This window comes from Molossus molossus, unplaced genomic scaffold (assembly GCF_014108415.1).
Source record: "Molossus molossus isolate mMolMol1 unplaced genomic scaffold, mMolMol1.p scaffold_m16_p_5, whole genome shotgun sequence".
In the NCBI taxonomy this organism is placed as follows: Eukaryota; Metazoa; Chordata; class Mammalia; order Chiroptera; family Molossidae; genus Molossus; species Molossus molossus.
The window spans coordinates 67,108,781-67,180,869 of NW_023425388.1; the positions used below are offsets into that span (position 1 = coordinate 67,108,781).

General features: G+C 39.2%; 1 protein-coding gene across 2 annotated transcripts; it reads left to right on the forward strand.

Annotated features, from left to right (window-relative positions):
* Window positions 1-37,103: 37,103 nt before the first annotated feature.
* IGSF11 (immunoglobulin superfamily member 11) lies at window positions 37,104-57,590 on the forward strand. 2 transcript variants are annotated; one of them, XM_036242868.1, is made up of 6 exons: window positions 37,104-37,262; window positions 38,744-38,951; window positions 42,203-42,358; window positions 53,845-53,967; window positions 54,779-54,929; window positions 56,441-57,590. In XM_036242868.1, the coding sequence occupies exons 1-6, from the start codon at window positions 37,224-37,226 to the stop codon at window positions 56,880-56,882; spliced, it is 1,119 nt and encodes a 372-aa protein (XP_036098761.1). In that variant the 5' UTR covers window positions 37,104-37,223; the 3' UTR covers window positions 56,883-57,590. The 2 variants fall into 2 exon arrangements, with proteins under 2 accessions (XP_036098761.1, XP_036098762.1); XM_036242869.1 differs by having other exon boundaries at window positions 54,863-54,929.
* Window positions 57,591-72,089: the final 14,499 nt, after the last annotated feature.

The following is a 72,089-nucleotide window of genomic DNA, read 5'->3' on the forward strand; positions in this document are numbered from 1 at the left end:
CTGATTTCTCAAAAGAAATTTTGCAGACCAGAAGGGAGTGACAAGAAATATTCAAAGCAAGGACCTACAACCAAGATTACGCTATCCTGCAAAGCTATCATTTAGTCTCGATGGACATGTAAAGAGCTTCCCAGACAAGAAAAACCTAAAGGAGTTCACCACCATCAAACCATTATTATATGAAATGTTGAAGAGTCTTCCTGAAGAAGAACAACAAAAATATGAACAATAAAATGGCAATAAATACATATCTTCAAAAATGGAATCTAAAAACAAAATGAACAAGCAGAACAGAAACAGACTTGTAGATAAAGAGAACTTTTTGTTGGGTGCCAAATGGGAGGGTGGTTGGGGGGAATGGGCAAAAAAGGTCAAGGGGTCAAGAAATACAAATTGGTTGTTAGACTGATGAATCTGAAAGGGAAGAGGGGAGGGAGGGCAGGATGTGATAAACCAAAGAACTTCTATGCATATATGCATAACCAATGGACACAGACAAGAGTATGCAGAAGGCAGGAGAGGGATAGGTGTGGGGAGGAAGGGGTCAGTGCGGGGAAAACTGGGGGACATCTGTAATACTTTCAACAATAATGATAAATTCAAAAAGAAAAAAAGTTCCCCAAAGATCCCTCACCCCTTCCACATGTGAAGCCTTTGATACAGAAGTGGACCCTCCCCCAACGATGCTGATAACCTGATCTGGACTTACAACCTCCAGAACTGTGAGCAGTACATTTCTCTTGCTAATAACAACAGCTCTTGGTGACTGTAGGCCCCTGGTGCTAGGTGAATCTCCAGTTTGAAGAGAAACTTCTAGAGGAGAATAGAAGTGGTTTTCCTCACTGAACTTCAAAGGATACATTTTTAGTGCCTTTCCAGGCATGAAGGGAAAATTGATTTGGGGTATATATGTGTTTGCCTGTGTGTATTTTTTCCCCACTAGGAAAAGCACATCAGTGAGAGACTTTAACCTCTAGATATTCCTATAAAATATATAAAATGCATATTGCATTAGGGATTTTTTCTTTTTTACTGTGTCATAATAATGCCGTATCTTATTGTGGCAATCAATATCTACTACTGCCAGATTGATGCTTTATCATATGTAATGGGAAATAGTACACTTTTCATCATTTAATGGTGGTTTGAAGAATTTTTATTATGTTAAAACTCAGCTGGAGGAAGGTGGGATACAACAGACAAATCCCTTAGGGCTGTTTATATTCTTGGATGAGAATATATTCTTGCATTTCTGTTGCCATTCGTGATAGAGCCTGTGTGTTACTCAAACAGAGAACGCATAGAGTACAGAGGGAGCCTGTGTGTGCACTGTGGTTTCTTTAGGACGATCTGGTAGCATCAGATATTACAGTAGTCCCCTCTTGTCTGTGGTTTTACTTTTGCAGTTTAAGTTAGTCATGGTCAACCATGGTCCAAAAATATTAAATGGAAAGTCCCAGAAATAAACAGTTTATAAGTTTTAAATTGTGCATTGTTCTGAGTAGCATGATGAAATCTTACACCTTCTTGTTCCATCCCATCCAGGATGTGAATCATCCTTTTGTCCAGCATATTGCCACTGTATCTGCTCCCCTTTCGTTAACCCCTTAGTAGCCCCACCTTGCTTATCAGATCGACTGTCTTGGTATTGTAGTGCTTATGTTGAAGTAAACAATTATTGTACATGATAATGACCCTAAAGTGCAAGAATAGTGATTCTGGCAATTTGAATATGCTGAAGAGAAGCCATACATGCTTCCTATAAGTGAAAAGATATGTCTGTATAGGAAAAACCAGTATAGATAGGGTTTGGTACTATCTGTGGTTTCAGGCATCCACGGGGGATCTTGGGACATATCTCCCTCAGATGAGGGGGAACTACTATTTATGTGTCACGGGGAATTACCTATTTTCCCTGAACAAGTCTGTACTTTTGTTTTTGTCAATAAATACAGAGCTAATTCTTCATATTTTCTCTCTTTACTGAATTTTTGCATTGGTAACTGTCCCCTCACATCCCCAACCTAATCTGTATATTTTTCCAAGCCTTGGGTTTGAGAACTACAGCCAATTTTCATTGGTGAGTTAATTTCAGATACTCACATTAAAATGAATGCATTCCTGCCCTGGCTGGTTTGCTCAGTGGTTAGAGCATCAGCCTATGGACCGAAAGGTCAAGGGTTTGATTCCCCGTCAAGGACACATGCCTGGGTTTCAGGTTTGATCCCTGGCCCTGGTTGGGGTTGTGCAGGAGGCAACCAATTGATGTGTGTCTCCCACATTGATGTTTCTCTCTCTCTCTCTCTCTCTTTCTCTCCTCCCGTCCCTCTTTCCCTCCTCCATTCCTCCCTCTCCCTCCTTCCCTTCTACTCTATCTAAAACTCAATGGAAAAGAATCCTCAGGTGAGGATTAACAATAAATAAATAAATAAATAAATAAATAAATAAATAAATAAATACCCAGAGTGACGTATGCAGAGACATATACTTGAGAGGTGTGCATTTTTTTATGTTACAAAAATTTTACATTAAGATATGAAGTTATAGCTGATTTTATCATAAGTATTGGATTTATTTATTTTTGGTAAAGAAATCGTTTTTCCTGCTGATCTGTCAATTTAAAGAACATTTATTGTTCTTTAATTTTATTCCTGATTGTAACAATAACAATTGTTATAAATTTTGTTTGTTCTATTAATGTAATTTTCTAATAAAAGCATTTAGAACTATAAATTTTCTTTTAAGTGCTGGTATAATTGCATTTCAAATATTTCAGGGTTATAGAGAAAAATGCTCATAGCACTCACTATATGGCAAAACCAAGGGTTAACTCAAAGCTGACCCATTGAAGGTCCCTGACTCTAGTGATACATATCTGAGGCCCTCTGGAGGAAGTAACTTACATAAATATGAGCAGGGTAGGGAAAATCCTTCTGAAGTATATCTAGTAATCACACACACACACACACAAGCCACCAAGCACACACATACTTGTATGCACAGGGAGGTTACACAATAGTGACTCGGAGGTCCACAATTGACCCAATTGGAAATCCAAACTTTATTAAGAGAATGTATACAATAAAAAGGTTAAAAGGAACTGATTAACTTTTGCACTTCTACAACATAGGTTCTAAATTAACTTTAACATCTGTTGAAAGGCACCTTCATCGTCTTAATTGATTTGGGACTCAAATTACAGTTATACCTGAGGATTCCAATATATGTAAACAAGGTAACCTTATACATAGGGATCATACTCAATTTTAATAAAGTACTCTCTATACTTATTGGGAAGTTACCGAATATAAAATAGAGAACAAAAAGGCATGCCTTACCTTAACCATTTGAATTATTGCCTTACTTAAATTCCTCATGGTCATAGAATTTATAGCCCTAAATTATCTCATAGTCAGCATGAGTATTCTGACTCAATGAGTAGTAAATTAAATTAAATTACATCTTTGGCACCTATAGTTGGCTTGGAAAAATGGGACAACCTTGACCTCCTGTCCAGTCCATGATTAAAATAGTTAATATTGCCAATGAAAATTCAAATAGAACCTTCAAGAATGGAAACCCATATATAAAACCTTTTGAGAGAAGGGATGATTATTCTTACTGCTTCTCCATTTAACAGCACAATTTGACCTGTTGTTAAACTTGGATAGAATGAATGGTGCCTCATAGTGGGTTACCATAACCTTCATGCCATGATTCTACCCATTAAGGCCTGCATTTTCAGTATTATTGAAAGTACTGACTTTATCTAATCAGCAACAGGTAACATTTTGTTATCATGGATTTGGCTTATATGTTCTGTTCAGAGCCTATTGCAACAGCCCCTTTCTTGCAATTTCCCTTCATCTTTGAAGGGATATAGTACACCTCTACTCAGCTGTCCATGGGGTACCTCTTATTGCATATAGTCTTTGCAGGCAGTGTCTTAACCACAAGTATGACATCATACTGATGACATTCTCCTTCAGGGAAATTCATTTGGTGTACTCATTCAGGACATACTGATACAAAGGACATGAGCCACTGCCCCACATGGTGCAGGGCCCTGCTTGCCTTTGTTAAATCCTGAAAATTGTTTGATAATGACAGCCACAGTGAAGAAAGAGCTAATAGCCCTTTCAACACTTAAAAATGTTAAAACAGGCTCAACATCTTTCAGGTGCTTTTGGGTTTTGGAGTCAACATATTTTTCATTAACGAACTTTAATTAAGCCAGTGTATACTGTTACTTGCAAACTAGCCTACCACAGAAGGCGCTCACGTCTGTGCAAATTGCAGTGGATTGGCTCCCCCACTAATACCCCTCTCCCCACTCCCAACACTATTTTCTTAATTTTTTTTCTTATTATTTTTTTTAAATTAATTTTTGTTACAGATGTTTCTCCGTTTCCTCCCACTGATTCCCCCCTCCTCCTTCCTCCCTCCCCTGTCCCCAGCTTTGTTGTCCATGACCTTTGTTCATGCATGCATGCATATAAATTCTGTGGTTTATCTCTCCCCCACCACCTCCTCTTCTGGGGATTGTCAGTCTGTACCCCACATCCCTGTCTCTGGGACTACCCCATTCCTCAGACTGTTATGTTCATTATATTCCACAAATAAGTGAGATCATATGATACTTGTCTTTCTCTGTTTGGCTTGTTTTGCTTAGGATAATACTTTCCAGGTCCCTCCATGTCATCTCAAAGGATAAGAGATCTTTCTTTCTTACAGCTGCATAGTACTCCACTGTGTATATGTACCACAGCTTTTTTATCCATTCCTCTACTGATGGACATTTGGGCTGTTTCCAGATCTTAGCTATTGTAAATAGTGCTTCTATGAACATGGGGGTACATATATTCTTTCTGATTGGTGTTTCAGGCTTCTTAGGGTATATTCCTAGAAGTGAGATCACTGGGTCAAATGGCAGATCAATTTATAATTTTCTGAGGTAACACCATGTTGTTTTCCATAGTGGCTGCAGCGGTCTGCATTTCCACCAGCAGTGTACTAGAGTCTCCTTTTCTCCACACCCTCGCCAACACTTGTTGTTTGATGATTTGTTGATGGCAGCCATTCTGACAGGTGTGAGGTGATATCTCATTGTTGTTTTAATTTGCATCTCTCTGATGATTAGTGATGTTGAGCATTTCTTCATATGTCTCTTAGCCATTTGTATGTCCTGTTTGGAGAGGTGTCTATTTAGTTCCTCTGCCCATTTTTTAATTGGGTTCTTTGTCTTCTTTTTTTGAGTTGTATGAACACACTATATATATTGGAAATTAACTCCTTATCTGATATATCATTATGCTCTCCCATACAGTGGGTAGCCTTTCCATTTTGATGATTGTATCTTTGCTGTGCAGAAGCTTTTGAGTTTGATGTAGTCCCATGTATTCATTTTCTCCTTTGTTTCTGTTGCCTTAGGTGATGTAACAGTGAAAATTCTGCTGCATATGGTGTCTGAAATTTTGTTGCCTACATTTTCTTCCAGGATTTTTATGGATTCATGAGTCATATTTAAGTCTTTTATCCATTTTGAGTTTATTCTTGTGTATGGTGTAAGTTGATGGTCTAATTTCATTTTTTTTGCATGTAGCTGTCCAATTTTCCCAACACCATTTATTAAAGAGGCTGTCTTTACTATACTGTATGCTCTTGCTACCTTTGTTAAATATTAATTGAGCATACTATCTTGGGTCCATTTCTGGGTTCCCTGTTCTGTTCCACTGGTCTGTATGCCTGTTCTTGTGCCTGTACCAGGCTGTTTTGATTACAGTGTCTTTGTAGTATAACCTGAAATGTGATCCCTCCAACTCAAGATTGCTGTGGTATTCGAAGTTTTTTTTGGTTCCAAATGAACTTTTGAAGTATTTGTTCTAGTTCTGTGATGTATGTCATTGGTATTTTGATGGGGATTGCACTGAATCTATAGATTGCTTTGGGTAGTGTGGACATTTTAATGATGTTGATTCTTCCAATCCATGAACAAGGTATGTGCTTCCACTTTTTTATATCTTCCTCTATTTCTTTTTACAATTACCTATAGTTTTCTGCGGATAGATCCTTTATTTCTTTGGTTAAGTTTATTCCTAGGTATCTTAATTTTTTTGCCGCGATGGTAAATGGGATTTTTTTTTTTTTAGTTTCTCTTTCTTTGAGTTCATCATTGGTGTATAAGAATGCCATTGATTCCTTGATGTTAATTTTGTATCCTGCTACTTTACCAAATTCATTTATTAAGTATAGTAAACTTATGATGAAGTCTTTGTGGTTTTCTATGAATAGTATCATGTCATCTGCGAATAATGACAGTTTCACTTCCTCCTTTCCAATTTGGATCCCTTTTATTTTTTCCTCCTGTCTGATTGCTGTGGCTAAGACTTCCAATACTATGTTAAATAAGAGTGGCGAAAGTGGGTATCCTTGCCTTGTTCCTGTTCTTAAGGGAAATGCTTTTAATTTTTTCCCATTGAGTATGATGTTGGCTGTAGGTCTTTCATATATGGTCTTTATTATGTTGAGATATGATCACTGTATTCCCAGATTGCTGAGCATTTTTATCAGAAATGTGTGCTGGATTTTGTAGAATGCATTTTCAGTGACTATTGATATGATCACATGATTTTTATCTTTTATTTTGTTTATGTGGTGCAACACATTTATTTGATTATACCAGCCTTGCATCCCTGGGATTAATCCCACTTGGTCATGGTGAATACTTTTTTTGATGTATTGCTGGATTCGATTTGCTAGTATTTTGTCCAGTATTTTGGTTTCTATGTTCATCAGGGATATTGGCCTGTAGTTTTCTTTCTTTGTAGTGTCTTTTTCTGGTTTTGGAGTTAGAATTATGATGCCCTCATAAAACGAGTTTGGAAGTCTTCTTTCTTCTTGAATTCTTTGTAATAGTTTGAGGAGAATGGGTATTAGTTCTTCTTTGAATGTTTGGTAAAATTCCCCTGTGAAGCTGTCCGGGCCTGGGCTTTTGTTTGCTGGGAGAGTCTTGATTACATCTTCAATTTCTTCTGTTGTTATTGGTCTGTTCAAGTTTTCTATTGCTTCCCGGTTCGGTTTTGGGAGACTATGTGTTTCTAGAAATTTGTCTATTTTGCTTAGATTGTCGAATTTGTTGCCGTATAATTGTAAATAATATTCCTTAACAATCCTTTGTATTTCTGTGGTGTCATTATTTCTCCTCTTGCGTTTCTGATTTTGTGTATTTGGGTTCTCAGTCTTTGTTTCTTGGTGAGTCTAGCTAAGGGTTCATCAATCTTGTTTATCTTTTCAAAGAACCAACTCTTTGTTTCATTGATCCTTTGAATTGTTTTTTTTTTTTAGTCTCCATGTAATTTATTTCTGCTCTGATCTTTAATATTTTCTACCTCTACTTGCTCTGGGATCTTCTTTTTGTTTGCTTTCTAGTTCTTTAAGTTGTGAGGTTAGATAGTCTATTAGAGATTTTTCTTGTTTTTTGAGGTAGGCCTGTAGTGGTGTGAACTTCCCTCTCAGAACTGCTTTCGCTGCATCCCATAGATTTTGTGTTGTTGTGTGTTCATTTTCATTGGTTTCCAGGAAGTTTTTAATTTCTTCCTTGATCTCCTCGGTAACCCATTCATTGTTCAATAATGTGATGTTTAGCCTCCATGTTTTCAAATGTCTTTGCATATTCTTGTTGCAGTTGATTTTTAGTTGCATGCCATTGTGATCTGAGAAGATGCTTGATATAATTTCAATCTTCTTGAACTTGTAGATACTTAGTTTGTGCCCTAACATGTGGTCTATATTTGAGAATGTCCCATGTGCACTAGAGAAGAATGTGAATTCTGCAGTTTTGGGGTATAATTTTCTGCAGGTATTTATTAAATTCATTTGATCTAGCGCCTCATTTAGAGTCTGTGTTTCCTGTGTTTTCTTTTTTGTCTAGAAGATCTATCCAGTGACGTCAGCAGGGTGTTGAAGTTCCCTTTTATGATTGTATTGCTGTCAATTTCTTCTTTGAAGTCCTCCAAAAGGTTTTTAATATATGTTGGTGCATATCTGTTTACCAAGGTTATATCTTCCTGTTGGATAGATCCTTTCAATATTATGTAGTGGCCTTCTTTATCTCTAGTTATGGTCTTCATTTTGAAATCTACTTTATCAGATATGAGTATTGCTACCCCAGCTTTTTTTTCCCTTTCTGTTTGCTTGAAAAATTTTTTCCCATCCCTTCACTTTCAACCTATGTGAGTCTTTTGCTGTGAGGTGGGTCTCTTGTAAACAACATATATGTGAGTCATGCTTTCTTATCCAGTCAGCTCCTCTGTGTCTTTATTTATTTATTTATTTATTTTTTATCCTCACCCAAGGACATTTTTCCAGTTTTTGTTCAGGTAGAGTGGGAGGGAGAGAGAGGAACAGAGAGAGAGAGAGAAACATCGATGTGAAAGGAACACATCGAGTGGCTGCCACCCGCACAACCGACCAGGGCCGGGGACAAACTGCAACCGAGGTACATGCCCTTAGCGGGAACCGAACCCGGGTCTCTCAGGACCGCAGGCCGACGCTCTAACCACTGAACCAAACCGGCCAGGGCTCCTCTGTGTCTTTTTATCGGAGCATTCAAACCATTCACATTTAAGGTGATAATTGATATGTACTTATTTATTGCCATTTTTGTTTAGTGTGGTTCTATTTTTCTGCTGGGTCGCACTGGCCTCTCTGTTGCTTCAGCACTCCACAGGCCCCGTGGGTAACTGGATAGCACAGTCCCTGCTGGGTCGCACAGGCCTCTCTGGTGCCCCCACACTCTGCAGTTCAGCAGGCGGGCAGCTGGATCGCAGCAGTCTCTCTAGAGCTTGGGCTTCCCACTGGACTTATGAGCTACTGGACCACACAGGCCTCTGTGGATCCCAAGGTCTGGCCACTGGCTGCATGAGAGTGCTGCTGCCCCATGGGGCTCAACTCCTGCTCAGCTTTTGCTGTAGTTTTTGGGGATGGGTCTCAGCTGCTGATCTGTGCTTCTGTTGCCTGGTGATGGATATCTGCTCCCCAGCCTCTGTTGCTGGGGGTATATCTCAACTCCGATTGGTCTCCAACTGTGGAGGATGGAGCTGGGCTCCTGGCTGTCCATGGCTTCCGGGACCAGCACCTTGGGAACTCCACTAATATGCACCCGTCTTTGTTGGCACAGAGTGTCCACTGGTCAGATGATGCCAGGTGCGCTGGTGGGCTCAGGTTGCTGGGCCCTAGAAGTTCCCACTGGTTCCTCCCAGGGAAGACCCGGGATCTTCCAAAATGATGTGACCTCCCCGAGGTGCAGGGAGAAGCGCCCTGAAGGGCCACTTACCACGGTAGCCAGCTGCTTCCGTCCACAGCACAGGAACCTTTTGCTCAGGGTCTCTGCACTGCACAGGTTTGGCCGTCCACATTTACGTCCACTCACACTCTCTCACACACTAGCTTACTCTCTCACACACTCACCCTTTCTGTGGTCCTGACTGTCGTCATCCCCAACACTTTTTTACTAGAGGCCTTAGCACCCTCTTCTTATGCCCTCTATAATCTCTGGACCACCCATAATGGCCACAAGTTGTCTATAGACTTTTTCTAGTATGTTTTTATTGATTTTTTTTTTTTTCAGAAAGAGGGTAAAGGAGAGAGAAAGAGAAACATTGATGTGAGAGAGAAATGTTGATTGGCTGCCTCCTGCACACCCCTAACCAGGAATCAAGCCTGCGACCCTGGGCATGTGCCCCAACTGGGAATCGAACCGGGACCTCTCAGTCCATGGGATGACGCTCAATTACTGAACCATACTGGCCACAGACTTTTGATGCAGTCAGAGGCCCTCCTGTGCTCTATGCTGTTTGCCACTCGATACTGAGATCTGGACATGGAGGCTGTCACAGGCTCTGAACCCACGACCCTCTGCAGTATTTCAGCCTGCAGTATCTCTGTTAGCTCCTCTGAAACTCTTCTCTATTGAGCTGCTAGAATTATGACCTTTATATGTGCAACTGTCTTCAGCCAGAGTCTTAAAGGAAACTCTCTAAAAATATCTAGAGCTCTTTTGTTCTACAATTCATACTTTTTGATAACCTATGCCACAAATTCCATCCATCTAGGTAGCCCAAACTTGAATCTCTCCTTCTTAATCTCCTTAGCTTAGGGAGTCTTCTGTGCTCTGCTTTGACTCCACCTCTCTACACTAAGTCTGGAATGGGCCTCCAGGCAGAGGCTGGGGTGATCATGGGGCTTGTCTTGTTAGTCCTGTGTGCCCGTTTACAACTTCTGAAAACAACTGCATCATGTATTTTGCTCAATTTTATAGTAATTCATACACAGTGATACAATATGCTATCATTATGGCTGGTAGTACAAGTACTTTTTATTAACGTTAGTGGCAACTTTCTTATTCTAACCACTTCAGCAGTATCATCAGCTTTATTGAGTGGCATGCTTTGCGTTACAGGACATTATACTTAGCTTCACTTGTATAATCTAGACCAGAAGTTATTTTTACTGTGATCATGCTTTTATTTCTAATTCTTAAATAGCTGTTGTTTCTAGGTTTTTCTGCAGAACTATCTAATGTTACCAGCTTCAGTTGCATACAGCTACGGTACATATTTGTGTATTTTATGCTTTACACTTTTAATCTAATTCAACTCTTGCAATATTTCACTAACTTTTAAAAACTGTATTTGAATTTTTTATACAGTGAGGTCAGATTATCATAACTAGGATAGCCTGGCAATGATTGTAGCTCAGTATCTTTTAGGTATTTTTCCTATGACAGTAAGTTTTCAAGCTCTTGTATTTAGTTTGAGCTCATGCAGAAACATTAATATCAGTATTTGACTTTCTAATTTAGAGAATATTTATTGAGTTTTCATAGGGATAGTGACTTAACATTGTACAAGCTGGGGAGACATGAAACACAGATCACTGAAATTCTTTAAATCAATTGCAAGTTCTTCTCTACAATTTTAACTTCTCTTCATCTAAAAACTTAAAAAAAAATAAGTCTTCTAGAAATTATTTGAATGGATTGATTTCAGAGTCATTTTCATTCTTCTCTATCATCCACCACTTGGTAAATGTCCAAATGAGAAATGGTAATAACTGTGGAAAGATAAAGAGGTAGAAATTTCAGGCTTCTTATTTATAAATACTTGAGATTTATTCCTGGGTATTTGAGTTTCTGTCTTTTGTGCAACAAATCTGATAACAGTGGAAATAAAACTCAGCTGGGAATTAAGGATTGACACTAACCGTGATTTCGGACCAATGACTTCCCTGTTTTGGGGGTAAGTCTTTTCATTTATGAAATAAAGATACTGATTTGCATGATACATAAGGTCACTTTCCACTCTTTCAATATTTTGAAAAGCTTCAAATGAAAAAAACAAACATTAAAATGGCATCTAATGTCTAGGATGTACCCTAAATCTTTATTTTTACATGAAAAGTGAAAGAATCTGTAAGCTCTATAGGAAATATGTAGTGTGGCACATAAAAACCATCCAGAATAAATACTTTTAAAGAGACTTTTAATGAAAGTAGAACAAGCAAGTAATGCTGGTGGATGCCCTCTGGTCGCTGACTTGATTTCTGAACACAGTTTGGGTAACTGATACTCCCTTAGGAATAGAAAACTTACTAAAGGTACAGATACGGATCACAAGGTACCAAAACTAAAACCAACTTGGAAGTGAAAATTAGTAAATTTGAAACAATCTGTATGGTTTAAATGTTTTCTCTTTAAGCTTTAGTTTATACAATTTAGAAACTACTTGTAGACTACTCTTTTATTTAAAAGCTAACCCCTGGATTGGCTGGAGGGTGTCACTTTTGCTTTTGTCAAAAACCCATAGATGTTTCCTGAGTTGTGTGTATTTTTTCTGACCGTACTTCCATGTCAGTTACAGAGACAGCACAGATAGTTTGTCTAGTAGCTCTTGCCACTAAGCATCGGTGTGTGAGCACCGAGAACATGCTGTTACTATTAGCGCCTAATTAAAAAATAGAAAGTGATTGTTTTAAATAAAATAACTGGTGCCCAGCTGGTGCGGCTCAGTGGATTGAGCATAGTCCCATGGACTGAGAGGTCCCAGTTCTATTCTTGCTAAAGGCACATGCCTGGGTTGCAGACTCAATCCCCAGTAGGGGATGAGCAGGGTGCAGCTAATCAATATTTCTCTCAAACATCAATGTTTCTATATCTCTCTCCTTTCCACATTCTCTAACAACAACAACAACAAAAAACAATAAGAACATATTAAAAATAAATTGATTAAATAGAACAACCGTGAATTTTAGAAATTTGTCCATTTCGCTTAGATTGTTGAATTTGTTGCCATATAGTTGTTTGTAGTAGTTGTTAACGATCTTTTGTATTTCCGTGGTGTTGGTTGTTACTTCTCCTCTTTCATTTCTGATTTTGTGTATTTGGGTTCTCTCTCTTTGTTTCTTGGTGAGTCTAGCTAAGGGTCCATCAATCTTGTTTATCTTTTCGAAAAACCAGCTCTTTGTTTCATCGATCCTTTGAATTGTTTTTTTGGTCTCTATGTCATTTATTTCTGCTCTGATCTTTACTATTTCCTTCCTTCTACTTGCTCTGGGGTTTTCTTTTTGTTTGCTTTCTAATTCTTTAAGTTGTGAGGTTAGACAGTCAATTAGAAATTTTTCTTGTTTTTTGAGGTAGGCCTGTAGTGCTATGAACTTCCCTCTCAGAACTGCTTTCGCTGCATCCCATAGATTTTGTGTTGTTGTGTGTTCATTTTCATTGGTTTCCAGGAAGTTTTTAATTTCTTCCTTGATCTCCTCGGTGACCCATTCATTGTTTAATAACATGCTATTTAGCCTCCATGTGTTGAAATGTCTTTGCATGTTCTTGTTGCAATTGATTTCTAGTTTCATGCCATTGTGATCTGAGAAGATGCTTGATATGATTTCAATCTTCTTGAACTTGTAGAGATTTAGTTTGTGTCTTATCATGTGGTCTACCTTTGAGAATGTCCCATGTGCACTTGAGAAGAATGAATTCTGTAGTTTTGGGGTGTAATTCTCTGTAGATATCTATTAAATCCATTTGGTCTAGTGCTTCATTTAGAGTCTCTGTTTCCTTGCTAATTTTTTGCCTAGAGGATCTATCCAGTGCTGTCAACGGGGTGTTGAAGTCCCCTGCTATGATTGTATTGTTGTCGATTTCTCCTTGGAAGTCCTCCAGAAGATTTTTAATATATTTTGGTGCTCCTATATTGGGTGCATATATGTTTATCAAGGTTATATCTTCCTGTTGGATAGATCCTTTCAATATTATGTAGTGGCCGTCTTTGTCTCTAGTTATGGTCTTCATTTTGAAATCTATTTTATCAGATATGAGAATTGCTACCCCAGCTTTTTTTTGCTTTCCATTTGCTTGGAAAATTTTTTTCCATCCCTTCACTTTCAACCTATGTGAGTCTTTTGTTGAGGGGTGGGTCTCTTGTAAACAACATATACATGAGTCATGCTTTCTTATCCAATCAGCTACTCTGTGTCTCTTTATGGGAGCATTCAGTCCATTTACGTTTAAGGTGATTATTGATATGTACTTATTTATTGCCATTTTTGTTTAGTGTAGTTCTATTTTTCTTCCCATTTCTACTGCTAATTACAGCAGTCCTTTTAACATTTCTTGCAGTGCTGGTTTGGTGCTAATGTATTCCCTTAGCCTTTTTTTGTCTGAGAAGCTCTTTATTTGATCTTCTATTTTGAATGATAGCCTTGCTGGGTAGAGTAGTCTTGGATTCAGATTCTTGTTTTTCATGACTTTGATTACTTCAGCCTTGCTGGGTAGAGTAGTCTTGGATTCAGATTCTTGTTTTTCATGACTTTGATTACTTCATGCCATTCTCTTCTGGCCTGTAGTATTTCTTGTGAGAAGTCAGCTGAGAGCCTTATGGGGTTCCCTTTGTAGGTAACCTGTTGCTTATCTCTTGCTGCTTTTAGGATTTTCTCTTTGTCTTTAATTTGTGGCATTTTAATTACTATGTGTCTTGGTGTGGGCCTGGTTGGGTTCTTCTTACTTGGGACTCTCTGTGCTTCTTGAACTTGAATGCCTTCTTCCTTCACCAAATTAAGGAAGTTTTCTCTCACTATTTTTTTGAATATATTCTCTATCCCTTGCTCATTTTCTTCTTCTTCAGGGACTCCTATGATGCGTATATTATTACGTTTCCAGTTGTCCCATAGTTCTCTTAAGCTGTCTTCCTGTTTTTTAATAGTTTTTTCCTTTTGTTTTTCTGATTGGTTGATTTTTTCTACCCTGTCTTCTAATTCACTGATCCGGTCCTCAGCTTCCCCTACTCTGCTTTTTAAACCTTCCAATGTGTTTTTCATTTCTGATATGTCATTTTTTATCTCTTCTTGTTGGTTTTTAATTTCCAATTGGCTTATTTTCAGTGTCTCTATGTCCTTACTCATGCTGTTCAGCTTCCTCAAGATCATGGCTCTGAATTCTAGCTCTGTTAACATGCCGAATTGCTCCACATTGATCTCATCTTCGGTGGAGGTCTCTTGCTCTTTCATTTGGCTTCTGTTTCTGTGTTTCACCATTTTGGCTATCACTGTGGGCTTTGGAGCCTGTCACGTTCTCCCTGTGGGTGTTGGTGTTCTGCTGTTTGTGGCTCCCTCTCCTGGGTTTAGATGAGTGATGGAGGACCCACGTTGAACACCACTGTCAAGTTTTACTTTCCTGGTTAAAGTTGCCAGCCCAGGAAACCTACTGTTATCCTCTAGCTTTTTGCCTGGAGGCTAGCAGTCTAGGTTAATTGATGAGTTTTGGGTTGTCAGTTGATTGAAAAACTCCCTCTGGTGCTCAGCCAAGGGGCTTTCACGAGGGTGGGGCAGATGCTGGTTGTTAGTGAGCCTCAATTAGCACTTCAATGGCCCCCAGGGTGGGGTTGGATCTCCGAGGGAGGGGCTGCTGCCTCCCCTCAGAGCCTTGGGAAGGAGCAATATGGCCACCGTCCTGAGTGGCTGCACTCAGCCAAAGCTCTGAGCGCCCTCCAAACCCCGAGTGTCCCCACACAGTTCCAGTCCAGCCTGCCCTCCTCTGCCGGAGCCCAAGGTGAGTGGCTGTGGCTGTTTTAGCCTCAGTCCCGGCTGTGCTGTGGGGCCGCCTGGGAGTGTAACCCGAGGGTGCCGCTCCCAGCTAAGGCCGCTGCCGAGCTGCCGACCGTGGGCTCCCAGCCCCGTCTCGCGCCTTCGCAAGCCTACCGGGATGGAGTCAGTGTCACTCGTTGTATGGTCCTCGCAAGCTGCTTTTCTATTGGTTTTTCCCGTCGATTTGTCTGTGTTATAGTTGTAATTCCAGTTTGGTTCTGGGAGACGGTCTGTGTAGCTCCGTTCACTCCGCCTCCATTTTTGGGTTCTACCCACAACCGTGAATTTTAAATTGAGCTGCTTATCTGATTCAATTCTTTCTTCAGGCATTTCTATATGTTATTAGTGTTTTATACTCACACATACACACACACCCACGTTGAGTAGTGGTCATAAATACTACAGGGTCTAGCTGGTAATTGAGGAGTGGATTAGTCCATTTGTGGATTGTTTAGACCTCTGGCTTTAATGTCATTTTCCTTTGGTGATCACTTCTACAGAAGATGAGGTGGTGGTTCCCATTGGAGTCTGGCTTGAAGGGGAGAAGTGGGGGTAAAGGAAGCAAATTGTTACTTTGAGGATATTTTCATTAGGAAACTGGCTCAAGAAGGACAGATCTGTGACCTCTCATTTCTCTTTTTTTTTTTTGTGCCATAAAAAATGTTTAATTCTTGAAAATTGTAGATAATGTAGCAGTCTTACTGTCCTCATAATCTTCATTTAGCTCAGTGACTACTTTCTTCATGAAACTTTATTAATACTGTTCTTTTGTTGAAATCTGACAGGTGTGATTTTAACTTCCTATTCTCAGATTGTATATGTATACATCTGTTGGATGCTTCTATGGTGGTTAATTAGTTGCAAGCCAATTTGCATCTAGTAGTCTCTTCATCTGGCTGAACCTGAAAACCACAGACAACTTTGAAGAGCTGTGGAATTGTCTGAAAGGAATGGATTGGAATGTTATGAGACTCTCTCTTTAGTTCATAGGGTGCTGGAGAGAAGTTGCCTTCTTGGGTTCAGGGCATAAGATGGTAAGCGCTGTACAAAGAAAAATAGTCAGAGTAGAGGTGCTACGGCTTCCAGTCTCCAACCAGAGGCATTTTGGTAGGGGAGAAAAGGAGAGAAGAACTTTTAAAATCAAGTGGAAGGAATAGATTATTAATATTGTGTAAGTAGTTGTAATATCTCAGATCTGATAGCATTTTGCAATTTTGTTTTTTTTTATCCTCACTTGAGGACATTTTTCCATTTGTTTGTTCAGATAGAGTGGGAGGGAGAGAGAGGAAGAGAGAGAAAGCGAAACATCAACGTGAAAGGGACACATTGAGTGGCTGCCACCCGCACGACCCAACCAGGGCTGGGGACAAATTGCAACTGAGGTATGTGCCCCTAGCGGGAACTGAACTCAGGTCTCTCTGGACCGCAGGCCGACGCTCTAACTGATGAGCCAAACTGGCCAGGGCATTTTGCAATTTTCAAAGCCCTTTCACTCACAAGTTGGTGGAAGCACATATTTTATTGCACATAACTTTTTTTTTACTGTTATGAGTGGAGCTGGATAAGGTTCACTTTTAAACCATCTGCCCGACTCTCACAGGGAGCAGCTAAGTTTTTGCAGGAAAGTGGAAGCCGTGTAGAAAGTTCTTTCTGTCCTTTGATTTCTCTAGTTTGCTATCATTTTTTCTCATGCCAAAGAAAACATCCCTCTACGAGCCAGCCTGGGCTCCTTCTGAAGACCAGTTTGATCAAAATTCAACTGAAGTTCCCTCTGAACCTGAGACCACTCTGGAAGGGCTGGATAACCAGAGTGGGAGCCCGCAAACCCTCTGTACCTCAGAGCACAGCCATAGGACTCCAGGGAGGAGTTGCCTCTGCAGGCCCTCTGCGGGGCGGTGGGAGTCAGGCACAGACTGCTAGCTAGCCTTGGTTGCAGGTGGTTTTTCCTGAGACCTGAGTTCTCAGCAGGGTATTGACAGCCCTGTGGTTCCAGAAGTAGCCCATACTTTTAGAGAAATCTCTCTCAAATTATAACCAAATCTTGCAAGCAAAAGGAGCTTATCCTGAGAAAAGAGAAATAACAGTGCATATCTTCTGCATAACATTCATCACCACTGTGTTTAATTGATTAACAGCTCTATTTCCACTAGGTTGTAGGTTCCATGAGGGTAGAATCTGTGTTTGTTATGTTTGCCCCTCTTACCAGTGCCTGTCATTTGGGTGGTTGCCTGAATTATAAGTGTAAAATTTAATCGGCCTGGGCCTTTATGAGCCTGTGGGCCAAGGTAGAAGCAAAAAAAGCATGACGTCCCCAGGGCTCCCCAGTCCCCAGCCATTGCCTTCTGCTTCTGCCCTCCCACCCTCCCTGCCGCGCCCACCACACAAACACCAGTGCTGTGGCCTCGGGTCCCGTCCCATTCCTGAAAAGAAACGAGTGCATTCTTTCCTATTAGGCTATTAATCATATACCTGTTGTCAAAATATTTTTGCCTACTAAGCCATTGTATCCATATCCTTTATTGCCCATTTTTTCTCTATATTTTAATAAAGGGAGCCATAAAAATTTACCTTTTGGTTGCATTCAAATGACTGGATATAAATATCTTAGCTGGGCCAGTAATAAGGCTTCACCATTTAGTGAGAGAACTAAGGTGAACATCTGATAGTCCTCCAGTGGGGAGGCCTTCTGGATTCTAGCGTAGGCTTTTCGCCCATGTTTAGCATCTTCTGAGCTGGTGCCCAGGCACCCAGACGTTAGGAATGGAAGCAATGAGAAGTATAATAGCCTGTCCCTCACAAGAGCAGGTCTTGAAGGGGAACATTCATATATCTAATGTCACTGTCTTCTCAGCCTTAAGTTTTTATCCTTTCTATAAATGGGGCTTTGTGTGTGTGTGTGTGTGTGTGTGTGTGTGTGTTAGGGGCTGTACTTTTTCTGATAAATCATACTTCCCCATGCCGGCCTGGTTGCAGGAGCTCTTCATGCTGAAACCTTAGGTTTTGTGCAAATTTATTAATCCTGCAGTTAAAAATCAAAGTTAAGCCCCAATCAGGGAATGCTGACTGCAAACTAGGGCAAGGAGTTCCCAAAGGGTGACCGTGGTCCTTTCTGGCTTTTACCTGGGATAAAAGTCCTTGTCAGTGGAAATGACCTTTTTAGTTTTAAACTTCTCACCAGCAGTATAATATGCAATGGACACAAAGTCATAATCTTATGACATTACTGCTGTAACTAACAGTCTTAGCTCGGTAGGAATGGTAGGTGAGGTAACAGTCTATTCTTTTGAACCAAACATTGGGAAACCTGGTATGCCTCAAAAGATTTTTTTTTTATCTTTTAGTAAAATAGGCTCATTTTAGAGATTGAATCTGTCATAAAGTGCTATAAATATGTTACAAATATAACTGCTGTAGAAAAAGAACAATTGTACTATGCCAGCTTCATTCTGGTTTATAGTGCTTAGTCTTCCACAGTGATAGGAGATTTAAGGAGAATGTGTGATTTTTTTTCTCCCTTAAAACCATTACTGAACGCAGCAGTTTTGTGTTGTGTACACCATGTATATATTTTATCTCCCCTTCTATTTTCTGCTGCACTTCTGTGGTTGCTATGGAGAAGGTTGCAAAAAGAAAACATCTCAGGAGGTTAAAAGTTCTTCCTGCATCAGGGACAAGAAGAACGATGCCCCTTCTCTGCACCCTGCCTTCCTGTGATGGTGACCCGGTGCCTCTCTGCCTGCTGCTGGGGCGAGGACGGCACGATGCTTCATTTTAAAAATTACGCAGAGAAGCTAATTCTTCTCTATTTTTTTACTTTTCAGCTTTATCATTTTACTGTAGGCAGAGAATTGAAGGAAAGAATAGACACATTAGGGTGAATTATCGACTCCTGACATTTCTTTCTTGTATGAGTGATATTTTTTCTCCTATTTTATTTGTGTGTTTACATATTTTTTATTCTTTATTTGCTGATTTGAGAGAGAAGCTTAGGGAAAGGACCTGATATAGAACAGTTGGGATTTGGTTAATCTGCTTAGAAATAACATTAATCGGCGGATCAGCTGCTGTCAACAATATAGGGCGTTCTAGCCCCATTATCTTCCCCAGTCTTTTCTTGCTTATTCTTCCTGCACTGTCTTTAGTTTCATTTAGATTTATATTTTTATTTCTTGCCAGTTATTTGTTTTCTAATGTGTCTTTTATATTTTGACTTTACATTTCACTTACGAATTTTACTCTTGCTTTGTCATAGCAAAGTAATCAGCCTCTTGGCTTGTTACTCTGGGAGCGGAAGGTACAGATAGGCGGTAACATATATACCAGAAGAGGTTTTTCTTAACATGTGCTTAAGCGTAACTTTGTATAGTTTTTTTAAAAAATTAAAAATCACAGCTAAGTATGTGTCCAAATAAGTACATGAGCATAATTTTCTCAAGGGACAATTATATGCATCTAGGTGAATCCATACTTACTACTATCTTCTTTATCTTACTACTATTGTTTTTTGTTTTTTTGAGATTAGATTCAATTACTGTTTATTAAGAACTTCCTATGCCAGACACTTTAATGTATGCTTCTTCAAAGTGGTCTTGTGGGGTAGATATTTTTATCCCTTTTCTTAAAAAGGCAAAAACCAGCCCTGGCCAGTTTGGTTCAGTGGTTAGAGCGTTGGCCTGCAGTCCAGAGAGACCCGGGTTCGGTTCCCGCTAAGGGCGTGTACCTCGGTTGCAGTTTGTCCCTGGCCCTGGTTGGTTGTGTGGGTGGCAGCCACTCGATGTGTCCCTTTCACGTCGATGTTTCTCTCTCTCTCTCTCTCTCTCTCCCTCCCACTCTATCTGAACAAAAAATGGGAAAAATGTCCTCAGGTAAGGATAAAAAAAAAAAAAGGCAAAAACCCCACAACACTGCGAGTTTAAGGTACGTGCACAGGGTTACATGACTAGTAGCTGCTCCCACAGTCCAAGTCCTGTGCTCTTTTCACTATTACTGGGAGACTGTGTGGAGTAGACATAGGAAGGCCCTGCAGTCAGACTGGACATAGGTTTGAATCCCAGTTCCATCTGGGAACGTTGTTTTGACATCTCTGGGCTTGGCTGTGCTTGTGTATAAAATGTGATTAATAATCATATCACCTCCCAGCCTTGTTTGTTAGTAAATTTATATAAACTGCTTAGAACAGTATTTTGCACGGAAGTTCTTGATGACTATTATCAAGTGCATATTGGACATTTACTGTATTATGGTCATTGTGTACTGGGATCTGGGTACATAGTTTCTACTGGGAATCTGCTGAGAAAGACGTGAGCTAAGAGAATTTAAAGTGTGACAGTTTCAAGGACATATGAGGGGCTATGGAGGCATTTAAAGAGGGGGAATGTAACCTGTTCTAGGGGTCAGGGACATTTTGAAATATGGGTAGATAGGAATTAGGAGGATGTATGTGTTGGGGGGAGGGCGTGAGCAGGTGAGGGTATATGTCAAGCTGAAGGAAGAGGCCATACAGATCCCAGAGAGCCCAGTGTGCTCCTGGACCTGGAAAGTCCACCGTGGGAAGTTCTGTAAGACTGGCCGGAGAGACAGGTGAAGGCCAAGTGAAGCAGGGCGTTCGGGGCCATGGAAGGTACTTGGACACATTGTGTCAGTACATAATCATGGTGCCACGTAACCTCTCTCTTCCTTCGGTTTCTAAAGAGCTTCTAATAGGATAGATAAACCCCCTATTGCCACATTCCAGATCTCTTACTTTTTCATGTACACACTGAAGCATGCTTTAATCTATCTAAACATTAAACTAGTACTGCCACAAACATATCCAAAAGATCAGGAAAATTTTAAGAGTCGTGTTTAGTTTGGAAAGAGGCAATGTTGGCGAACAAGAATACATTATTTCAGTTGAGCCATTTTTTAGGAGAATTTAATTGGTTTCAGAATATAACATCCTTCCTGATGGTTTCAAATGGCTTTATTTGTTCATAAATAACTCTCCTCGTTGATTTAGCCACTGTTATCATCTGAATGCTTCATTAGACAAATGGAGCTTGCTCGTTATCGCCAAGTGGGGCTCTGTTCCACCCAGTGGTGAAGTGAAGAGAACATGGCTGTATTTAACAGTAAAGGCCATTTCTCTGGCCTCTTGCCATCTGGAAACTCTACTTAGTCTTTCCGAATATAAATCTTCAGTCTGCTAACCAGACTGATACTGGCATTAAGCTACAGTGTGGCAGTGTCAGAAAGGCTTACAAAATATACTCTGATTTCTCTAGAAAACAAAGCAAAAGTGAGCCAGGAAAGAAAAATACATTCTTTCCACCTTAGTCATTGTCCAGGCTAAAAAAACCTAGATTTCCAATTCTTTAGAAAGCTAAACAGCAAAGAATTTTGATTTCTTTTTTCCCCTGAAAAGGGTCAGTCACTTAAAAGATTAGATTTGGCTAGAGATTTACCCCTATAACACGAGGCAGTCCTGAGACACTGAAAAAATAGCCCATAGATGTTCAGTTTTCTCTCCCCAGGCCCAGCCCTGTGTCTAAACTGATTTCTGAAATGTGAAATAACAGATGCATTTAAGAAAGTAACACTTGGGGCTAGGGCATTAAGATTTATTTTAAAATTACACTTACCATTTCTAGGACCCACAGAGGTTTGTAAGAAATGTCCATTCATCTATTATCTTTAAATCAAGTTAAATGCAAATCTGAGATTCTCTTCTTACCAGTGTGGCAGGAAATGTAGTATCAACTGTTATTCAGGCCCCTTCCTGTACTCTGCAAGATCTCTTTCAGAGCCAAAATACTGGGGGACCCCTTTGATAATATCCCACACGTTTGAGCCTGCAGGGTCCTTTGAAGTCTTGCTGTACAGCCCCCCGGGAACCTTGCATCCACAGAGCCCCAGTATCCAAGGCCAGCCAACCATCTAAATAGCTGCTGTTCCCTTGGCATCTAAGGAAAGTAGAGCATGGGCCCCCTTTTCTCCAGGAACTTGGCCAACGTCCATGCTCTTCCCTTAGCCTTTTTCTTCTTTCTCATGTTCAAAGGCAGCCCCTCCCACCCCCTCCCCCTCAGGGTAGTCTCCTCAGTGAGCACTGGCTTTCACTAGGGACAGGAAGCCCGTTTGTCTTCTGCAGTTTCAGCTTTCCACCTTGCAAAGGCCTAGGAGGTAAGGAAATACAGAGGGCCTGAAAAGACAGGCTTAAATGAGGTAGAGGAGAGGAAAAGAGAGAGAAACAACTTTTAATGTTTTCTTGTTTGTTGTAGTCAACATGTGTCCCATTCACGTCTGGCCATCGCACTAAATACTATTTCTACCTTTGGAGAAATTCCCACAGTATGAGTCCACTTCCCCATTGTCAGAAGTGAGAACTCACATTTCCAGCCTCTTCTGCAACTTGGACTTTGGCTCTCTAGTGAGATGCATGCACGCAGGTGCAGCCATGATGTGGACAAGAACAGTGTGAGACGTGGGCTCTGTGCTGAGCTTCTGTTTGCTAGCGTAGGTAGCAACAGAAGAGTGGCTTTGGGGTGACAGTGTAGCATGGAGTACCTGGGAGAAACCTACATCATTAGTAGTGGCAGTAAGGTTCTGGCCTGTAGGCTTTGGTGACAGGGAGAGCTGCCACACTGTTCTCATCAAGTCACTTCACAGCTGTGTTTTGGATATTTTCCTAGAACTGTAAGCCTTGAGCTTGTTTCTCTAGGTATCTCAGCGATTCTTTCTGCTTCCCAACATCCTTTTTTATAATTAAAAAAAGATTGATTGAGGTATAATTTTCATACAATAAAATCCCCTTCTTTAGTTGTATGTTTTGTTGAGTTTTGACAAATGTTTATGGTCTAATTACCACATCAGTTGTGATGTAGAATGTTCCTATCACCCCAAAGTTTGTTTTTGTGCCGATGCAGTCATTCTCTGTGGCCGCCTTCTCTCCGCCCCATCTTAGCCCCTAGCAACCACTGGTGTGTTTTCTGCCCTATGGTTAAACCCCTTTCATAATAAAGAGTTTTTTTAAAGTGGATGCATATTGTATATAGTCTTTTGTTTCTGGGTTCTTTCACTTAGCATGATGTCTTTGATATTTATTCATATTGATGTTTATCCATGTTGCACATCACAATTGTTTTATCTGTCTACAAGTTGATGGTCATTAATGGTATTTCCAGTTTTTGGACTCCTGTGAATAAAGATGCTATGAACAGTTGCATATAGGTGTTTTTGTGAATGTATGTTCTTATGTCTCTTGGATAAATACCTAGGATTGGAATTGGTGGATGGTATGGTTAAGTGTATATTTAACTTTGTTAGAAACTGTGGAAATATTCCAAGTGACAGTACCACTTTGCAGTTTCCCCAGAATGTATGCATTCCAGTTGCTCTGCATTCTTGTCCACACTCGGTGTTCAGTCATTTAATTTAACTCATTCGAATTGACATATGGTTATATCTCGGTTGAGCATCTTTTCATGGTCTTATTCCTCATTTGTATGTTTCCTATGGTGCATTTTAAAAATTGGATCTTTTTGTGTTACTGAACTAAGAGTTGTCAATGTATTATAAATACAAGTCTTTGATGTGTTTTGAAAATATTTTTGTTCAAAATATGGCTGATATTTTTATTTTATTAATAGTGTCTTTTGAAGACAAGAAATTGTTATTTTGAAAGTCTAATTTATCCTTTTTTTTTCAAAGATTTCTTTTTTTTTTTTTTAATCCTCACCCAAGAACATTTTTTGATATTTTGTTCAGATAGAGTGGGAGGGAGAGAGAGAGAGAGAAACATCAACGTGAAAGAGACACATCGAGCGGCTGCCATCCACACGACCCAACCAAGTCCGGGGACAAACCGCAACCGAGGTCCGTGCCCTTAGCGGGAACCGAACTGGGGTCTCTCTGGACTGCAGGCCGATGCTCTAACTGCTGAGCCAAACCGGCTAGGGCTAATTTATCAATTTTTTAATAGTTCATGCATTTTGTATCCTAACAAATTGTTTTCCAACTCAGTCATAAAGAGTTTCTAGTGTATCTTCTTACAGAAATTTTATAGTTCACTCTTAAAATTTAAATTTTTGATCCATTTCAGGTTAACTTTATATCAGGTGTAAGATAAGGGTCAAGTTAATACTTTTGCATATGGAGGTCCTATTTTTACAGCACTGTATTTTGAAAAGAATATCTTTTCCCCACTGACCAGCCTGGTCACCTTTGTTAGAAATAAACTGACCATATATGTTTAGATGTATTTCTGGAGTCTCTGTGTGTCTGTCCTTAGGCCAGTGCCACACTCTGCTGATTACCATGGCTTTATAGTAAGTTGTAATATCAGGTATTGCAAGACCTCGGATGTTTTGTCCTTTTCAAATTTGGCTATTTTAGTATTCACTTTAGCATGTATATATTTTAGAAGCAGTTGGACTGTTTCTACAAAACAGAATTTTGATTAGGATTGTATGAAATTAATAGATGAATTTGGGAAGACTAACATCTTAACAGTGTTAAGTCTTTTGATTAACGGCTATGATTTGTCTCTCCATTTATGAAGGTTCTTAGGGCTTACAGATAATTTTGTTAAAGTTGTCCTTAAGTATTTTGTCTTTTATGAGTCTATTATAATTGGTATTATTTAAAATTTTTCATTTCCAATATTTTATAGCTTCTGTATAGAAACAAAGTTAATATTTGTATTTTGACCTTGATTTCTGCAACATTGCTAAACTGTTAATTAGAATTAGGCTTTTTTATAGATTCATTAGAATTTTTTTTAGCCCCTATCCAAGAATATGTTTTTATTGATTTTAGAGAGAAAAGAAGGGAAAGGGGGGCAGGGAGTGAGGGAGAGAAAAAAGACACATCTGAGAAAAACATTGATTCGTTGCCTCCCATAGGTGCCCTGGGGATCAAACCCACAACCTTTGGTGCACAGGACGGTGCTCCAACCAACTGAGCCACCCGGGCTAGAATGTAGATGATTGCTTTATCTATAAATAAATACAATTTACTTTTTCCTTTCCAATCCGTGTGCCTTTTGTTTCTTATCTTGGCCTTACTGCAATAGCTCAGACCTCCATCTCGAATAGACATGTCAAAAGCAGACATCTTTGCCTTGTTTCTGATCATAGGAAGAAAGCAACTTTAGCCTTTAAGTGAAAATTGTCTTTTTACCATTAAATATGATGTTAGCCGTTTGTTTTTCTGTAGATGCTTGTCACCACTTTGTGGACAAGGAAGTTCCCCCTCTTCCTTGTTTGAAGAAAGTTTTTATAATGAATAGAAATGTATCTTTATTACTTTTTATGTGCCTATTAAAAAGATATTTTATATATATGTAAATTTTTTTTTTTTAGTATGTTGACATGGTAAATTATATTGATTTTAAATATTGAGTGAACCTTGCATTTCCTGGGATAAAAATCACTTTTATCATGATTAGAAATTTTTTCTAGAATATTACTGGATTCAATTTGCTAATATTTGTTAAGGACTTTTGTGTCTATGTTTAGAAGGGATGTTAGTCTAATTTTCTTTGTATGTATTGTCTTTGTTGGATTTTGGTATTAAGGTAATGCTGGCCTCATAAAATGAGTTAGGGAGTGTTCCTTCTTATCTATAGAATTTTTTTTTTTCCATTAAATGTTTGTTAGAGATCATCAAAAAAAAGCTTTTTGGACCTGGTGTTATTTTGGTGAGAAGATTTTGAAATGCAAATTAAATTCATTTCTTTAATGGACATAGGGCTTCAGGTTATCTATTATATCTTTTAGAGTGGGCTTTGTACTTTGTCTTTCAGGGAATTCGTCCATGTATCTGTGTTACCAAATATATTAGCATAAAATTATTTATAATATCTACTTAGTGTCTTTGAATGTCTCTAAAACCTGTAGTTTTTCATATTTGTGTCTTCTCTTCTATACTATTCATCAGTTTGGGTAGAGATTTATCAGTTTCATTGACCTTTCGTAGAACCTGATTTTGATTTCATTGATTTACTTTATAACTTTTCTGTCTTCATTTTCATTGAATTCTACTCCTATCCTTTTTCGAATTGCTTTTTATTTAATTTGCTTTTCTTTTTCTAGTTTCTTTTTCTTTGTTACATATGTTTCTCCTTTTCCCCCTATTGACACCCTTCTCCCAATCGCGCCCCCCCGCCCAGCATTGTTGTCTATGTCCATGGTTACACATAAATGCATATAAGTTCTGTGGTTTATCTCTTCCCTTCCCCACCCCATCTCCCTCTTCTGAGGTTTGTCAGTCTGTACCCTACTTTTATGTCTCTGGGTCTATTTTGTTTATCACCTTGTTTTGTTCATTATATTCCACAAATAAGTGAGATCCTGTGATATTTGTCTTCTCTGATTGGCTTGTTTTGCTTAGGATAATACTGTCTAGGTCCTGCCATGTTGTCTCAAAGGTTAAGAGATCATTCTTTTTCTAGTTTGTTAAGGTAGGTGCTTATTTAGGTTGTTGATTATAAACCTTTCATTCTTTTAATAATATGAGCTGAATTTAGATGCTGAATTTTCTCTAAAAAGTGCTTGGCTGCTTCCCATAAATTTTGATATGTTGTGTTTTCATTTTCATACAATTCAACAAATTTTCTCATTTTCTTTGTAATTTCACCTTTGATCCATGAATTATATATGTTTTTTCAATTCCAGTATCATTTATTTTTCCTAGACTCTGGATACAATTAAAAGTGGCAAGACAGTGCTTGATACTATTTAATCCTCATTTTAGGTTCTTCAAACTACCTCAGTATTTGTAGGTGTGAGAATTCATTATAATAACTGGGAAACTACCCGTAATTTATTTAGAAGTAGATTTTTATCAGTATTTGATGATTTTCTGTTAATTGTTTCTAATTTAATTCATATTCTTTGTATGATTTTAATTCTTTTAAGTTTATTTTGTATCTCAGAATATGGTCTAACTGGGTGAATACTCCACGTGCACTGGAAACCAGTGTGTGTTCCATGATGTTGGGGAGAGTGTCCACTTAGTTATGTTAAGTTCACTGGTTAGTTCATAAGTTCATTTTTTAGGTTTTCTGTATTTTTATTGATTTTTAAAAACTGATTTATTTGTTTTATGGATTTGTTCTATGTCAGTTGTTAATGACAGAAGAGTATTCCAGTCTCTAACTGTGAAACTATAATTATGAACCGAAATTGTTTTTTTTTTTCCTTCTTTTTTCGGTTTGTCAGTTTTTGCTTCATGTGCTCTGAAGCGCTGTTGTTAGGTCCATACACAGGACTGTTATGTTCTTGATGAATTGACCCCTTTATCATTATTTAATGTTCCTCTTTATTCCTGTTTCAGTGAGCTCGCTCTTCTTTCTTCACATGCTGCTGCTTTTTCAAACGCCCCGCAAGAGGGAAGGTCCTATGTATTTGCTAGGCGCCATTGTGTTCGCTGTGTCTTTTGACAAGGCTCTTGTGACAGTTATCTCATAAGCGACTGTCCAGACGTGAGTTGACTGTTTTGGTCCAGTTCTGATTTCTGGTCCAGTCCCTTGTAGCCAGGGTGTGAATGAGAGTCTGTGTCACAAACCATGGTGACCCACATTTAAGGAATTGCTTTATTCCGCTTTCCCTGAGGGAACTGTGGCCCTGGTGGCAGTCATAAGGTCATGTTCATCATAACGTAGCAGAACCTGATGCTGCTCTTGTGGCTTGCTTCTTTAAAGAGCAAGTTATAACCCCATCACTCACAAAGTTTTACAAAAGCGTTTGCAAACACAAGTGCCCACAGGAGTCAGGCCGGTGTCCTGCTGAGTACAGTGGGCTCTATTGTAGAATAGGAAGTGGTCAGGATTGTGGCAACGTGTGGAGAGCTCATGCTTTGTCTAGAGGGACAGCACGAATAATTTGCCATATGAAATGCAGGCCCAGTGTACCAACTTTCAAGATAAGTTGGTAATCTAGAGATTTGTATTGTTTAAGTATAAGCAATTCAAAGTATTAAAAACTCTGAGAGGGTCATATAATACAAGGCAAGCAAAATATGTATAAATTGTCTGCAGCCTTTCCAGACTGCGGTCACCCTAAGGGACTTCCTAACTGGACTACAACAGCTATTCTTGGACCCAGATATGAAATTAGGGGAGGATGATAATAGGAGACTTGCTGAAGAGGATTCTAATCAAGTTCACATCAAGTGTTAGGAGATATTGCCAAGTAAATGTCACCCACATAATAGGGATGAAGCGGCCAAGTAGGCAGCAGACGTATATACTTTCTGATCATTTGAAAAGTGACGGGGGGGGGGGGGGGGGGGTGATAATGTAGATGCAGGCCTTGGTGTAGTACAGGGCTCTGGGCTTCCTCTGTACCTGTCTCATCTCTGGACCTGCTCTTTGGAACTACACCGGAGGAAATGGTTTCTATGTCCTAGTCGCCTGGCATGCTGTTTGCCCTTGACATGCTTCCTGAGGAAGGTTTAGGCTGAAAAGTCAACAAGAAGGCACTACAATAGCATCTAAAGGGGAACCATAATACCATGATATATAATACTATAATACCATGAGATGTGATTCAGCTAGAAGATAAGGCTATATAATTTTATAGTAGCCTACCTTTGTATACCAACGATAAAGTGCTGTTTAATATGGCATAAAATGGAGTCAAGATGTGACCATGATCCTATAAGTTAATTAATGTAGATGACCAGTGCACAACAAAGCCATCTATATTGATCAAATTAACCAGATATTTATTTTAGTACCATGTTGATGGCCAAAATGTAATTTAATGTCACTTAACATAAACATTTATTTTTAGTTAAGATGTCAGTTTTACAAATACGTATAATAATTATAAACATAGATTATTTTACCTAATTAAAATTTGGCTAAAGTATGAAGATAAAGTGATTTGTTTTAAAAATCACTACCATATTAGAGACTTGTGATATTCCATACTTTTCCTTCAGAAAACAGGGAGTAGAGCATAGAATTTTTGTATTTTGAAATTTATTTCGGCCTAATGGAACCATAACACTAAATTTTAATAGGTTAAATGAATTTTATGTTATATTTTTTACATGCAAGAAACAACACTTATGAAATCATAGGGGAATCATAGAAGCCAATAAGCATTTTGTGGCTGCTGATACTAACATTTTGGGTGCAGAGACAACACAGGTCTTCCCAAATGCCATGAGATCTTTTTGCTGCTTTGCTGCTTGTATTCCCAGGGGGAAGTGTTCTGGCAGTTGGGCTGATCCTGAAACATGAGCACATGTCCCACTGACATCAGCAAACACTCTGTTTTGAAATCTCAGTTGGATTGCTTGGGCCAGTCCTCATTCTGAACTTTGGTGTTCCGGCTCCGATTCATCGGGGAGGTGTCACTGTGAAATATCCTCTGTTCTCTTGGCTATGTGTGTAGTGTGGATGATCCCTCTTAAGATTTTTAGGGATTCTTTGCTGCCAGCTTATTTCCCTCTAGCTTTTATCTCTCTGTCTAAGAAAATGTGAATTTCTTTCTGCTTTAAATCTTGGGAAATAAGAGCCTAAAGAAAGAGTATAGACAACCGTTATTTATGATTTCAACCCCTTAGAGGACGCAGAGCCATGTGCTCTCTGTCTTTCTTATTTAATTGCTAAGAGTCATTCAGAATTCATGAGTTGACTTAATTTTTCTTGGGTGGAGGTACTAAGAAAAACACTGCCAATTCAGCGCTTAAATTATTCATTTTACATGTAAATATTGCAAATTGTAAGATATTTTATATGAATTTTTAATCTGATATTTAGCATTAAAGTTTAAATTCTTGCCTAGAATTTCAAACATGGAAATACACTCTGAAAGGGGATAGGGTTTTTAGTTGATTATTTTTTGTAAGCTAGAAAAAAATTAAGTATTTAAAATGTGAAAAGCACCCATTTCATTCCTGCTTAGCCTTTCTAAGACATTTTTAATTATATCCAGTTGAATCAATACGTTAAATAGGAATGCTGACTCAATCACAAAGCAACTTTATTTTGTCTTCCTTATCCCTTTAAATTTATTCAAGAGCCAGTTCTTTCCATAGATGTAAACTTAGGCAGGTTTATACAACTTTTCTGTCCACTCTGAGTTTTAAAATAAAGCAAAACAAGGAAATTCCCATTTCTGTACAGAAATAGTATGTGTAGTTCTCAGAATGCCACTCTCTAGGAATCCAGAGGTCCACCTCCAGCTTCCCTCTATTGGAAGGCCTATTGGACAGCCCCTTGCACAGAATCTAAGATGACCCTGCCCCAGCTCTTTCTTCAGGGAATGAATGTAGGCCCTTGGGCTGGGGGAATGGGATGGGGTTCACAGCCCACCACAGCTCTAATAAAAGTGTTCTCCATAAAGCATTACTACAGATGTTTACTCCTGACCTGTTTATTCTCTCTGTTGTCCTAAAAGTTATATAGTCATCAAAATTGTTTCATAGAGAATTCTGATACCTAAAGAGCATATAGCCTTTCTATAAAAAGTTAAATGCTTCTATCTATATGAGACCTAGGAGAGCAGATATATTTATAAATAGATTAAGTTTTTATTGCTCAGTATCAATTCTTTTGGTACAAAAATATCACTTTACCCTAATCATAATACAGGTAATAATATCATTTGTTTTCTGAGATACGGTCTGGGAAGACTTTGGTGTGGTAGAAAACGTGCTTTACTGGAAGCCAGAAGATGCACGTCCAATCCTCTGACCTTCGCTATTTTTTTGGACCCTGGTATTTTCATGTGAAAATTGAATTTGATCAGTTCAGCAATGTGTATTTATTGAGTTCTTATTGAGTACTTACAGTAATGGAGTTCTTAATGTACCTCACAGTATGCTGGTGAAGATATCTTAAATGATCACACTAATGAAAGCATGATTACAAGTTTGGATCGTGTTCAGAATGAAAGGAACCATGCCTTGTGAGACCCCAACCTAGGCTGAGGGTCAGGAAAGGCTCTTCTGTGAGAAGGTAACTCTTGAGCTAATACAAAGGATGAGAAAGAGGTTCCCAGGTATAAAGGGGTTGGGCTGTGGAACAGAGCAAATCAGACAAAGGAAATCCAGAGGACACAGCAAAGGCTCTGACTGAAGCAGTCAAGAGGAATTTAGTCTGTAAAAGGGATCAAATGTGATCACAGATTTGGTTTGGGAGGTGGGGAGAGAGTGAAGGAGTCAAGAAAGATTTCTGAATAGGAATTGAGAGCCTGATGGCTGGTTGAGCCGTTCATCAGCGTAGGGAATGCTAGAAAGGAGCCAGGTATACAGAGGAAGCAGACACAGAGAGGAAGATCAACAGTTTATCTTGAACAAGTTGACTTGAGGTACCTTTGAGATAGCTACATAGAGATGTCTAGGAGGCAGCTGGAAAGCAGAAGAGAGGTTTGGGTTAGAGAGAGAAACTTGAAGCCATTGTCATGTGTATAAGAATTGAAGCCATGATCATGGATGAGTCTGTAGAGAGAGTTTAGAATAAAAAGGCAGCTATTTGATAGCCATGTAGAAAAGGGTGCAACAGCAAAAGAGACTGAGAAATATTCAGTGATGTAGAAAGAAAGCCAGAAGTAAATTATATCACTGAAGTAAGGGAAATGTGTGTTTCAAGGAGGAAGGGGAATGGTCATCACTGTTAGATGCTACTTAGAGTCCAAGAATGATCACAAGAGGCATGAAGGCAGCAGGAGGTCTCTGGGAATCCTAGGGAGGACTGTTTTTAAGAAGCAGTAGTGGCAGGAGTGTATTGAAGACTGAATAGCAGAAGAGTCTCCATGAAGAGAGTGAGTATAGACATCTCTTTCAAAAAGAGTAATGGTGAGCCCCGGGTGGTTTGTCTCAGTGATTAGAGCGTCAGCCTCAGACTGAAGGGTCACAGGTTGGATTCCCGGACAAGGGCACATACTTGGGTTGCAGGTTTGATCCCTGGCCCTGGTCAGGGTTGTTCAGGAGGCAGCCATTTGCTGTCTCTCTCTCACATCGATGTTTCTCTCTCTCTCTCTTCCCTCCTTCCCCTCCACTCTATCTAGAAATCAATGGAAAAATATCATCAAGTGAGGATTAGCAAAAACAGTAACAAAAAAAAGAGTAATGGTGATATATCAGAGAAGGAGTTGCTAGAGACGACTGTGGAGTGGAGGGAGGGCGGACTTCTTTTTTAAAGTAGAAATACTTGAGGATGTTGAAATGCCATCAGGTTGAAGCTACCAGAGGGAGCAGTCTATGACAAGGCTACTGAGGACGCCCAGAGGGTGATTATAAGTTATGCTCAAATAAGAGGTTGGTCTTAGATGAGCTCCTTTAATCTAATAGGAGAGAAGAAGAGGAGAATGAGGCAGATCAAAGCTGATTTGTAGGTTTGGAAGCAGGAAGTTGAAGGTTTTCCATCCAATGGCTTTATATAAAAGTCTATACTAGTTTCAAATTTTGTGATTGTATAATATAGTAGTGATAATAATGACACTTATGGACTGATTTCTGTGTGTTAGTTATGTGTGGTATAATGTATGATTTCTATAGATAAACTGCCTGGGATTTGAATCCAGGCCTTACTACTTCCTATGTGACCTTGAGCTGGTTTTGATTCTCTCTGGGCCTCAGTTTCTTTTGTTAAATGGGGATAAGACACATTACAGGATTAAATGTAGATGTGTATTATATGTTTATGTATAGTGCTTAATGTGGACTTGATACTTGTTCATCGTGCCGTACATATTAGCTAGCAATAGCAGCAGCATGGTTGTCAGCCTTCAGCCTCTGGTACTGCCCTTGCCATTCCCTCTGATGATGTGATGGTAGTATTTAGTCCTGTTGTACGTGTGAGGCAACAGGCAGAGATTAAATGATTTATTTGGGGCCACACGGCTAAATAGATGAAAGAGCCAGATTTTCAAACTAGATCTGGCCAGCTTCAGACCTACACTTTTATAAGTTCTGAAAGCTGCTCATCTAGAATATTTCTTCTGTAGCTCTCTCGATACATGCGAGCTCAGGGTTGATATGTAAAGATGTGAAATAAACACAGTCAAAGTAGGTCTTCCATAGCTTCCACCACCCCGGAGGCTTGCTCTCCGCCAGGTGACCTGCTGCCTCTGTAGCTCCCACCCCTATCCTGCAAATCCTCTCTTCCTTTACCAAAGTCATAGATCTACATCTTTCTCTTTCCCTCTTAGTTTATATTGGCTATTTTTTTCTTTTTAAAATTTGTATCAAAGATTGTGTGATTTCAGCTTGAAGTGAATTGCAGGTGGAAGGGTGTACGTTTTCCTTAGAATATTAGCTGAAGAATGAGGTTTTGTCACCGTTTTGGGTTTTACACTTATTCTTAAAAACATTTCCATGGCATTTGTAATCATTGTAATGCACACTCCTTTAACTCACTTTTCCTGATGATGTGGCGTGTTCCTCTGTTTGTGGCCTGTTCAGAGATCAGATTACCTCCCCTTTCTGCCCGTAACGCCTGAGGTTCTTTCAGCTTTCCCTTTAAAAACTTAGAGATTTTCGCGAAGATTATTGAACTGAGAGACTTTTCCTGATGTTATCAAGTGTTTTATATTCTACCTCAATTGCTTACTTTACGAAACATTTTATCCTTCAAATTTAACTCCTGAGAACATCATCAGACTATATGTGAAGAACACGAAGTTCTATACAAGAAAGGTGTTATGCGTATTTATTTTTTAAATAACAGTATGTTATTGTGTTACTTTTTTGGGAGAATTGAGATAATACCACTTCAAAATAGAACAGTTTGAGATGCTGCCATGGACGGAACATGTTTTCCCGATTAGAATAGCTTCTTTGCTGGGTCTCACCGGCGGGTTTAATCTCCTGTGAGTCCCGTATTGTTCTGGGGTCCCAGGGGCTCGGGCTTTCTTTTCAGAAGAGCTGACAGTTGATTTTGGCTTCCCAGGAGTTGGCTCTGGTAAATCACTGCTTTCTTTTATTGAATTTAAACAGTATTATTGAAGTATAATTTATAGTCCATAAAATTCACCCATTGCCATTTGACCCAGTGATCCCATGTCTAGGACTGTGTCCTAAGAAGCCTGAAACATCAATCAGGAAGAATATATGCACCCGTATGTTCATAGCAGAGCTATTTACAATAGCTAAGATCTGGAAACAGCCCAAATGACCATCAGTAGATGAGTGGATAAAAAAATCTGTGGTACCTTTATTTACACAATAGAATACTATGCAGCTGTAAAAAAAAAAAAAAAAAAAGAAAGGATCTCTTACCCTTTGAAACACATGGAGGAACCTGTGGAGAGTATTACACTACGTGAAATAAGCTAGTCAGAGAAACACAAGTATCACATGATCTCACCTATATGTGGAATCTAATGAACAAAATAAACTAACAAAATAGATCCAGAGATGTGGAAGCAGGAAACAGACTGACAAACCTCAGAGGGAAGAGGGGGGGGGGGCAGGAAAAGATTAACCAAGGAACTTATTTGCATATATGCACAACCCATGGACACAGTGTGGTGGGGGGTGGTAGGAGTAGGAACAGGGTGGAGGAGGTCAATGAGGGAAAAGGGGGGGATATATGTAATACTTTAAACAATAAAGATAAATTTAAAAATAAAAAAATAAAGTATAAAATTCAATTGCTTTTAGTAAATTTCGTTAACAATTTAGTTTTTAAAGTTTTCCCTCTCCGTGAAAGTCCCATTGAACCTGTTTGCTTCCATCGCTCCTGCCTGCTCTCCAGCACACATAACCACTGATTTGCTTCCTGCCTCCATAGACTTGCCTGTTCTGGACAGTTCATATAGGTGGAATAATATGCTGCTGTCTTTTGCATCTGGCTTCTTTCACTCAGCAAAATGTTTTCGAAAGGCTCATATAACATGCATCAGTAGCTTGTTGCTTTTTATTTCTATCTAGTGTTTGATTATATGGATATTCCACATCTTGTTTATCCAATTGTCAGTCAGTGAATATTATTTCCATTTGGTGGTATGATATGAATAATGCTGCTATGAACATTCACAGACAAGTCTTTGTGTAGATATATATTTTTGTTTTACTTGGATAGATTCCTAGGGATGAAATTGCCAGGTTGTATAGTCAGTTTATGTTAAACTGTTTAAGAAAGTGAAACTGTTTTCCAAAGTGGCTGCACCATTTTACATTCCTAGCAGCAGTGAGTGAGGACTCTGGTTTCTCTGCATCCTCATCATCACTTGGTTTTGTCTTGGTGAAGCCACTACTATGGATGTGTAAAGGTATATTATTGTGGTTTTTTACCCATTTTAATAGGTTGTTTATTTATTATTGAGTTGTGATAATTCTTTTTTTTAATCCTCACCCGAAGACATTTTTGCATTTATCTTCAGATAGAGCAGGAGGGAGAGAGGGAGGAAGAGAGAGAGAAACATCGATGTGAGAGAGACACATTGAGTGGTTGCCACCCATACAACCCCAACTGGGGCTGGGGACAAACTGCAAATGAGGTACATGCCCTTAGTGGGAACCGAAACTGAGACTCTCTGGTCCGCAAGTTGACACTCTAACAGCTGAGCCAAACTGGCCAGGGCGAGTTGTAATAATTCTTTATATATTTTGTATACAAGTCCTTTATCAAATATATTATTTATAAATATTTTTTCCAAGTCTGTACCTTAGTGTTTTATTTTCTGTAATTAAATCTTTGGGATCACACAAGTTTCAAAAATTTTAATGAAGTTCAATTATTAATTTTTTTTTTATGGTTTATGGTTTTTATGATATATCTAAGACCTCTTTGACTAACCCAAGGTCATACAGTTTATTTCTAGAAGTTTTATAGTTTTAGTTATTACATTTAGGTCTGTGATACATTTTTTTAAATCCTCACCCGAGGATATGTTTATTGATTTCAGAGAGAGAGGAAGGGAGAGAGAGAGCAAGAGAGAAACATCAGTGTGAGAGAGAAACATTAATGAGTTGCCTCCTGCATGTGCGCCGACCAGGTTATTAAACCCACAACCTAGGTATGTGCCCTGACTGGGAATCGAATCTGCAATCTTTTGGTGTATGGGACAACACTCCAGCTGAGCCACCCAGCCACGGCTAGGTCTGTGGTGCAGTTTGAGTTCACTTTTGTGCTATTTGACGGTCTGAGTTATTTTTTTTGCATGTTAATATCGAACTGTTCCAACACCATTTATTGAAAAGATTATTCTCTCCCCCATTTAATTGTCTTGTACCATTGTTAGAAAGCATTTGACCATAAACAGAAGGGCTTATTTCAGAAATCTCAATCCTGTGCCATTTATCTGGTGGTCTCTCCTTTTGCTGGTCCCAAACTGTCTTGATTACTATAGTGCTACAGAAAATGTTATAATCAGATAGTGTGAATTCTCCAAATTATTATTATTTTTTCAGTATTCTTTTGGCTATTCTAGCACTTTCCCTTTTCTTGTGTTTTAGAATTAGTTTGTCAATAATAACAAAAAGCCTGCTGGGATATTGACTGGGATTTTACTGAATCTATAGATCAATTTGAGGAATATTGGCACTTTAACAATATTGAATCTTCCAATCCATGAACATTGCCTATCTGTTCATTTATTTAGTCTTATTTGATTTATTTTATCAGCATTTTATAGTTTTCAGGCTATCGTTCCTGTAAATATTTTGTTAGATTTATATTTAAGCATTTAATTTTATAGTTGTGCTAATGTAATGATGCTTTTTAAAAAAATGGCATTTTTTTATCCCCCAGCATCATTTCAAGTTTTGCTCAAACCCTGTCAGTTGAATTCTCCCGTGTTACATTTGAATCTGGCCAAACACCAAATAATGTCTTACAAAACAGAATAAGTAGCCTCTACTATATTTTTCATTGATAATTACTAAGAGGTAAAGAAAGGAATGACCTGTTAGTAGTTGTTTGGTAAGACTGTCATATCAGTCTGTATACGTGATTGATGATGTGAAACACACAGACCTCTGTCAGGAAAAGGTGAGCTTAACCTCCTCTTGGTTCTTCTGTAGGTGTCGCAGCTTCCCTGGAGGTCTCAGAGAGCCCTGGGAGTATCCAAGTGGCCCGGGGTCAGACGGCCGTCCTGCCCTGTACGTTCACTACCAATGCTGCCCTCATTAACCTCAATGTCATTTGGATGGTCATTCCTCTCGCAAATGCCAACCAACCTGAGCAGGTACTTCTGTTCCATCCTGTGCTGCCTCTGGAATGTTCAGCTTTTCAGAGGAGGCGGGGAAAGCACTCTGAGTACGGTTCGACTTCTAGAGAAAGGTGACACTTCCAGTGGGCGTTGCCTGTCCCGTTTTATGTCCTACTCCTGCATCATTAGTCCACAACCAGGAGAAGCTATCCTCTTTTTAAGACTTGTTTTTTTAAATGAACAGATGTCAAGGGGATTCTTCTGAGAATTTTATGTAGGAACCTGGAGTTTCATTAAAAACCACCCCTGACAGGAAACACCAAGCCTGAATATATTATACCAAAGCAAAATATATAAAAAGGAAGGGACTGGCCTAACATAAGTGGATGAGAAAGTACTTTTCAAAGATAGTGCTAATATTAGGAAAGTAACATTTAACAGTAGTACTTGAATTATTTGGCTCATTGCACAAGTATTTTAAAATTAACAAAGCTAGCCAGGCAGATTGGAGCCTCAGATACATTAGGGTACATGAAAATAGAAGTTATACCTAATAACATATGTCAGGTATAGGTAAAAGACCCATAATATGTGATATCCACTGCAGAAAATAATGTTCAGAAAATTAACGAGTTGCGATTATGACTGTACCTTCATTCCCAAAGGTATTTCTATTATGAAGCTTTTCTGCTTCAATAAGCTTATTAGTACCTAAAAATAATTGATAAGCTCAATTTTCTGAAGGAATCTGGGCTGTCAGGAAAGGGTGAGGACATAACCTATTCATTTTTCTATAGGTGACCAAATAGATATATTTAATTGGAGCTTCTTGTATTTCTTTAAACTATGGAACTTTTGTAATTGGACTGAACCTTTGAGATCATTTTGTTCAACCTCATCATTTTAGGGGTCAATGACTGAGTCAGAGAGGCAGAGAAAGGCTTGACCACGGTTATGCAGACCTTTCCTGGTAGAGCTGGAATAGAACCAAGTTCCTCACTCTCAGCTCAAAGGGCTTTCTGCAGCACCACTCTGAGTCCCCCCCCCCATGGACAGTTAACTTTGCTGATCGTATGTCAATTTCTAGTCTCAATCAGGGGCTTGTAACGAACTCTTCTTCCCTTCTATGACATTCACTTATATTTATCATTAACTGTGATTTATTATTTTGTGACATGGTTAGTGTGAGAATAACAGTGCTAATTTAAAATTTTTTAATTTGGAACTACTTTTTTGAACTGGTAAAAATATTGACGGGCTAATAGTAGCCTAGCATAAAAACGTTTTCTGTACTCTGATGAGCTAAGTAAGGAAACAATGTTTTTCCAATTTGGTATGTAAGAATTTAGAATCCCTAGATAGTTACAGATAGGTGTTACAGTAAGAACTTGGTGACAACTAAGTTAGAAGTAAAATTTTCTAATGTTTGGTGCAGTCTGCTGTGTACTAGGCAGTTATCGTTGTGTGTCCAGAAGGAGATACAGTGGCCAATGTATTGACTTTGGTTTCTTTTGCAGGTCATTCTGTATCAGGGTGGACAGATGTTTGATGGTGCCCCCCAGTTCCACGGTAGGGTAGGATTTACAGGCACCATGCCAGCCACCAATGTCTCTATCTTCATTAACAACACTCAGCTCTCAGACACAGGCACCTACCAGTGTTTGGTTAACAACCTTCCGGATAGAGGGGGCAGGAACATTGGGGTCACCGGTCTCACAGTTTTGGGTGAGTGACAGCAGATAGTCTGAACACTGGCTTTACTCAGGAATCTGTTCTCAAGCATGTTTCTTTCTGCCTGTCCTACACTCGCAGGCTGCCTGTGTCCTTCTCCTGTCTTCTCTCCATTCAGCCCACCTCGACTCTGCCTCTTCGTGCTGCTTGGTTCCCCACCCCTACTCCATTCAGCCAGTCTCTGAAGTTCACTTCCCAGGTGACTGTTTCTGAAGGTGGACAAAGGGGCTATAAAATACCATCAGAAGTGGCCTCTCACTTTCCGTAGGCTTCTGCAGGATGAGACTTATTGTTGAGAGCAAATTAAATCAAGAATTATTTATTGAGCCTGAAGCACGAGTTTAAGCACCTGTGACAACACGTGAACTACTACTTCACATCTGTGTAACACTGGGTGGGCTCACCGCAGTTCTTGGTTTGCATCTCTTGTCCTGGCATAATTTTAATAATACTTTTACTCTCAAAAGTATCCTTGTTTGTATAATACATTATATGATCAATTTGGTCTTGTTTGTTTGTTTGTTTATTTTGTTAATCCTCACCCAAGGATATTTTTTCATTGATTTTTAGAGAGAGTGGAAGGAGGAAAGGAGGTGGAGGAGAGAGAGAAAGATCAATGTGAGAGAGACACATCAATTGGTTGCCTCCTGCATGTGCCCCCATCAGAGCTGGGGATCAAACCTGCAACCCAGGCACATGCCCTTGACCAGGAATTGAACCTGCAACCCTTTGGTGTGTGGGCTAGTGCTGTAACCACTGAGCCACATCAGCCAGGGCTTATCAATTTGATCTTAATACCAAGACCAAATAGATTTTGGGCCTTATCCAAGGTTCTGTAGACAATGGACAACAATAAAGTTTATATTAAAAATGTAGGACTCTTTACTCAAATCAGTACTCTTTCCATTATACTGGCAAGTTAGACTAATACTTCATTAAATCCATTCTAAACATGTTTGATTTCTCAATTCCACTGCCTCTGAGATGAAACACTGCCTCCGAAATGGATACTTAGGGCAGAAGTGGCTAAGTTCAGTTCATTTACGGGGACCGAGGAAGTACTTAGAAAAGGCTGATGCTTTTGATGGTCCTTCATCCCCGGGGTCTCAGAACCTACTGCCCCACTCCTGGCAAACTCTCCCCCTTTCCCTTCCATTACTGAGTCACTTGAGGACACCGCAGGGGGCTTCTTGCCATTTTTCTTCTTTGGGCTAGGGTATGCTATACCCTTGGTACCGTGTGCTCCTAGTTTTCAAACAGAATAAGAAAACTGAGAACCAGGTTGGAGATTTCTATCTTAGAAGAATTATTTGTTCTAGTATATTAAAATTGCAGACTTTAAAATACTCTGAGTACTAATGCCCTGGCTGGTTTTTGCTCAGTGGTTAGAGCATCGGCCTGTGGACCAGAGTCCTGGGTTCAGTTCCCACTAAGGGCATGTACCTCGGTTGCAGTTTGTCCTCAGCCCTGGTTGAGGTCGTGTGGTGGCAACCACTTGATGTGTCTCTCTCTTCCTCCCTTTCTCCCTCCCGCTCTATCTGAAGATAAAAAAAATGCAAAAAAACTGTTCTTGGGTGAGGATAAAAACAAAAACAAAAACAAAAACAAAAAAAGACTGAGTACTGAATACTGTTGGAGTTTAATATTATTCTGATGCTTATATTTGTAAGTTAGGTAACTAGCTTCTCACATTATCTAAGTTTTTTTTTCATTTTTTTAAAGGAAGGAAAAAAACCTGTAACTTATTTTTTAGTGAATGCTAACTTCAAATAATTATTTTGGTTTCCCCTCATAGCATCACAGTGGCCATGTTAAAGGCAGTGAATTGAGAAAATTGGTTTATTCCATCATAGCAGTTAGGGTGCTCTGAGATTTTATTACCCTTCCTACCTATAGGTTACTCTCATTGTTCTCTCTTCCTTCACCCACCTTCTTTCCTGGTTCCTCTATATATTGCATTTATTTTTCATTCATTCACTTTTGCAAGACTGAGCACATTTATTGAAAAGCCATCAGCATTACAAGAACATTGTTACTTGGATTCAATCTCTACTGCCTGTATTTCCCAATATGTGACTCTAAGCCATGGACTTAGTTTGTATTTTTATTTACTTTCTTTCTTTTTTCATGCTATGAATCACCATCTTCTTCCTTTAGTGTTCTTATTTGGGGGTAATTTCTTAGTTTCATGTTCTTTGTGTCCTTATCTGCCTTAATGATTAGACAGTGTGCACTGTATTACTGTCAGGTGGCAGGTAGATGGGAACCGTACCCTAACTTCCCTCCATAAAGTAGCTTAGGTGAAAAGCGGGTCAGCCTGGTTTTCATTTGTAAAGTAGTAAAGAGCCTTGTTAAGGTGTCTCAGCCAGAGAGTAGCTGGCAGGATAGGAGGTTGCTCTTCCTTGAGATATCTTCTCTACAAGTGGTCTCTCAGTCATTAAAAAAACAATTAATTGTGGTTAAGTACACGTAACATAACATTTACCATCTTAGCAGTTTTTCAACGTACAGTTCAGTGGTGTTAAGTACATTCCTTTATTGTGCCACCAATCTCCATAACTCCTCTCACTTTGCAAAACTGAAGCTCTGTACCATTAAACAGCATGCCTCTCTCTCTCCCCAGCTGCTAGAGACCACTGTTCTGCTTTCTGTGTCTAGGAATTTGATTACTCTAGCTACCTCATATAAACAGAATCAAACATTGTTTGTCTTCGTGTGACTAGCTTGTTTCACTTAGCATAAGTTCATCCATGTTGTAAGCTGTATCAGAATGTCCTTCCTTTTCAAGGCTGAATAATATTTCATTGTATTTAGACCACATTTTGCTTCTCCATTCATTCATCTAGAGACACTTGGGTTGTTTCCACCTTTTGGCTATTGTGAATAATGCTGCTGTGAACATATGTATATTCAGTAATGTTTTTAAAGGCAGTATGTTGACACAAAGGATCTCAAGAAATTCTTCAGAGGAAGCAGAGTGAAACCACGACTATAGATATGTTGGGAATGTAATCAGAGAGTGTAGCCCCATTTACATATTTGCTCCTTGCTACCTGAAGTTGTAGGCCCTGCGCCTATGCTCAAGTCCTGTGTATAGTACATGCCCGTCCACTGGCATCATTCAGGTACTCCCGGTATGTGTTCCAAAAACAGTGAGGTTCTGGTGTACTGAACGGTGAATGTCTCTTCTGTCATCATTTGGCTCATAGTCATTGCATACTCTATTGTTGTTCTTCCTGTTCTAGTTCCCCCTTCTGCCCCTCACTGCCAAATCCAAGGATCCCAGGATATCGGCAGCGACGTCATCCTGCTCTGTAGCTCAGAGGAAGGCATTCCTCGACCAACTTACCTTTGGGAGAAGCTAGACAATACCCTCAAACTACCTCCAACAGCCACTCAGGGTATGTATAGTGTTGCTTTACCCATTTAATTAATTATTGTGGAAATTTTTGATTCTAAGATTCACAAAGTAATAACTTTAATAAATTTTGAAAAATCACACTATATTTATAACTGTTGAAAAAACAATCTGATCTGGATCATTTTGTATTTTCAACTGTAAAGAGAATAAAACATTTTATTTTATTTTCTCATTGCTGATTGTATGAAATGTATATTAGCCAGTGGTAAATGTATATGGAAATTCTGTTCCATTATGCTGAAGATTTTAAAATAGCTTAGTGATCCCTGGCCAGTTTTGCTCAGTGGTTAGAGCATCAGCCAGCAGACTGAAGGGTTGCAGGTTTGATTCCAGTCAAGGGCATGTACCTGGGTTGCAGGTTCAATTTCTGGTCCTGGTTGGGGTCATGTGGGAGGCAACTAATCAATGTGTCTCTCTCACATTGATGTTTCTTTCTCTCTCTCTCTCTCCCCCCCTCCTCTCCTCTCCCCTCCCTTTCTCCTACCTTTCCTCCCTTCCACTCTCACTATGCACTCTCTCTAAAAATAGATGGAAAAATATCCTCAGGTGAGGAGTTAAAAAACCAATACAAATAAAATAAAATAGTTCAATGGTAGCTTCTTTGTACTGTTTGTTAACTGTAAGATAATTCTTGAAGTTTAAACTGAGAATTCACTTCCTACTTGAGACACAACTGCCTGTTGTAGAATGAGAAACATCAGCATGGTCATGAAAGGGCTAATCATCCTGTTTTCAACCTCAAGCCCAATTAGAGGAGGAAGATGGGAAAGAGAGCAGGAAAAGGGCCCCCAGATCAACCAGATCACACCAAGCAGGTAAACATGGAGGAGGCATGAGTGCCATTGATAGTTTTCTACATATAAAGCCAGCTATTTATAGTTAATATTAAAGGAAACATCCTTGAAAAATAGAGGACAATTGAAATAAAATGAGGGAAATGATAGAATTATATATAAAGTCTATTTTTTTTTTTTTTAAGTTAACAGTCTTGGGTGTTGCGTCATCTGTAATACAGAACATGTTTCCGGCAGCATTTTCAGGGCTGATTTAAAATCTTAAAGAGTTGACAGTTAATGGATGGGTCTAAAATAACCTCAGTTATGCCTGGTAAGTGTGAATCAGGGAAAAGGCAAGTCCTAAGTTGTATGGTGAAGTTAGACACATTAAAGAACTAGGAGCATCAACTTCTTAAAGAATCCCAACAGAAATAGTAATGGACCTCCCATCACCTTTTAATTAACCTAGCCCAGCCCTGACCAGTTTGGCTCAGCGGTTAGAGTGTCAGTATGTGGTCCAGAGAGACTCGGGTTCGGTTCCCGCTAAGGGCACATACTTCGGTTGCGGTTTGTCCCCGACCCTGGTTGGGTCGTGCAGGAGGCAGCCACTGGATGTGTCCCTTCACATCGATGTTTCTCTCTCTCTTTCTCTCTCTCCCTCCCACTTTATCTGAACAAAAATGGAAAAATGTCCTCGGGTGAGGATAAAAAATAAATAATTAACTTAGCCCAAAATTTCATTATTAAAAAAAAAATTCAACATAATATCTTTTGGGTTACTAACAATTACTGTAATATTGTTGTTCTCTACTGATTTTTTATTGGTAAATATTTTAGCCTTACTGTGGGCTAAATAGCTTTATTTGTGTACTAACTTATTAATCTCACCATTATAAGTGGTATATTTGAAATAGAGCTTGTCTTCAAATTCTGAAATTATATTCAAAATCTGGATTTTTCAGGGAGAGTTTTCTGTGACAGTTTACCTCTTTGGGCCTATGGGGGTTAAACAGTATCTCCAAGATGATATTGTTCATCTTAAGAGTCTATGATTTATTTTATAACATTTATTTGAAATATTGGATTGAGTTTTGTATTACAGATGAACACTTAAAAATGGTTGTTTGTATGTAAGTTGCGAAACATCTGTAGAAAGAGCTTTCCATACCTTTGTTTCTGAATGAATATATATCAATCAAATTTTTTTATGTTTTCTTTGCAATTTGAATATTCTTTGGTACATTAGGTATAAAAGAACTTGAATACAAAATGAAAATGTCTTTTATAATTCAAACTCTGGATTGGTTATCAATTACTTTAGATAATTTCATCTGTCATAATAATGCACATTAATGACTCTGAGTTTTATTTTAAATTTACATCTTGATAACTACATTAATAAAGTAGATCTCGCCCTGGCCGGTTTGGCTCAGCGGTTAGAGCGTTGGCCTGCGGTCCGGAGAGACCCGGGTTCGGTTCCCGCTAAGGGCATGTACCTCGGTTGCAGTTTGTCCCCGGCCCTGGTTGGTCGTGCGGGTGGCAGCCACTCGATGTGTCCCTTTCACGTCGATGTTTCTCTCTCTCTCTCCCTCCTGCTCTATCTGAACAAAGAATGAAAAAGTGTCCTCGGGTGAGGATAAAAAAAATAAAAATAAAATAAAGTAGATCTCAAAATAACATTTAATCTCAAATTAACTTAGAATTTTTTCAGAAGATTTACTTTACTAATATGTTTACAGTTGCTTAATGTAAACTCAGGATGCTTTCTCTGAGAAAAGAATGGTGGACATCTGGGGAGAGCACCCCAGATGCCTGATTAGTGATAAGGGCATAATATTTGAGGATTAGCATTGACCTTGTGTATAGGGGCTAGCTGGAAGGTATTTCTTAGAGCCAATTCTGAGACAATTTGAACATTAAAATAAATATATAGTCCAGTTTATAGTCCATTGAATAAAATGTGAGTTCCTGAATCTCTAATGATATACATAAATAAATGGGGGAGGAGGGAAAGCATTTTCTTACAGTAGAATGCCTATTAATGTATATAGAAGTAGTGATGGAGTTAGGAAAGTCATCACTGATGTCGAAATAGCTGAAGCTTGATAAGGAACAAGATATTTACATAGTTCCAAAATATGTCTCCACAAATTACTTATTAATTGCAAAGAAAAAAATAATACAGTTAACCCTTGTACAACAAAGGTTGAATTACACGGGTCCACTTATAAGCAGACTTTTCAAAATAAACATGGTAATTGTATTTTCTCTTATGATTTTCTTAAAAACATTTTCTCTTCTCTAGCTTACTTTATTGTAAGAATACCATATATAATACCTATAACATACAAAATATGTGTTGACTGTTTAGGTTATCCTTAAGGCTTCTGGTCAGTAGTAGGCTATTAGTAGTTAAGTCTTTGGGGAGTCAGAAATTATATGCAGATTTTCTACTTCTAGGGGGTGGGGAGCTCCCCTAACCCCTGCATTGTTCAAGGGTCAACTGCAACTTTGTAGTAGAAAGACCTGGTGGATACCACTTTAACCAGGTGCTCTAAATGAATGTCATTAATATTGTGACAAACTGTTATCCTGTGCCTCCTAATGGTGCACTGAGGACACAACATTATTGCTGTGGTATTCCTGTCAAAACATATAACCTGAACCCGGTCACGAGGAAACATCCAGCAAAGCAAGGGGCAGACAAAACTTGCAGGCTGGAAGACTAAGGAGTTAAAACAACTAAATGCTATGCAGAATTTTAGATTATAATCTGGAAGAAATGGCCAAAAACGACATTATTGAAACAGTTGATGAAATCTGAGTATAAACTGTGGATTAGATAATACTGTTGTATCAATGTTAGATTTCTTGACTTGGATGCTTATACTGTGATTGTGTGAAGATTGTCTTTATTCTCGAGAAATACCGAATACTTGGTGGTAAAGAGGTACAGTGTCTTCAGCTCACTCTTAAATGGTTCAGAAAAGTATTATATGTTTAGTGAAAAAATTATAAACCTATTAGGGCAAAATATGAACAGATGTTGAACCTGAGTAGATGATATATAATATACAGAGTTTTTTGTGATATTCTTGCAACTTTTCTGTAAGTTTAAAATAGTCAAAATAGAAGTTACCAAAATGTTGTCCTCATATAAATTATATGTGGATATTCAAGAGGTGAGTAGATTTAGAACCCGTATCCTATGAGGTACACTCCTTTTCTTTTTTAAAAAATATGTTTTTATTGATTTTTAGAGAGAGAGGAAGGAGAGGGAGAAAGAGAGAGAAACAACGATGAGAGAGGCATCGATTGGCTGCCTCCTGCACTCCCCTGGTGGGATCAATCTTGCAACCCAGGCATGTGCCCCAACCGGGAATCGAACCCTTGGTCCACCTCTCAATCACTGAGCCACACCGGCTGGACTACACTTCATTTTCATACAGAGGAATAATAGAGTGGGTTCAGTATTATCCCTGTGGCATATAATACTTTTGAATTCTAAGATAAGTGAAAACTATATTTAAAGTTGGTATTATTTCAAGCAAAATGTAGCACTTTGGTCTATGCTTCAAAGGCTTATATAACTGGCCCAGGTTCTACTAAGTGGGAGCATAATGCATGAGACCGGTCACCAGCCTCTACATCAGGGTTGTCAACCAGGGACAGTTTCACTGGGCAGTGTCTGGAGACATTTTCATTGTCACAGCTGGGAGGAGGGTGCTACTGGCAGCTAGTGGGCAGAGGCCAGGACCGCTGCTAAACATCCCATGATGCACAGGATGCAGCATCCACAACAGAGAGTACCCAGACCAGTGTCAGTAAGTGAGTTACATCCATAGATTTTCACACATTACAACATCTATGCATTTCGGCAATACAGTCTCCTGGAGATTATTTTTAATTTTTTTTTTCATCCTCACCTGAGGACATTTTTCCATTTATCCTTAGACAGATTAGGAGGGAGGAAGAGAAAGAGGGAGGGAGAGAGAGAGAGAGAGAGAGGGAGAGAGAGGGGGAGAGAGAGACACATTGACTGGTTGCCTCCCATGCAACCCTAACCAAGCCTGGGGACAAACCGCAACCCAGGTATGTTGCCCTTGGCCGGAATCGAACCCAGGTCTTATTGGTCTGCAGGCCAATGTTTAACCGCTGAGCCAAACCAGCCAGGGCTCTTTGTGATTATTTTTAAACAAACTGCTCCATTCATAATGCTGATATTGTACTGGAATTTTTGCATCTGTGATCATGAGTGGCCTGTGATTTTTCTGTCTTCTATTGTCCTTGGTGCAGATTTAGTATCAGATTATACAGTGGCCTCAAAATGAGTTGGGCAGCTTTCCTCTTTTTCTATTTTCTGCAACAGTATGAATAAGAGACATGATCTGATTGTTTTCTACAATTTGCGTGTAAGAGCTTGTCTTGCTGTTATATTTTGTTGGTAGATTTTTGCATAGGTTAATTTAGATTTTTTTCTATAGCTGTTTCTCTAGAAAATGTAATTTTTGTCCAAGTTGATGCACACTGGCATCAGGTTGTTCACAGTACTCTGAGTATAACACAGATGAGTGTACCTGGGAGTGCAGGTTCTGCTGTCAGGGCCTGCGGCTGGGTCCTCACTCCAGGACTGGCTGACTCTGTGAGCCTGTGCCTTCATTTTCTTGTACGTAAAATGTAGACAGTCATCGTAACTGCCTCACAGGAAAGGAAAACACATGTAAAATGTTTAGAACAGCATCTGGCATGTATTAGTATTTAATAAATATTAGTATTTTTGTTGTTATTAATCTTCACCCGAGTATATTCTTCTGTTGGTTTTTAGAGAGAGGGAAGGAGGGGAGGGGGCAAGAGAGAAAGAGAGAGAGAAACATCAATGTGAGAAAGACATATTGATTGTCTACCTCCCTCATGCACCCCAACTGGGGCTGAGGATCAAACCTGCAACCCAGGTATGTGCCGTTGACCAGAATTGAACCTGTGACCCTTCAGTCAGTGGGCCAACACTCTAAATGCTGAGCCAAACCAGCTGGGGCAATATTAACATTTATACTATCATTATTATTATTCTCTTGTGACTTTTAAAACTCTCTGTATTTATGTTTTTTTCATTCCTAATTCTGTTTATGTGTGCTTCTCATCTTTACTTTCTGATCAATCTTGCTAAACCAAGCTTTGATTTTATCCTCTTATATATTTGTATTAAGTTCTGTTCTTCATTCATTTATTCAACAAATATGTATTGGACATCTGTTATGTTCCAGATACTGTTCTAGGTGCTGGAGATACATCAGTGAACAGAACAGAAACCCTTCCCTTTATAGAGCTTACATTCTAGGGTGGAGATTGAACATAATGAATCAGTAAATTGCAGAGATTGGTACAAGGTGATAAATTCTATTGGAAAAAAAGATCAGGGTAAAATGAATTTATTGGGGCATGAGGAGCTACAGTTTTGAACAAGGGGCTTAGGGTAAGCCTCATTAAAAGAATGACTGTTCTAGCAAAGATTTAAAGATGATGAAGGAATGAGGCATGTGAATTTGGGGCTGGAGAGGATTCCAGACAGAGGGGGCGGCCATAGGAAGGCCCTGAGGCATGAGTGTGCGCAGTGTTTTTGATGATCATCAGAAATGCCAATGTGTTTGGAGTGGACTGAGCAAGGCAGAGAGTAGTAAGAGCTATTACAGGTAACAGGATTTAGATATATGAAATTTAATTGTATTCTTCATCTTTTATTTTTATTTTTTTTTAATCCTTACCCGAGGATATTTTTCCATTTATCTTCAGACAGAGTATGAGAGAGGGAAGGTGGGAGGGAGGGAGGGAGGGAGGGAGAGAGAGAGAGAAACATCGACTAGTGCCTCCAGACCAGGGCCAGGGACAAATGGTAACTGAGGTACATGCCCTTGACCGGAATCAAACCTGTGACTCATTGGTCCTCTGGCCGATGCTCTAACCACTGAGCAAAACTGGCCAGGGCTGTATTCTGCATCTTTACCAGTATCTTATTGGTTTTAGCTATTATTCTATGAGAAAATGTGTTTAAAAATCATACAGTAGTAGTGTGGATTTGTCAGTTTGCTCTTGCAATTATGCTGATTTTTAAAAACCTACATTGAGCCTATGTCCTTAGGTGTTTACAGGTTTTTATAGCTCATTGATTCTCTAGGGTTAATAGGCAGTTTTGCCTTATTTTAATTGTTATTAAAATCCCTATTGTGGCTTTCTTAGACTAATTCTTGCTGGTATGTTTCTATTTTATGGTTCATTTACTTTCAGGTTTCCTTGCTTTATGTTTTAAGTGTATCTCTGGTCAATAGCATAAACCTGAATTTATTAAATTATTGGGTTTTCCGTTTGGAATCTGAGAGTCTTTGTCCATTGTTTGATTAAATACATTTATATTAATTGCGATTATGTATATATTTAGATGAATTTACAATATTTTATTTTCTATTTATTTTCTCCCATACCTTCTGCTGATTATTTCAGTGTTCTTTATAAATTATGCCTTTTTCCTTCATGGCTCCTAAGAGATCTTCTGTTATGCTCATTGTTTTATAATTTAATAATACTGTGAGGAGAGATGGCGAACTCTCCTGCTTGCTTGGGCACTCTGCAGACCTTTGTGTGGAGAGCATAGACGGAGCATGAGGGTGTCTTCAGGATCACTGTAGTCCAGCACTCCCGTGGCACAGGGCGAAGCCTGGGGCCTGGAGAGGACACCAGGCCTGCCCAGGGTCTTCGGATGGAAAGTACGCCTGTTCCTCCGCCGCGTTTGGGAGCCTCAAGAGTCTTGATTCTCATTCCTGAACTTCCCTGGCCGGTTCCCTTCCCAGTGAGAGTGTTTCCATAGTTCTCCCACCAGAGTAATAACGTTTCACACACTGAAGTTGCTGAATAAACAGGTGCTTATTTTCTCTTTATCAAGATGTTATTCTGATCAAAGACAAGTTTTTTCCCCTTCCTTTTTGCCCTCTGACATAAAAAAGCAAGTCCCATGGAATATACTCCCTCTTCTTTTAAAAAAAATTAAATACCAGTGATTATCATAGCTGTATTCATTTGTATATGCATCCATTTATTCTTTGAAGATGTGTGTGTGTATATGTACACACCTGCATACAATCTTTATTCTGTGCAACTACTTGAGGATAGGGTGTTGTGGAAGGTAGAGAGAGATGAATGTAAAGAGATGTTTTCATTGTAGAGCTCATCGAGAGATATAAATGTAAAGAGGTGTTTTCATTATACAGAGGAGATACATATAAAGAGGTAATTGTAATACTACATATTTCATGCTATAAAAATTTTTATAGTACTATAAAATTAAAAATAGAGAAGTGTTCATTTTCCCCGAAGAGTCTAGGAAGAACTTTATATAGCAAGAGATTTCTGAGCAGAAAATAATCTTAAAGGATGAGCATATGTTAAAAGGGGATATCATGAATAGGGGAAACATGAGTGCAAAATCTTGCAAGTATAAAAGTTTGACATTTTAACGTAGGAAAACCTGTGAAGCCAACATAGAGATTCATGGCAGGGAGGCTTGGCCAGAAAGGAGGTCGGCAAGTTCAGGTCCTGGTTGCGAAGGGCAGGCTACAACAGGAATGGCGTGTGGGTGTTCTCTGTGAGATGGGGGCTTTCGCTGGCCTATATAAAGCAAGAGAAGATACCCAGGTGTGCATTTTAGGAACAGCCTTAGCAATCGAGGTGAGGAATTAGCAGCCAGGTCATAGATGGGAGGCGCTGATAATAGGCCGTCAAGAAATGTAGAGCCCGATGTAAGGCCCTGCCAGTGGGGATGGAGGGAGGGCAGGGGGCAAGGTGGGATTCCAGAGAGACTGAAGGCAAAAGTCAGCAAGACGTTGATTAGATGTTGAGACTCAGAGAAAACTCACAGCTCAGATTTGTCTTAGGCCATTGAATGAACAATAACTGTATTAATCCAGAAGAAGTAACTTAGAGGTTCGCTTGAGGAAGATAGCGAGTAGGTTAGTGGTCCTCTGGAACCTCTAGATGGGGACTGAAATAAGGATAATGATAATAGGTAATATTTCTTGAGCACTAACTGCCATTCTCCTTTGAGAAATAAAGCTTAACAATCCACATAGAGACATATTGATTGGAAAGAATCCACTGATATCAAGTTAAAAACAAGAGCACTCTGCGTCAGCATTTCTGGAAACCCATACAGAAGTGTGTACAAGAGAGGCAGTTGTGATCTAATCAGTTAATCTTGCCTGTAGCTGTTGTCATGTGGTGTGTGTGTGTGTTCATGACCATGTCTGTTACTAATGGTGAGTCATTCTTGTAAATAAATATTAATATGTTTATACATGTAGTATATTTATACAAATGCCACGGGTAGTATTCTAAGAAATAAGTTTTAGAAGCAGAGTAAGTCCATAGCTTGGTAATTCTGATGCATGAGTCTATGTAATGTTGTTAATAAAGGGGATCCAAATATTACATTATTCAAATATTGCCCAGGAGTGTTTATTGCTGTTTTTTAGTGTTTGAATATTTGCTGTAGACTTCAGTTCTTTAATAGTAGAAATGCAAAGAGAAGAAGATGGGAATGTTGCTGTAGAATACACTGACATGAAAGCACATATGGATTTAAAATCTGAATTGGCAAGAGCAATATCTATTTCAATTGAAAATCAGGGCAAACAGCAAAATATTTTCAATGTTAAAAAAAGGAAATGAGCCAATACAAAGTGGTATGCATTCTAATGTCTGCCTTGAAGGTTCTTCGACCTTCCTTCCTTCCTTCCTTCCTTCCTTCCTTCCTTCCTTCCTTCCTTCCCTCCCTCCCTCCCTCCCTCCCTCCTTCCTTCCTTCCTTCCTTCCTTCCTTCCTTCCTTCCTTCCTTCCGATATTTCTCCTTTTTCCCCCATTGACACCCCCCCCCTCCGCCCCAGCATTGTTGTCTATGTCCATGATTATGCATACATGCATATAAGTTCTTTGGTTTACCTCTTCCCTTCCCCTCATATTTCTCTTCTGAAGTTTGTCAGTCTGTACCCTACTTCTATGTCTCTGGGTCTATTTTGTTTGTCAGCTTATTTTGTTCATTATATTCCACAAATAAGTGAGATCACGTGATATTTGTCTTTCTCTGATTGGCTTACTTTGCTTAGCATAATACTTTCCAGGTCCCTCCATGTTGTCTAAAGGATAAGAGGTCTTTCTTTCTTGCAGCTGCATAGTATCCCATTAGGTATATGTACCACAGCTTTGGACATTCGCAATGGGTACAGCTTCTCTCCCTGGTCATTCTTCACCTATAACTTAATTCAACTTTAACATAAAAATGAGATAAAATTTTCTACATCTGGAAAATTTGGTATGAAACAAAGATCATGACTGTAGAATAGTACACTTAATGCTGTATTGTTTTAAAGTTTTCCTTTAGAATTATAGAGTTTAAATATAAAGCTTTTGTAATATTATCTGTGAATATTGAAACAGACTTTAATTTGGCATTTATTTTTACCATTTTAATTATCAAATGTTTGTATCAGTTTGAGATAATGTTTTACATATTATTGAAATATATAATTTCTCCAGAGTATGTTGATTCAGCTAACAACAACCCATGCATTAATTATTATTATTTTCTACAAAATACTTCTGAAACTTATGGAAGAAATGACTCTGTTTATTATTATGGTCATTCATTACTATTTTAAAATACATAAATCCTATAAAAATTTAGAGTGATTTAGGGTTTAGGAATTTCTATCTCTCAACCTCAAATCCTGAGTATTAATATCTATTGGGAATTTGGAGACAGTCAACATTTTCCAAATTTCTTGACTTTTTTTTTCTTATGATTCAGAAAAATATGCATTTCCCAAGTAATGCCAGGAAAGAATTTCCATTGGGGAGCCTTGTCAGGCACTATACTAAGCTTATTTAGTCTAAACACTATCTTATTTAGTCCTCACAGTGACCTATGATGTTGGTAGCTCCATGTCACACATAAGGAAACGAAAACATAGATGAAGAGGTAACACATTCGAGACCATGTTTCTAGTAGGTGATAGGGCAGACTGCAGCCCAGGCTGCCTGAGTCTAGAGCACATCCAGAAGTAGTTCTGAAACTAAGGAGAGAGGATGGACGTGAAAATGTACACATTTGTTCCTCTCTAATTCTGAAGGGCACAGTGCATAGCTCCTGTGGGATACAGTGTTGCTGCAAACAGAAACAGTGGGGCGTGATGTCATCGTGCTTTCAAATTATGGTTCCACACTGTTGAACTTTCCCTGTTCTTTCCAAGAAAGAAGATCAAAAGGACATTTATTCTCTAACTTCATTTCAACAAATTGCTTCCTTGCCAGAGCAGGCCAAGTGCAGAGCCAGATGGAGGACTCCAGCCATCTCCTTTCTGAAAGGCCGGGTGCTTGTGGCCAGAAGCAGTCCGGTGCCTGCTGAAGGGGTGCTCAGCTCCACTCTGCCTTACCTGCACAAACAGCCCTTGTATCTCCAGATATTTACTGTGATGTCAAGATTCTAGTCTTTAAAATTCACGAGTCAAAAAAAAAAGAAAAAAAGATCTTTCTACAAAAGAAAGCTACTGATACCTCTTTAGTGTTTTTCTATTTTTATGGTCTTATCTTCTGCTGCTTTCTTAATTTCCCCCCCTAAATCCTAACTTGATTGTTATTTTTTTGACAGACCAGGTCCAAGGGACAGTCACCATCCGGAACATCAGCACTCTGTCTTCAGGTTTGTACCAGTGTGTGGCTTCTAACGCCATAGGAACCAGCACCTGTCTTTTGGATCTCCAGGTGATCTCCCGTAAGTCCCTAAAATTCTGATATCCACTTTGGGTCTGAAACACCAAGACCGTTGTTAAACTGGGGAATGCAGAGTGATGCTTACTTGTCTTTAGGTTGTTTGAAGATTAAATAGAAATTCGTTTGGCTTTAATCATTACTGAAAATATTTTATAAATGTATTAGTGTACTTTTCTGCCTCAGCAATATGACATCATCTTTATGATAAAATGTCTTTCTCTTCAGAATCATTAGAATTAAATCAATTCTGATTGCATAATGCTCTAGACATTATACAATTTGTAATGATTTATGGCCAAGATAAGACCTTCTTGTATTTTCTCCAAATCCCATATATCGGCCTAATTGTTGGGTGCCTTGTTCATAAATAAGCAGCGTAGAAATTTTCTCTTCATTTGAGAATTCTGGGTCATTTGAATTCTAGTTGCAAAAGGGAGTGATCTGCCTGGGATGAGGTGGTAAGTCATCCCACTGATTGCTAGGTTCCCGTGGGGCAGAGTAGGCAGGTTGGACAGCACCGAATCTTTCCTGCTCTGCGGTGGGCATGGCTCTTCTGAAGCTGGGAGGCATGTAGCTGTTCCTTCCCTAAGTAAATGTGAGCCTACTGTGTGTCAGTCCTAGCCACTGGGAGACAGAAAGATAAGGGAGGTTTAACCTTATATGGATGCAATACTTTAGGCAGTTTTGTACATTTTAAGAAGATTCTTCAATAAACTGATATATTTATAAAGTTGCACAAATATATATTATTTCTCTTTCTTTCTCTTTAACTTTTTTTTGTTCTTTAAATATACCTTAAATATATTTTGCAGCCCAGCCCAGGAACATTGGACTAATAGCTGGAACCATTGGCACTGGGGCAGTTATTGTCATTTTTTGCATTGCACTAATTTTAGGGGCATTCTTTTACTGGAGAAGCAAAAATAAAGAGGAGGAGGAAGAGGAAATTCCTAATGAAATAAGGTTTGTGTGTCGGATAATTTGTCCTGTTTAGCCAAGGTCTGTGTTGTTATTCAGTTGGGAAACTAAGATTTATTTGCTTATCTTATGACTGTGATGGCCAATATAGTTAAAATGGTTAAATGATATTTTCTTGTATGTGGTATCACTTTTCCTCATGGTACTAGTCAGCTTTATTTACTGGATCATGAAAAGGGAGGACACAAGTGAAGAATGCCTCTTTTCCCTCCCATATCTCCAGGGTGAGTGGGGTTCGGTGGCAGCCACAGTAGAAAAGTTAGACTAGAACTTGTGTTTAACATTGACACGTACTATAGATGAGAACATAAAGCGAGAAGGAATACCACAGGAGCATACTGGTACCTGTACACGGATAGGCCAAAGCAGTGTGGCTTAGTGTGAAAGGCAGTTCACTCAACAATGTGAACATGTTAGGAAAACAATGTCAAAATGACCTTTGAAGAAAATGGACTCTTGGCATGTTGTGAAGATGTGGGGGTTCAGACTCAGTCTCAGATTGCGTCACGTCACATCCTTACTGAAAATGCTTTAATGACTTAGGACTGTGTCTACTTAGCATGATGCACACAGCCCTTCCGTGTCTGACCCTCATCTGCTCCCTGGTCTTGCCTCCCATCGCTTCCCTGATCACTGTGTTCTGACCTACTCTGCATTCTCTCACGCGTCAGGTCCTTTGCTCAGGCCTCTGCCCTCGTCCTGGGATACACTCCTTCCTCTTTTCATCCATTTCCTCAGTAAATTCCTTGATCTGATTCAAGACCAGCCCAGCATCGCCACCTCACATAAGTTGACTTTAGCTCTTTGCCCAACCTTGCAGACTTGCAGAGGTTCGTATATTGATGATCGTCACCCCCATTTGACCGCAGGTTTCTTGGCTATTGGAGCTGTGTCTTTTTTACATAAAACATCTAGTGGAATGGTATTCAATAAATTTAAATGAATTATCCTTTTAAATTAAATTAATGAGTTCTCTTCGCCTCTTCTAATTCTTAAGGTATTCAGGGACTGATTTCATCCCAACATGAGATTACTAAGGAACACTTTCCAGCCCAGCACAGTGATTTCTCAAACCCAAAGTGCAGTGAGACCAGGCCTCCTCTAACCATTTCTTGAAGTTCTTCACACCCATAGCTTGGTTTCCTAGCTATTTTATAGCAAATAGCTCAGTGGAATCCTTCATGGACTAGTTTCCTATTTAGAGCAAGTATGCACAGAGATTTTTTTTTTTTTTTAAAGTTATATTGGAAGACACAAGTCTTTGGGAGATTTGAAATGACCCTTTGTAGTCTTGGAGACTGAGACGCTGAGGAAACGTTTTGGGGCAGTGTCTCCAAAGGAATGAGTGTTAAAGCAAGGCCATCAGGACTGCTGTGGTCTTTAAATATACCTTAAATATATTTCACAGACCTATTCGCCTTAGTGTGGAAGAGAGAGTCTTGGCAGGGTAGACCTGAAGGAAAGCCTAATGGTAGCTTTATTTTGTTCCTTTTCAGAGAGGATGATCTTCCACCCAAATGTTCTTCTGCCAAAGCATTTCACACTGAGATGTCCTCCTCAGAGAACAACACGTTGACCTCCTCCAATACCTACAACAGCCGATACTGGAGCAACAATCCAAAAGTTCACAGAAACGCAGAGTCATTCAGCCACTTCGGTGACTTGCGCCAGTCTTTCTCCCTGCGCTCAGGCAGTGCCAACATCCAGTCCGTCTGTGCTAACGGGAACTACCTGGTCCCAGCTCCACAGAAGACTCTGGTAGTGACAGCCAACAGAGGCTCCTCGCCGCAGGCCGTGCCCAGGAGCAATGGCTCGGTCAGCAGGAAACCTCGGCCTCAGCACACACGCTCCTACGCGGTCAGCCAAGCAACCCTGGAGCGAATCGGCGCCGTCCCGGTCATGGTGCCTGCCCAGAGCCGGGCTGGGTCCCTCGTGTAGGAAAAGAGCGGATAGAGTGTTCAGGAAAGAACCAGTGCAGTGCCCTGTGCAAGGGGTGGGTGTGGTGGGTGAGTCCTGGGAAGGCAACACTCTTCTTATCGTGATACCAGTAAAAAGCACAAAGAAGTCTGATGCTGTTACCTGGCCACTAAGATTTGTGAAACGAACCAGAATATCTATCCTGAGACTTGTTTCCCCACCACACATGTCCAGGATCCTTCTCAGTAAGCTGGATCTCAAAGAGGTGCCAAGCCAAGAAAAAGATGTAAGAGCCGAGTAGCATATAAAATCTAAACTGCAGTCCAGACGGGTTTGTTCTTTAGCTCATACCTAACAATAATTTTTCCAGAGACTCAAGTGCCAGATGGAATTTAGTAATGAAATTGTTTTAGAAGGTGGGTGTCTTTAGAAAAAACAATGAACATCCTGGGATATCTTCCACCTCTTCCCATTCCCTCGTTATGTAGAGGGCACAGGGCATGAATGGCTAGTATTTGTCCCAGCAGGGCTGGCTTATAACACAGAATCAAAACTTTTTACACAAACAAAATTCATTAAGAAATGGGGGAAAACAAAAAAAAATCTTCCTTGGGGAGCCCATTCATATTTATTTCTGATCCATAAATTTCATATTTGGAATATTGCTCTTGACAGATTCTTGCCTGTCTGTGTTTTTCTAGGGTCTGCTACAGGTCCATAACAATTACTGTTATTTCCTGCAAAAGTTATTATTATTTTTTTTAAAGAAAACGATTCGTTTTTCTAAAAAATACTTGAGAGGCATTAGACTAGAAAAGACAAGACTATTGTTGACACCATGTTCAGTGACTGTTCATTGGGCCTGCCCAAGGTCCATCACAAAGAGCTGGGTGGTGGGGGCGGCACAGGAGCAGGAAGGCAGGTAGGCCTAAGGGACTAGGTTCCTGGCAGCCTGTCAGAGCAGGCTTCCAGGTCGCCCTGCTGTCACACAGGGCTCCTCTTAATGAGGGCAGCAGCACCTGGTGCCTTTTGTATTGAGGTAGATAACTTTCTCCTTGTTTGACAAGTAGAGGTCAATAGGTTCTTACAGGGCTGGAGTTGTTTTGTTTTTGTTTTTTTCCCAAATAATTAGTTTTGCAGAAGATGATACTGAGACAAAAAGTATGTGTCTTCATATGACCCTGGGAGGGTCTGCCCTATATTTGCCAGAGCTCAGGGTTGCAATTGTGTCCAAATGCATTTTACACCCCTGTAAAAGAGACTCCTTTTGTGATTAATTACCTGGTGTGGCTGGCCTTGGAGTTCACCAGATAACTTACAACCTCCTCACTCTATTGTGCTCTGTAGATCTGACCATACTTGGATTGGTGACTATCTAGCCTTAATCACACTTTACCCAACACACAAATGTTCTCTTCCCAGACTTCTCCCTAAATTATTTATGGTACTGACCCTGTGATTCCAGCAGAGCATCTTTCCTTCCCCGGTGTTGTCTCTCACTCCCTCTTCCCGCTGTACTTTTTGCCCTCTTTTCCTCGAAGCATAATCATCACGTGGAGTGGCTTCCTGACTTTCAGATTTATTTGAATACATGGAAACCAACAGCTGCAGCATACACTGTTTTTCCAAGAGGGCTAAGCTCAGAACCTAACCATTCCAATATTGATGAAAAGTTGAATTTACTTTAGCATTACTTAATTTTTCATTTGATGGTTCTTGACTTTGTAAAAAAAATTAAATAAATGAATGTCTATACTTTTTAATAAACAAAGTGTGAAAATACCATGATACAGAGATGATGATAATATCAGATGTTTAAATAGCATTTATCTTGCATTTCTTTATTCTTTCTAATTATCTAAAATTTAATAAAAGTTTATTCATATAAAAACGTTGTCATTAATTATCATAGTATTAATGAATAGATGATTTTGTATTCCCCTTAATCTTATAAGCATTTTTCATTCTGTTAAATAGTATTCATAATCATTTTAATGAGATACAACATTCCAAAATTACTTAACTTTTGTTGTTAGATATTTAAGTCAGGTCCAATTCACACGTGCGATTGTAGATATAATGACCTTTCTTGTACATTGAGCTATTTTTATATTTCATATTTCCTGCCTTTTTCAGCCCTGAATCTTTGTCACCTGGAACAGTGTCTAATATGGGTGTTGAGTGGATACATGACTGATGATTTCTCAACTGAAGTTGCCAAGTTGAGTTCAGAAACTTATGATCATGATTGTAATAACTCTTGATAAGTAAAGGAGTTGGCAAAAGTAGATTTACTGTTGTTTATATGGAAAAAGACCTATGGGTTAGGATTATAATAATACAAGAAAAAACTGTTTTACGTACTCACAACTGTAAACCTACTTTTGTCCACCCTTGTATATTGGATCATTTATTTTAACTTTTATTTTGAGATAACTGTATATTTACACACACTTCTAAGAAATAATAGGTTTCCATATACTTTTCCATATAATTTCTCCCAATGGTAACATTTTGCGTAACTATTATCCAGTATCATAAATTGACAATCCATCAATCTTACTCAGATTTCAAGTTATATATGCTCTCATTTGTGTGTGTGTGCAATTGAATGCAGTTTTATCACATGTAGGTTCATGTGACCACCACCATAGTCAAGATGCAGAATTCCTTTTGATTCCCTTATATAGTTACAGCTACCTCCTTCTCCTCCAAATCCCTAAACCCTAATCTGTTTTTCTTCTCTATAATTTTGTCATTTCAAGAATGTTATATAAATGGAATCATGCATTATATAACCTTTGAGGATTGTTCTTATTTTTCACTCAGCATAATTTTTTGAAATCCATTCAAGTTGTTGCATGTATCAGACGTAGTCCATTCCTTTCCTTTTTATTGCTGAATACTATTCCATGGTACAGATGTACCATAGTTTGTTTAATCATCTATCCACTGATGGATATGAAGGATATTTGAGTTGTTTCCAGTTTTTGGTTTTTAAAAATAAAGCTACTATGAATATTATTTTTTTACTGTGAACATTTTTGTACAGTGTGTGAACATAAGTTTACATTTCTCTGAGATAAATGCCTAAGAGTGCAGTTGCTCCAGCACTCTTAGTGGAAAAGTCTATCCTTACTCCAGTGAATTGCTTTTACATCTTTGCAAAAAACCACTTAGGTATATTTGTGTGTCTCTTTCTGAGTTCTCTGGCTGTTCCACTGATCCTGTGTCCATCCCTCCAACGATAACATGCTGACCGCTGTAGCTGTTTAACAAGCTTTAACATTTAGTAGAGTGGTTCCTCCCGCTTCATTCTTCTTTTAAAATTGATTTAGCTATGATAGTCCCTGTACCTTTCCACATAAATTTTAGAAGAAGATTGTCTATACCTATAAAACACCTTGATGGTTTAATAGGAATTGCATTGAACCTATAGAGGAATTTGGGAAGAATTAGCATTTTTGCTATTTTGAGTCTTCCAATCCATGAACGTGGTATCCCTCCATTCATTTGTGTCTGATTTATTTCATCAGCATTTAGTAATTTTCAGGATACAGAGTCCTGTACATGTTTTGTTGGATTTATCCCTAAATATTTACTTTTGAAGCAATTATAAATGTTATTGTGTTTTAAATTTTGTTTCTATATATTAGTTTTTAGTAAATAGAAATGTAAAAAAAAAAAAAAGGAAATTTAATTGCATTATGTGTGTGGATTTTATATTCTAGAACCTTGCTGAACTCACTTTTTTCAGAGTTTGTTTCTTTTTTGTAGATGCCTGGAGATTTTCTACATACATAATCATATCATCTGCAAATAGAGATAGTTTTATTTCTTCCACTTCAATCCTGTGTGCTCCCCCCCCCCCATTATTATAATGGTTAGAACTTATAAAAGTAGTATGATATCCTCTTGTTCCTAATCTTAAGGGGAAAAGGGGAAATCATTCTTTTTTTTAACCATTAAGTGTGATGTTATCTGTAGGTTTTTATAGATTGTATTATCAGTTGAGGAAGCTTCACTCCATTACTAGTTTTCTGACAGTGTCTATTATATTTATGGGCATTGGACTTTGTCAGATGTTTTTTCTGTATTATTTGATGCAATAATGTGATTTCTTTTTCTTTAGCTTATTAATATTCTGGATTAATTAATTGACTAATTTTCAAGTGTTGAACCATCCTTGCATACCTGGAAAAAAATTCAGTAGGTCAGGGCTTGTAATTCTTTTTAAACATTGCTGGATTTGATTTGTTAATATTTTGTTGAGGATTTGTGTGTGTAAGTGCATGGAGTTCTCTGGTAAAATCATCTATGCTTGGAGATTCCTTTTTCAGCTTTTAAATTACTAATTCAATTTTTGTAATGGTCATGGGATTATTCAAGTCACCTTGATTGAGTTTTGATAGTTTTTAGGTTTTGAGAAATTGATCTGTGTCTTATAGGTTGTAATTTTTTTAGTGTAAAATTATTTGTAGTATTCCTCATTATCCTTTTAATGAGAGCAGAATCTGTACTGATACCTTGTTTTACTCCTGATAATAATGATCTGTGTCTTATATATTTTTTTATTTCTGTCAGTCATGTTTGAACCTTTGTCAATTTTATTGCTTTTTTTTTCAAATAAACCACTTTTTTGTTTTATTTTTTCCCTATAGTTCTGTTTTCAGTTTCATTGAAACTTATAATAATTTTCTTCCTTCTCCTTGCTGTGGGATTATTATTCTTTATTTCTCTAGTTTCTTGGTGGGGACAAAGATTATTGATTTGAAACTCTTTCTTTTTTCTAATGTAAGCATTTAGGGCTATAGTTTGCCCTTCGGTAGTGCTTAGCTTCATCTATATATTTTGACATGTTGCATTTTTATCTTTATTTAATTTTGTGTGTTTTAAAATCTCCTTGCCCAAAAATTATTTAGAAATGTGTTAATTTTAAGTTTGGCAAATTATTTTTGTCTTCCTGTTAATGATTTTTAGGTTGAAGTCAGAAAAATAACCTGTATTATTTTAATAATCCTTTTAAATTTGTTGAAGTGTGTTTCATGGCCTAGGACATAGTCTCTGTTGGTGCATGTTCATAGGCTCTTACATGTTTAAAAAAAATTCTCTTGTCAGGTAGAATGTTCTGAATATGTTAATTAGATTCAGTTGATTGATTGTGTTGCTCATTTTTATATCTTTACCGATTTTCTATCTAGTAATTCATTTGCTGAAAGTGGGATGTTGAAATCCACCACTATGGTTGTAGATTTGTCTGTTTCTCCTATCAGTTTTGTCTGTTTCTCGTATCAGCTCTTCTTTTTTTTTTTTTTGTGCACATATATTTAGGATCACTGTGTCTTCCTGGTGCTGTCCCTCTTTGTCTCTAGTAATTTTCTTTGCTCTGAAGTGTACTTTATCTGAATATTTACTGCATTTTTTAAATTAATATTTGCATGGTATACCTTTTTCATCCTTTTACAACATTCTTATGTTGTTGTTATGTTTGAAGTGAGTTTCTTGTAGATAGCATATTGTGGATAATAATTTTGTGTCCATTCTGCAAATATCTGTCTTTTAATTGCTATATTTAGACCTTTGCATTTAATGTAATTATTGACAGGTTTAGGACTTAAATCTGCTATTTTATATTTTGTTTTATTTTATTCTTTCCTCTATTGCTTTTTGTTAAAATTTATTGAATTTATTATATATTTTTCTTTTCTTACCTTCTTGTGGTTTCCTTAAACATACTTTAGGATTCCTTTTTGATGTATTTAGAGTTTTTGAGTATGTTTTTTAGGTGTTTATTTTAGGTGTTACATTGAGCATATATACAACACATCAGTCTACTGTGTGAAAATTTACTCCATATATATCCTCTTTTCTTTTCCCACTTTTAAATATATTTTTCTTGATAGTAAAATGATATATAATTGTTTTTTAAACATGTTTTCATTGATTTTAGAGAGAGGAGAAGGGAGAGTGAGGGAGAGAGAGAAACATCGATGAGATGTTCCTTGTGTGATGGAGCCTGCAACCTGGGCATGCGCCCTAACCAGGAACCCACCGGGGAATCCAGCTGGTGACCTCTCGGTGAACAGGATGATGCCAATCAATTGAGCCACACTGACCAGGGCAGATGATGTATTTTTGTTTCAATCATCAAATATGATTCATAAGACTTATGAGAAGTCCATATTTTTGTGCTTATTTCTTTATACTTTCTTCCTACTTGATGGTCCTAGACTCCTTTTTTTTTTTTTTATCATTTCCATTTTGTTGAAGAACTCTCTTTAGCCAATTTCTATGAGTAGGTATGCTAGCAACAAATTCTGTTAGTTTTCTTCTGTCTGATAATGTCTTTGTTTCCTCTTCACTCCTCACTGGATACAGTATTCACGGTCAACTGTTCTTTTCTTTCAGCACTTGAAAAATTTGGGACGTGCTCAGCCATTATTTTTTGAAGTGCTCTTACAGCCCTACTGTCTTTCTCACATCCTTCTGGGACTCTGATGATGGGTCTGTTGTTATTGTCCCACCAGTTCCTGGGCTCTGCTCACTCTTCCCATTTATTTTATCTCTATTTTTCAGGGTAAATCTGATCGACTGTAAACGGAGTTATTCCACAATAAGTTTTGATCCCTCACTGTGTGCTTGGCACTTTTCTAGGTGTTGGAGATAAAAACAGGAAATAAGCCACAATAGCTATCCTCAAGGAGTTCATATTACAGGAAGAGTACAGGCCCCAAAAGAAATAATTGCAGTTAGTATCATAAGTATTCAAGTGGACGTTTTCACAAGATCAGGCAGGCGGGGCGATCTCTTCTATATCTTCATGGCGACCACAACATTTAGCACCTGGCTTTACTCAGAGGAAGTGCTTGAAGGATGGTTAATTGATGAAACTGAAAATGTATGAGTGGTCTGTTAATCGCAGGTGTTTAACAGAAGCAGTCAAATGTCAGAAATCAAGGGTGCATCGGAGTTGTTCACCTAAGGAGCGAATGATTGCACCGGTTCCCTGGGTGGCATTTGATGGTATATTAGAGATATAGTATTCTTTGGAAAAGCTGTAGAAATAACACACTAAATGCAGGAATTGGAAAGAATCCCATGCTAAGTAGCAAAGAAGTATTTTACATAAAAGTAATGATAGCTATTACTTGTTTTGTGCTTACTACATGACAGGCACTTTCAAAAATGCATTTAAGCATTAATCCGTTTAGCCTCCTCATGATCCTGTGTGAAATATATCATCACTCATATTGAATAAGTCCAGACACTGAGGCTAAGAGTGGTTAAGCAATTTGGTCAAGCTAGTAAGTCATCTTCCAGTTGTTTTTCTCAATAGGTGCTCCTGTTTGAGTTAACCAGTGTCTGAAAAGAGAGATCTGGGGTCTTTGTTGTTTTGCCTTCCTCTTTGCGACAAGTCGGCTAACTTTTGGACAAACCATCTAAGGTGTGTCTAGTAAAATAATACTTAACTTTACATACTTTAATACTTAAGTGTAAAAAAAAAACAAAAAAACCCACAGGCCCAAAATGGCATCACTCATGCTAAAAGCCCGTGATACCACACCTAGATTTAATACCTGATCTAATTTCGGTTTCCGTCTGTCCTGAAATGTAATGCTAATCAACCAGTCTGTAATTTTCTGGTCAAGCACCAGTCTTGGGCCCTCTCCCTCCCCCACAGAGGCTATCTGCAAGGTAACAACCCTTCCTGTTTTCTTCCCCCGAAGAACAGGTGTCCTGGTCCTAAAATAATCCACTTTTAACTTCTTACTCCCACCCTCTTTCTGCCTGTAATAGTTCCACTCACTTTTTGAAGTTGGAACATTCTTTCAGGGCTTCTTGAATTTATATCCTCAGGCTATAGTCCTCAGGATGGCCCAAATAAAACTTAAATGTACAGAGATTCCATTTCTTTTCAATGACAGAAGATAAATGCAATCTAGAGAGAAGGTGGCTTGTAAATTATATGTGAATGTAGTTATTTATAGCTTTACCTCATAGCTACCTTGCGAATCAGAATTATTTCTCCATTTTAGGTAAAGTCAGGGCACGAAATTCCGACTTAATCATAAGACATTAACGATAGAGACAAAATTATTAGACAAAGCAGTAAGGGTAAGTGCCCACTATGTATTTAACGGTGTAGGTCCAGTTGATATCTGATTAAGTCTGGCAGGTTGGATAGCTAGATTAAAAATTTAGCCTAAAATAATTTACATTAAAGCCACAGTTTTATACTATCCATCATTTTCTCCCCAAGTTTATATTTATTGCCTGTTGGGTTTGGACAAAATTATTTGTCCACGTCCCTGTCTATGGACAAGTTGCAGTTGTTCATTGGACAAGTTATAAGATCCTCTAAGACTCAAGTTCATCTACAAAATGGAGAGAAGTAGCTACTTTTGAGACTAAAGCACAGGAAGTGAGTAGCGTCATGTCTGGTCATGGTAAATGCCCAGTATTAGCCATTAGAAGCCGTAGTGGTCAGACGCGTTGTTTCTAGCTGCTAGCTGGTCCTTTCTAGCTCTTCTCGTCAGAGGGACTTGTGTTTCAGTGCTGCCGCATAGAAAATAGCACTCAGATTGTTTCAGGAAAGAAGACCCGAAGCATTCCGTCTGCCCAAATAGTCCCTGGTTTCCTATTTTCTTATATTTCATTCAAAACTTGCACATCTATGTTCTGATTACTTTCACTTTGGAATCACGGAGGAGAATTAAGAGGATGGGAAAACAACACTCAGGGAGTGTCTACTGTATACCAGGCAGCATGCTAATCACTGTGTGTGTATCCCATTTAATCCTCACAACACAATTCAGTTTAGTGTTATGTTAATTTTATAGAAGAGAAAACCCTGAGGCTTACATAGGTTAAGTAGTTTGTTCAAGGTCGCAAGGCTGCTGAGTTGTAGAACCGCGGGTATTGCTCAGGTATTGCTCAGGTATTGCCATAGACGGCCTCTGTCAAGACAGCTAGTAAATAGTAACAATCCCGGCACTGCTCAAATTTGCCATGATATAGACAGAACTTGAAATTCCCTCCAGTTATTCTTTGCCTAAGTTATTATTTTTTTTAATGATTGAAAAAAAATTTCCATCTTTGACTCTTTAGACCATTAAAATAATTTTCCCCACACGGTCATATGTTCTGAGCCTTCCTTTCTAATTTCTACACATTTAGGGAGTCTCGCAGCCTTTTAATATTTTCTCATCAGTTTCCTAGGGCATTTGTAATGTGCATAAAATACTACTCCCTCACCACTTCTACAGTCAGAGGAGGGTGAATTTGAGGAAATTCTCTTAGGCAAGAAGTTTTGAGGGGGTTCAAGGAGTCCCTGGGGGCACGAGGTGGATTTGGAGGGACCAGCGAACTGGAAGGACTCACTAGTAAAGTGAAAGGGTCTGTCAGTGCAACAGTGAGACAGAGCAGCCATCCTTTAGTGGAATGTGCTTCCTTTATTGAGGTTCCTCATTTTATAGATGAGGAAAATGAGGCTCCGAGAGTCTAAACAACTTGCTGAAAGTCAGTTTGACACCAGGGTCGATGCAACATGACAGCTAATTTCACCTAACAGTAACCCCTAGCCTCATTATACGCTCGTTATACATCAGTGTGCAGAATGACGCACCCCTGATCCGAACTTTCCTCCCCCTCGTTGAATACCCTACCCTCTTCACCTATGAAATGAACCTCAATAAAGGAAGCACATTCCACTAAAGGATGGCTGCTCTGTCTCACTGGTGAACTAATAGACTCCCTTTCACTTGACACTCTGTGCTTGCTGACTTTGAATTCTTTCCTGTGCAAAGCCAAGAACCACAGTGGGTCTCGGACCTGCGGATCCCCAGAGCCCCAGAAGCCTGCATCAGGGCAATTCTCTCCTCTTTGCAGACGAGGAAATGAGGCACAGGCAACCAAGTAGGCTAAGGTTCCCCAGGAGTGGCAGAGCTGGGACCAGGGCTCAGATTAGACAGCCTGGCTCTTACTTGGCATAGTGTTTTCTGACACACTGCCTCCAGAAGAAGAAGGAAATGTGCATTTCTGATTATTTTTAAATTAAGAGGAAGATGGGAATGATGTCGATCAGTACGCCCCTCTCCACAGTTCTCCTTGTAACAATCTAGGCTTAATCTTTGGAAAGGAGGAGGAAAGGCTGGTTCTGGCATCTGACTTCCTCTGCTAGGTTCTTCCAAAGTCAATGGAGCTGAAGGGCCCCATCGTGGGCACCCCCAGCCTCCCCCTCTGCCCAGCCAGAAATCTGGAGCAAGTCTTGAGTCTCCATAACCTCAGAGGCCTAGAGAGGAAAGTCTTCATTAACAATGCATTGATCTGTGACTGCACTTTTATAAAAAGAACAGCTTTCAGGGAGGCTTCTGCAGCTTCTTCTTTTGAGAGTGGTGTTTTTGGTTACCTGAAAAGTACTGGAGAGGAATTAACTTTCAGATGGTACGAGGAATCGTCAGTTGTGTTGCTGCTAGCACTTTTTTTTTTTTTTTCCATTGAGTATAAGGGTGAAAAGAATGTTAAGTTTCAGGGAAGATTATCAGGAAACAGAATTTCTTCTCAGTTGATGAAACCCAGCCTAAGGGGGAGCATCTTCCAGCCAGCTCTGACTTTAATTATGCCGCATGAGGAAAAATATTCCCCCGTCTTGCTTGAAAAGGGGAGTGAAAACTTGCCATTTTAGTCTGCACCAAAAAACGTATAAATATGTTTAAGAGAGGAAAACAGGGCCAGGTAGAAATTTTTGGTAGGACAAAAGGAGGGCTCAGGCCTTAGTCACTCAGGTCTAGGAAAAGGAAACGATTTGTCGAGAGCCTACCATGTGCCAGACAGTCCACATATTATCGTATTTATTCTCACTTTACATCCATGAGGTAAGCTTTGTTTTCCCGAGGTGCTGGGAAAAGGCAGTCATCCTTACTTCCCCTCCACGACCCGTCCCCCTCCCCCGCCCCCAGACCTGAGCCGTGGCTTCGGAGAGAGGAGCTGCTTCAGAGGTGACAGTCAACTGGAACGTGGGCACAGGAAGAAAAGGTGGGGGATTATTTCTGTAATTCTGTTAGCAGAGCAAATACCTGTTTTCACTTTGCCTACTTCTTTAGGAAGACTGCAGGAGGTTACGGGAGAGCTGAGACCTCCCAGCTCCCCAGTCCACCCTTTGCTACCACCACCACCACCACCACCACCACCACCACCACCACCTTCGCATTAAGTCCAGGCTATGGACATTTTATTTTTAAAAATCCTCACCTGAGAATATTTTTCTATTTATCAGAGTGGGAGGGAGAGAGAGGGAGAGAAAGGGAGAGAGAAACATTGACGTGAGAGGGACACATCAGCTGGTTGCCTCCCGCATGACCCCGACCAGGGCTGGGGTCGAACCGCAACCAGGGTACATACCCTGGGCCAGAATCGAACTCAAGACTTATTGGTCTGCAGGCTGACATTCCACCGCTGAGCCAAACTGGTCAGGGCTGGACTTGACATTTTAATATTGTTCCTGTCCTCTCCTTCACAACTGCTCTTGCTTTAGCCTGTGTTTTTCCCTTCTTCACCTGGACTGTCGTCATAGTCTTTTTAGCTGGACTCCCTGCTTTCAATCCCATCCACGTCCAGTCCATTCTCCACACTGTTGTTGATTAGAAGTGTGGTATTACACTTCCCTTTATTGTACTGCTTAAATACCCCTCATTGATTATAGAAAGAGGTTGAGTAAAAAATTTAAAAAAGGTAGATGTCAGTAAGGGCCAACTAATCAATGTTACCGGGGGTGAGCCAGGTGCCTGGAGTTCTGAGAGCCGCTCAGGCAATGGCAATGTGCACCCTCGTCAAGAATCAGTGGCCCCGAGCATCCAGGCTCCTCGCGAGGGCACACAGGCTCTCCATGAGCTAGCCCATGCTCAGCTCTCCAGCCTCCCTTCGCACCCCATGCTTCCCTCACCTTATGCTCCAGCATACCAGTATACCTGCTGTCACTCTTCACCCCTCCCGTTCCCGCACCCACTGCTCCATCCCTCCATCTGGACTGCCCTGCTTTTCTTCCTTGACATCTTGGGGTGAACTCATCTTTAATCTCAGCTCAGGAATCACTTCCCGTTGGAAATGAGGACCCTATCTCTTTTGGGTCCCACTGTACATCTTACGTTCATCTGCACCAGTGCATCAATTCATTTAAATGGCTGCCTTCCATGAAAGATTTGGAGCAACTTTGCATTTTGAGCCCTGAGTACATGTTTATGGTTAATAAATGTTTATTGAATACAGTGAATACAAGTTACAGTTAGTCCAAGGTCACATAGGAGTCTAAGACGATCTAAATTTCATGCTCCTCTCTCCTGCTTCCCACAAGAAACTATGACATAGAAATATTAGGTACGTTGTGGACACAATAAAGAACTCTTTCTCTTAATGATGCCCCTGGAGAACCATCCCAATGATACATGCTTAAAAGATATGCTATTCAGGCTCTAGAGATAAGTGGTACCTTGCTTTTTATCACTTAATGTTACATTAATATATTCTGATTAAATGTTATTTAAAAGAATATATATAGCTAAATAATATTCCATATATTTTTAATCTAATATTTTTCAAACTCTGGCTTACAGCCCCTTTAGTGGATTGCAGTCACACTTAAAAAAATAAAAGTGGGTGCATTACATGTAGTAAAGATATATATTGTCTGACCAAGATTTGTTTCAGATCATATATCTGTATATATACATGCAAATTGTGTTCGGCATGTGAATATATATAATAGTAAAAAAGTTCTGAAACTTCTGTTTTAAGCATTCTCCACCAGGAGGACATTTAGGTTATTTATGTTTTTTACTATTATAATTAATACTGTAATGGATTTCTCTGTGGATAATTTGAGTGTTTCCCCTAGACAAAATAGATAAGGCAGATATTTGGGTCAAAGAATATGAATTTTTTAGATTCCTGATATCGTCTATATCGTCTACCAAATTATTATCTTGAAAGAATATAGCAAGTTACACCACTGGCAACACCATATGATAAGCTTAGGTGATTTTTTCAGAATTGGACCCTGAGTAATGACCACCCCCAGGCATTCGATCAGGAAAGAAAGCACATTCCAGGCTGAGAAAGTAGAGCGATGAGAAGAACTGGGATGGGGTGTGGAAAGTGCCTACTGGTTTGGAAGAATAGGAGGCAGTGTTGTGTGCCCTGGCTCGTTTGCTAAGTGGTTAGAGCATGTCCCGTAGATGGAAGGGTCGCACTACCTGCGTTTCAGGTTCGCTGCCCGGCCCCGGTAGGAGTCCTGCGGGAGTCAGCCAATCGATGTGTCTCTCTCACATCAATGGTTCTCATTCTCTCCCCCTCCCTCCCTTCCTGGTAACAGAGCTTGGATCTAGGGTTCAAGGGCTTTATGTGCCTTGTTAAGCATTTTATCTTTATTTTCTGGAGCACCAAAAGTTTTGGGAGCAATGAGATCTATATTACAGAAAGACGAAACAGAGGAGAAACTAAGTTTTACAGACCAGTTAAGCGGCTATTTAAATAATGCAGGTAAGAAACGCTGAGAAACTGAACTAGAGTTATAAAAGTTGGGATAGAAAGAAGGTGGCACTTAGTCTCTTACATAGAATAATGGCTTGAGGGTTTATAGTTAGAGGAATGACTTACAATCAGTAACAGAAATGGGGACCCAGTCAATTTGAGGGTGGATGGTAATAAAATGCAACCCAGTCTTGAGTGCCATGGGAGAAATCGCTGGACCACCTACCTGAGATGTTCCCCGGGACCCAGAGAACTTTGCAGCCTCTGGCGCTGATGCAGTGGTTTAAACCTCCGTGTGGACTGGGACTGGCTGTGTTTCTGAAATAATTCCATAATGGGATGAGATGGGACAAAACCCAAGAGTAGGGCCATTGAGAAGCATGCTCATTTTTTTATCATGCTATATCCTTCTTAAAACTCAGAAAGCCATTTATGATGGACAAAACTTAGACATCAATACCGTTGGTGGAGGTAAGTTTGACCTTGGATGTGAGATTCTGACTTGGAAAAGGACTGTGAAGAACTTTAATATCTGAATACGGCATTTATGAGTGCTGGGGAAATGACAAGGGCGCAGGGAACAGGCAGGATTGCCCGCTGCTAGCTGTCTCCTTTTCTCACTCCGTAGTCCTGTTTATTCAGTAGATTGAGATATAAAATAGGAGATATTTACCTTCATTCATTAAGTGACTGAGGGAAACCTAGAAAGCTGAATTACGCAACAGCAATGTTGTATATTTCACTACTGTCCCTCCTTTGTTTTCTTCAAGATTTCATTCATCATTTTTTTCCCACCAAATACTTATTAAGCATTTACTGTGCCAGGGACTCTTCTAGGTGCTGGAGTTGCAGCAGCAAACAAAAGGAAAAGTCTTCCCTCCAAGAAATTTATAGTCTAAAAATTGTACTATAAATCAGTATTAGGAAAGCCGTCCCGGCAGTATCAAATTGTAGATATGTGTGGCACTCTCACTTAGCCAGAAAGTTCCATTCCTTTTCATTCTAGATTCTACATAAACTGGAGAGTATGGCTTCATAGCTATCAAGACCACTGAAGCTGCTTACTATCTTTCCATCAAGCTCTACCTATAATGGAGCACACATAAGTAATGCTAATATGTATATATAACCCTGGTTCCTCTAACAGTAGCAGAATGTTCTGGACTTGGATTCAGGAGATACGGTGATTGGCTGACTAGCTGTGTAACCTTGGCAAAGTGGCTTAACCTTTGCCGCCTAGTTCCACTTTTGTAAAATGAGTACTGTAATATCTGTCCTACTCATTGTACAGGTAGTTATGTTTCCAATGAGATCATAGATTTAAAAGTTATTTGGAAAAGTACACGGGGTAAAACAAATATAAGGTTATTGTCTCCCAGGGTCTCATATGGACTTGAAAAGGCTTGTCCGGACTTGAGGACAGTCAAGTCCAGTATGACTTTTGATTCTGCAAAGGAGCAAAGAAGGCAGGAAAGAACAGTGTGCTATTAGGAGTACCATTGCTTAAAGAAGAACCCAACTCAGAGCGATGATCATAAGGACTCGGGAAGATCGAAGCAGGACAGAACAAGGACTGCTTTAGAAAAATCCGCTGTAGCATTCTGCCACTCCCAGCACGCAGCCCAGAAATGTCATAAAGGCACTTCCTGATTGATAGTCAAGGAGGGAGGGTGGAGAGAAATACTCTGGTAAAAAGTTATCTGC

Coding starts and splice junctions, on each gene's coding strand:
- IGSF11 (XM_036242868.1), top strand. CDS start 37,224: ATGGTCATTCCTCTCGCAAATGCCAACCAACCTGAGCAG. Junction 53,968..54,778: donor GGATCTCCAGGTGATCTCCC/GTAAGTCCCTAA, acceptor TATATTTTGCAG/CCCAGCCCAGGAACATTGGA. Junction 54,930..56,440: donor GAAATTCCTAATGAAATAAG/GTTTGTGTGTCG, acceptor GTTCCTTTTCAG/AGAGGATGATCTTCCACCCA.